At 36.8% G+C, this 72089-nt stretch overlaps 3 protein-coding genes across 3 annotated transcripts; 2 read left to right on the top strand and 1 right to left on the bottom strand.

Moving 5' to 3' along the window:
* Positions 1-38898: 38898 nt before the first annotated feature.
* Positions 38899-39465, top strand: LOC131648902 (uncharacterized). The gene has a single exon (XM_058918636.1). The coding sequence runs from the start codon at positions 38899-38901 to the stop codon at positions 39463-39465; it is 567 nt and encodes a 188-aa protein (XP_058774619.1).
* A 6518-nt stretch (positions 39466-45983) lies between these two features.
* Positions 45984-51049, top strand: LOC131648901 (uncharacterized). Its single transcript, XM_058918635.1, has 5 exons — positions 45984-46514; positions 46621-47390; positions 47441-47526; positions 48051-48883; positions 50813-51049. The coding sequence occupies exons 1-5, from the start codon at positions 45984-45986 to the stop codon at positions 51047-51049; spliced, it is 2457 nt and encodes an 818-aa protein (XP_058774618.1).
* Positions 51050-53734: 2685 nt separating this feature from the next.
* LOC131648900 (uncharacterized) lies at positions 53735-56059 on the bottom strand. Its single transcript, XM_058918633.1, has 2 exons — positions 55174-56059; positions 53735-53757 (listed from the first exon to the last, which is right to left on the bottom strand). Exons 1-2 carry the CDS (start codon positions 56057-56059, stop codon positions 53735-53737), a joined length of 909 nt encoding a protein of 302 aa, XP_058774616.1.
* Between the last annotated feature and the right edge of the window lie 16030 nt (positions 56060-72089).

Below are 72089 nucleotides of genomic sequence, written 5' to 3'. Positions count from 1 at the left end.
GCAAGACGAAAAGATTCATCAGAAGAAGCTTCACCGCTTTCAACCACAGGAATAGCATGTTGAGCTGCAGCTTCCATAGATAGATCATTTGCAGGGATTTCCTCAACAGGAACAGTTTTAGCAACATGATCTTCAGCATCTGCTTCTTGCATAGAAGCATCTCCATATTCTGCAGCAGGAATTTCCGAGTCTCCAGTCTTAAGTGCCTGAAGAATGGCAGCTAGATTCCTTGGAGCAGAAGGACCTTCAACTTCTGGTGGGTCAACAACTTCTGGAATGACCAAGTTTGGATCTTTCTCAGACGGGTTTTCCCTCAGATAGTCAAAGAGAGTCTTGAAGTCTCCTAGCAGAACAGGATAGTCAGGAATAAAAATAACCATATCCCTGCATGGATTTGCTTCCATTTCAGCAGCCAGTCTTAATACTTCCAATTCATCCACAAAGGGCTTCTCCTCAGCAGCAACACAATTTCTGAGAGGATGGTAGTATATACCATTATCTTCCTCCAGAAGGTAACCAGGGTAACCCGGGGCAACCGCCACTAGTCTTTTCTGTACTCCCATTGCTTCTACTTGAAAATCCTTGCGAAATCTTCTCCAGAGATTTCTTGTAGAAACATCATCCAGACCATTTAGGAATGCATCCTTCAGAAGGTCTAGACTGCTAATCACCTCATGTCTGAAAAGTTCCAGGTAGGTATAGGGTTCAGGTTCAGGCGGATTGAAGGTGAATTTGTAGTCAGGGTAGAGAAGACAGTAAGGTTTGGATTTTCTGGTAGGTAAGGGATGGGATATAGAAGGTGGAGGTACGGTGGATGAGGAAGAAGGGATATCTGAGAGAATGATTGATGAGGATGGAATATCAGAAATGATAGATTGAGACGAGGATGGAGTGTTTGTAAAGGGAATTGGTGAGAAAGATTTATCAGAAGGAGTTGGGGGAAGAATACTTAAAGGTGTGGGGTTTAGAATGGGAGAGGAGAGGGATGATGGAGAAGGATTTGGTAAGGTGAAGTTTACTTTTGGTTCAGAAGGAGGTGATTTGGGAGAAGGTTTAGGGACAGAAGGAGGTGGAGTAAAAACCTTTCTGGAGATTTGTACAGAAGAAGAAGAAGATCTGGTTCTGCGAAAGGAATCTCTAATCCTTTTATCTCTTCGTTCTTTAGAGTCCACCTTGTCAGGATCATAGGTGACCTTCAACTTCTTGGCTCTCTCAGCCTCATCTTCTTGTGCTTTTCTTTTTAGCCTTGCCTGTCGTTCCTTCTTATCCTTCTTCAGAATATCATCTTTGGATGGGAGTACTCTGCCACGGATCCAAGCAGGATCAACGTCTGATTGCTTCCTAACACAATCTTCCAAGAAAAGCTTGACAACATGATCCAGTTCTTTATGAAACAAGGAGATGAATCCTTCAACAGCAATTCTTCTTGACAGAATGTCAGGAAAGCTTGTGCATACGAAGGGTACATTCTTAATGAGTTCCAGTCTGAACAAATCAACACCATTGAAGATGGGACCTTGAATTACTCCAAGAGAATGCGATGCATTGCGATTTCTGATAGAGTCCACAACTTTGCTTTCAATCAGAATGTCTGAAATCATTCTTCCGAAAGGAATGGTTGTTCTTGGAATATGAGGGTACTTCACCCTTTCATCTTCTCTTGATTCAAAGATAGATGTTTTCAGATTCTCAAACAGAATATGAGAGATGTTGATCTCTATCTTTTTGCCAATGCAGAAAAGAGTGTACTTGTGAGTCGGACTGATGTAGGAGGAGAAGAGCATCCTTTTTCTATGGTGAAGAGAACCCAGAATAATCTCAGCCCATACTTTGTAGAAAGGCCTTAAGGTGCCTGTGTTATGAGAATCAATTCCAAAAACCGTAGAGATTAGTTTTTCAACTGGAGTCCAGTCAACTGTATTGGGTTGAAGACCAGACCAACCTTCTTCATCATCAAGATTGTACAGCTTCCTGATGAGCTTCTCAGTGATAACCACTTCATGTCCTAGCACAAATGAAATGATGGCAGTTGGTGTAACCGTTGCGTGTACCCAAAAATCCTTCACAAGTTCAGGATAAATTGGACCAGCCAATCTATCAAGATAATTAGACCATCCTTGCTCAAAGATTCTTGCATCACACTGAAAGCCATTAGCTTTAAGGTTGTTGATGTCCACAGCAGTTTCACATAAAACCTCCAAGTCCTTCGTGGGTATCAAGCAAGTTTTCAAAGGAGCATCTTTATAACTTCGTAGACGAATTTATGAAGAAGTCGGTCTTTCTTTTGAGGATGATGATAAAGAGGAAGAGTTCATGATGATAATGCTTTGAGATCAAATCAGAAAACTAGGGTTTGAAGGGAAATGCAACGAAGTGAATGCACAAAATAGAGAGAAAGAGAGAAAAAGAGGGAATGAAGATGAAGCGGGTTATATAAAAGATTAAAAAAAAATCATTATGCATTTAATGAGAAATGACATTAGGAGAGAGAACGTGGTAAATGAAATGATTTAAAACAGTTACCTAGGTCGGCGTCTTTTCAACTGCACGCTTTGTACTAACCGTACAGACACGTGTTCACCATCAGATAATAGATGACAGCTGTAAATTTTAGAATAGACTTTACGCCTTCAGATTCTGATCACTGCTTCTTATCTGATTAACTTTCTCTTCTGGAAACACTCCTTCTGAAGTGTGCTGATATAAATCTGAATGATCTTCTGATCCATTACTTCTGATACACACAGCTTCTGGAGGTTCACTTCTTTGTTCTGCAGCTTCTGATAAGACAAAACTGTATCTGCAGAAATTCTTAAGCGCTTTGTTTCATCAGAAACAAGTTTATCGTCAAAACAGATGTTTATTGATTCGTCCACAATCAATGTTTCAATATTGTCTATTCTGTAGCATTTAGATCAATCAGAATAATCAAGAAAGAAACATCAATGCTTGAGAAACAAACAAGACAAATGATTTCAAGACTGATAAACTATCTTTTCTGATCTCCTTCAGACAAGTTTCTTCAACAGATTTAAGTACCAGAACTTGGAAGACAGTCTTTCTTCCCTTCAAGTGTTGAGATCAACTTTAGTCCAGAAGACATGTCATGTTGACTTTTATCTTCTTTGTCATCAAGAGAATCTGCAAAAGAAATAGTCTTTTTCTTTGGTACCCACATTTTCTTGGGTCCTTTCTTGTTAGTCTTCCTCAAGTTCTGATTGAACTTAGGTTTAACATTGTAAGCAGAAGGAGGAACAGCATGATAATTCTTAATGTGAGTTTCATGATATTTCCTAGGTTGTGTCACATGCTTTTTGGTGTGTGTTATGTGAAAACTTTGAGCATGTGAAGTGTGCCTAATATCATGGGAGTGGCCATACTTGAACTGATCATACAACGGCTTGTATGTGATTTTCATTTCATCAACAGGTTCAAGTTTATATGGGGTTTCACCCTCAAAGCCAATGCCAACTCTTTTGTTTCCAGACACAGCATATATCATAGAAGCTAGCTGACTTCTGCCAATACTTCTAGATAAGAACTTCCTGAAACTTAAATCATATTCTTTCAGAATATGGTTTAGACTAGGAGTGGATTTTTCTGAATCAGAAGGAGATCCAACAATATTGGATAATTTTAAAAGTTTTTCTTTTAATTCAGAATTCTCCAACTCAAGCTTCTTTGTTTCAAATTCAAATTGCTTTTTCAGCTTTTTGTATTTGAGACTAATCTGAGACTTGAGTTCCAGAAGTTCAGTTAGACCGGAAACTAACTCATCTCTAGTAAGTTCAGAAAATACCTCTTCAGAATCTGATTCTGATGTAGATTCTGATTCGTCATCTTCTGTCGCCATCAGCGCACAGTTGGCCTGCTCATCTTCTGAATCATCTTCTGACTCATCCCAGGTTGCCATAAGACCTTTCTTCTTATGAAACTTTTTCTTGGGACTTTCCTTCTGAAGATTTGGACATTCATTCTTGTAGTGTCCAGGCTCATTGCATTCATAGCACATGACCTTCTTCTTGTCAAATCTTCTGTCATCAGAAGATTCTCCACGTTCAAATTTCTTTGAACTTCTGAAGCCTCTGAACTTCCTTTGCTTGGTCTTCCAGAGTTGATTTAGCCTTCTGGAGATCAGGGACAGTTCATCTTCTTCTTCAGATTCTGATTCTTCAGGATCTTCTTCTCTGGCCTGAAAAGCGTTAGTGCATTTCTTGATATTAGATTTTAATGCAATAGACTTACCTTTCTTTTGAGGCTCATTTGCGTCCAGCTCTATTTCATGACTTCTCAAGGCGCTGATAAGCTCTTCCAGAGAAACTTCATTCAGATTCTTTGCAATCTTGAATGCAGTCACCATAGGACCCCATCTTCTGGGTAAGCTTCTGATGATCTTCTTTACGTGATCAGCCTTGGTGTATCCCTTGTCAAGAACTCTCAATCCAGCAGTAAGAGTTTGAAATCTTGAAAACATCTTTTCAATGTCTTCATCATCCTCCATCTTGAAGGCTTCATACTTCTGGATTAAAGCTAGAGCTTTAGTCTCCTTGACTTGAGCATTTCCTTCATGAGTCATTTTCAAGGACTCATATATGTCATAGGCCGTTTCCCTGTTAGATATCTTCTCATACTCAGCATGAGAGATAGCATTCAGCAAAACAGTTCTGCATTTATGATGATTCCTGAAAAGCTTCTTTTGATCATCATTCATTTCTTGCCTTGACAGCTTTGCGCCACTGGCATTTACTGGATGTTTGTAACCATCCATTAGAAGATCCCATAGATCACCATCTAGACCCAGAAAGTAACTTTCCAGTTTATCTTTCCAGTATTCAAAGTTTTCACCATCAAATACCGGCGGTCTAGTATAACCATTGTTACCGTTGTATTGCTCTGCAGAGCCAGATGTAGATGCAGGTGTAGGTGTAGACTTTTCACTTTCATCAACCATCTTTTACCGAAGCGTTTTTCTCTTCCTGAATCTTTTCTAAACACGGTTAAGTGCTTGCACCTTAGAACCGGCGCTCTGATGCCAATTGAAGGATAGAAAAACACTTAGAAAGGGGGGGTTTGAATAAGTGTAGCTTTAAAAACTTGACAGATAAAAATAAATTGCACAGTTATTTTTATCCTGGTTCGTTGTTAACTAAACTACTCCAGTCCACCCCCGCAGAGATGATTTACCTCAACTGAGGATTTAATCCACTAATCGCACGGATTACAATGGTTTTCCACTTAGTCCGCAACTAAGTCTTCCAGAGTCTTCTGATCACACACTGATCACTCCAGGAACACTGCTTAGATACCCTCTAAGACTTTTTCTAGAGTCTACTGATCAACACGATCACTCTAGTTACAATCTGCTTAGTTCACTCCTAAGACTTTCCTAGAGTATTCTGATCAACACGATCACTCTAGTTCCTTACAACTTAATGTAATTCTAAGAGTTTACAAATGCTTCTTAAAAGCGATAATCACAAATGTGATATTTCTCTTAACGTTTAAGCTTAATCTCACTAAAATATTACAACAGCAATGTAGTGAGCTTTGATGAAGATGAAGATTCTGAGCTTTGAGTTTAACAGCGTTTCAGCAAGTTAATTTGAATTGTATTGTTCAAGATCGTTAACCTTGCTTCTCATCAGAACTTCATATTTATAGGCGTTGGAGAAGATGACCGTTGAATGCATTTAATGCTTTGCGTGTTCCGTACAGCATCGCATTTAATGTTATACGCTTTTGTCAACTACCTCGAGCCTTGTTCACGCTGTGTCTACTGACGTAGCCTTTAGTAGCTTTTAATGTTCCTTTTGTCAGTCAGCGTAGCTTGCCACTTGTACTTTCTTCTGATCTGATGTTTGTGAATACAACGTTTGAATATCATCAGAGTCAAACAGCTTGGTGCATAGCATCTTCTGATCTTCTGACCTTGAAGTGCTTCTGAGCGTGATACCATCTTCTGAGCTTCAGTGCTTCTGATCTCATGTTCTTCTGATGCTTCCATAGACCCATGTTCTGATTCTGCTTCGACCATCTTCTGATGTCTTGCCAGACCATGTTCTGATGTTGCATGCTGAACCATTTGAGACAAAGCTTCTGAGCGCTGAATTATGCGTACTCTTTATATATTTCCTGAAAGGGAAATTGCATTGGATTAGAGTACCATATTATCTTAAGCAAAATTCATATTATTGTTATCATCAAAACTAAGATAATTGATCAGAACAAATCTTGTTCTAATAATCACTTCTTCAATGATGATTTCCATGTAACCTAGGTCGAGTTTAGTCCATCCAGATTTGTGAAGGTAAATTTCGACCTCCCTTTTAAGCACTCTATTGACCGAAATCCGTAGGAATTTCTAGAAACCATTGTGAGATCCAAGAAAATACATGAAAGCGATAATTAACTCAATCAATCATTAGTAAGAGTGAGACGATAGAATTCATTTATAGACGACCTAACTTCGACAGTCATGGGTGAAATTCTGGTATAGTAGATCCAAATTTCTTGAAAGATGTCAAGACATCCGATCTGTCAAGAAATACTAGCAAGGTATATACACAGATTTATGTTGTACTGAAAGATAAATGACACTGTGGGAGAACTGACTTTTAAAAATGTTGCGGATAGCAAGAGTCGCCATTGACTTTTATTTTATCCAATTTAGGAAAGGCAAAAAGAACAGGAAAGACCTTTGAAAGAGATTGAGTTCGAGGGGTAGGTTATACAAAGGGAAGGTGTAAGCACCCTTTGTATCCACGGTTATCCATGGGCTCTTAATTGCTTACCTCACTTTTAAATTGTTTAAAAAGAGTGTGGTGTGTGTATAGAAAAAACGTTTTGTAAAGAACTTTAACTTTGTAATGATCTTCGTACGGATGTATACAATGTGTAGTCTTTTGAAAATTATTTTGAAAAGGAGGTGTGAAAAGTAATTTGAATTTTGATTTGAGCAAGCAATTAGGAACTACCTACCCTAAGTTTAAAGTCTTTCTTGTTCTTAAGGTCTTTCATTTAAGGGAAAGAGACTATCCACACCATTAGTTAGCAGGAAGTCCTTTCATTGGATGTAAAGGGACATCGAGGGTCATCGTATTGCCATAGGGCTACCCATACCATAAGGAGGGTAGGAAGTCCTATGAATTGATGAGAATAGTCATAAAGGCAACAAGTAAGGATACCTTAGCAATCAAAAGGACTATCATCATTCAATCGAGGGACGAGATCATTTATATCGTAGGCAACATCGAAGGGACCATGATCTTTGTATGATGATTTTTATTCGTAGGCAGCAGGCTAAGGTATCCCTACATCCGAGGGACTTGACTATTTAATCGAAAGGCAGCATAACAGAGATTACCTTAAAGGTGAGTGTGTGAAACAGAGTGATTGATTAATTTACTCCTAAAAATTAGGGTTATTCTAGGTTGTTTTTAGTCTTGCCATACAATCCTATTAAATTCCAAGTCTCGTTGGTGAATAGCCTTTCCATTTAACCACCTACGCTGCAATTTTTATTTGATATTAATCCAATCAAAAAACATAATATATTAAGATGGTGATTAATGATGGAATTTTCAAAAGATAGTCAAACCGGGCCCACTGGACATTGGACGGACGAATGAGAGCTGGAGAGAGAGTCTTGATTCGTTGACTACCCAATGGTGGTGCTGCACGCATGGTCCAAGGAGTCAAATGTGTTGTTCATCTTCTTCCTCCATTTTTGCTATGACTTTCCCTCCAACCAGCCACGATTTTAGCTACGACTTTTTGTAGCTATTCCATGCGAAAATCAAACTCACATAATACACGTTAAATGTAACACCCCAAATCTACCCCGCAATTATAAGCGAAAATCAAAGTGCATTTAAAAATATTCATCAAAGATGGGATGTCACAACTCACAATTCGACTTAACCAAACAAACATACTTATATTGCATTTAATAAAGATACATAGCATTCAGAACAAAACCTCATTCACCACTTACAGCTTAAACTTAAAAACATCTTTATTATTCAACTTAACATAAGTGTCATCATGGCATACAATAATCGAGTAATAACGACTAATCCCCCCCGAGTGCTACGTATCAGAGCAATGGACACCAACTCGACTAGCCATAAAGAAACATATAGACTTCACATCAATAACTTCGAACATCCACGACTAATCTTGAGTACCTGCCCATTTCCCATGGTAGGGGAAATATCAGCAAAGGGCTGAGATATCTTACAATATAAAGGAATGCATGATAAATAATATAGGAGATATAGATCATACATAATTTCACCACTTCGCATCAAATAACATCTTACAACAAGTTTCATCGCAAAACAACTTATCAATATAATACAACTTTCAAAACGGCAACGATATCATTAATCAGTTAAGACAACATATTCAAATTCACAATTATACAATCATCGTGTCACAACAACAGATTATCGACTCAACAATTCAAATAACATAATCAACTTATGGAATGGAAACAATGTCAACAATCAACCATGATAATATATGCAATTCACAAGTAAGATCCCAACACATCACGATAAACATCTCATCATCAAGTCAACACATCACCACAAACATAATAAAATAAGACTCAAATACAATTCACATGTGACTCGACTTATGCAAATGCATGTGGTACCATTTGGAGTAAAACTCCCACCGTCTCAAAAGTTGCCATTGGGCACACCTTCGCTATTTGCCATCAAGGCCACCGTCGCTTTTGCCATTAAGGACACCGTCTCTTTATGCAATGGATGTGACTCAATAAATGTAACATCCACACAAACACAACACACATAATTAATACGTCACAACATCGTCTAAATCTCCATAGAACATTATCAATATAATGTCGAACTTCAACAACAACAAAATCATCATCATTCATAAGAATGCATCACTTCATAATCACGTCACTATGTTGCATCATCATACAAAAATAATTCACCTCAAAATACATCACAATACAACTCATCAACATTGACCATAGGGTCTACGACAACGACAACAATTTCCACATACTAGCGACAACGACAACAAATTCATCATGTTAACAACGACCACAAATTCATCATATTATAACAAACATCAACGATTCTTCATATTGAACAACAACATCAACACATTAATCATATTCCTTAATTCAAGTAATCATCATAATACGTTATATTCAATTTCATATATATTGTTAAGTCATCGCATGGCATCATTGTCGACTCATACATATCAAATACGCACAATTAATCGCATATAATATACAACATCTTTATTAATCATGCATATCATCACATACATCATTATCTCATTCATCATAAGGAAGGTACTTATCATCATCTCAATAACATTGTGTCATCATAAGAAAACATACATCAAGATATACTACAACATAGTTATGTCAATTCATCGCAAAGAGCATACTTCATATATTAACACAACATAGTTCACCACTTAATCCTAATAAACATAATAGGAAACTATTTCATATGAATCATTTTATTGCGTCATGGTATAGTTCATTGTGTTAGCTTTCCAACGCTTCGAACGGCGCCTAAAACGGAGTTACGGATCAAAAGTTACATCATTTCAAAGTTTAGAAAAAGTTCTGCAAAACAGGGTTCGCGGCGCCAACAAAGTTCGCGGCGCGAACTGAGTGAATCAAATATTCCTAATTTTCTGCCAAGCAGTTCGCGGCTCGAACAATAGTTTGCGGCGCGAACTGGAAATTTCAGAAAATCCCAAATCTTAGAAAACAGCATGCGAATTTCATTCCAAAACCCCTAAACTCAACCCAAATCAAGCTGAAAACACCAACCATCATGAACAACAATAGAATACATGTTTTAAACACAAATACAACACATATTATGGATCTTCTAACATCATAACATCATTAAACATCCATTAAACACATTTCAAATAATCAATTCATGCATTTGTTCATAAACCCTAACTTTTCTATGTTTCCATGAAATTGCAAAGAATAGAAAGCATACACAACATTATCAATTCCACATTCATCAACATTGCAACACAATCATGGATTTCAATTATGAAACCTAATCTCTACCATACCCATCATCATGCCAACCCTTAGAGAGTAAGAACCCCACCCTTACCTTAGCAAAAGCTCCACTTCCTTCAATGGAGCTCTTCCTCTTCATGCCATAGTTTTCTCTTCTTTCTCCCCTTCTTTCTCTTCTTTCTCTTCTTCTTTCTCTTCTTTCTCTTCTTTCTCTTCTTTCTCTAAATGAGAGTTATGTCTCTAAAACCCTAACTCTCTTACTATCCTTCTTTTCTTAATTGGGCTTAACCCACAATCCAACCTCATATTCAATATAGGCCCAATTCATAATATCTCTTTAATTACTCAATTAATCCGAATAACACACATAAATAAATAACCACCTATCATAACAAATATTATTCCCAATAATATTCCCCAACTACAATTGCTCCTTAACTTAATTAATACCAACTCGTAATTGTATTTCTCCGACTAATCCGACCATAACTTAACTGCTCAAATCAACATATTAATCCAATTTACGCTTTTAGAATAATACCGATAAATACCGACTTCGACTAATTCCAATGAATAAATCCTTGATTAATTTAATTAAATAATTAATTAAATTCGGGGCGTTACAACTCTCACCCACTTAGAATATTTTCGTCCTCGAAAATCCATCCGGCATAACCGTCCTCAACTTCGCTTCCAACTCTCCAATTCTCAGTTGCGTTTGACAACACTTCGATTACCAAAATAACTCAATCTGACTTAAATCTAGTGTCGATTAGTCGACATCTCAGCGACATACTCGTTAACAACTTACCAACCATCTCAGGAATCTCTCGACTCACCAATACTTATGGTAACAACAACTTTAACACGCTTATACATGGAGATACAATCTCACTTCATTAACTTAGCAGCGAATGGTGCTGACACGACCAGCTATCAAAGATCTAATTCATCCTCTACGAGCAGTAATGACACGATCGACATTCAAACAACTACTTCTCAAACACTGCACACATAGTCTGATGCATGCTCAATTGGATGGCATCTTCAAGCCCATCTCCGACAAAAGTCCCTACTTCAGTTAGGGCAAATTTCTTGGTATTCTAGTGTTCAATCATCTTCCACCTTCAGATACCGACTGGCATACAAACCACTCTACATCTTCAGGTTTAAGATAATTAAACAGGGGCAGCTGTCATACCCCAAAATTTGCCCATACTATTTCTCTTGTTCAAAATCAAATCAATACACAAAGCTCCAAGACACATTCTCCTAAACTAGGCTCAGAAACTAGGGTTTGGTCTGTTCAAAGGAAAATCACTGGATCAAAAGCTCCAAAGCATCCCATATGGCCTATGATGCTCCACACTACCTCCATGGCAAATTTCAGGTCTTAGTCCAGAGAGTTGATCACTCAATTGCTTAGAAAGTCAACAGTCGACTGATTTGACCTAAAAGTCAACCATGGTCAAAATACAGTCAAAACTCCTGATTTTTTGTCAACATCCTCATTTTGGAGTACCATTCACCATTTGATCATGGATTGATCATGTTTCATCAAGGAAAGATCAAAAATCAACAAAACCAAAAGTTCCCAAATTAGGGTTTTCATAGGAGAAAGTCAACTAAACCTTGACCAGCCATAACTCCCACATGGAACATCAGAAATTTTCCATTCAAAGCTCATGTTGAAAGAAATTTAATTCTGTACAATTTTGTCTCTCTAATGCCAGGTCTAAAAATGCTTCATTTGAGAGATATGGGTCAAAAGATTACAGGTCCTTTTTGAAAGTCGACCGAAAGCAGTTTTTTTGTCAAAGCCCATATCATCGAGATAAATTCTTCAAATGGAAAAAAGCTTCCAAAGTGGCTTGTAGAGGACATCTTGAGGTTTCCAAAAAGTCCTAAAACTCCTCCATACCTCAATAACTGAGGGAGATAGGCCTTGTCAAAGTTGGACAAATTTAAGAAGGAAAATGTGAAATAAAAAGCCTCAAATTGATTTCTTTTGCAAAGAGGCCCAAGTTTTTATGATCCAGCCTTGATCCTCAAGTTATCCAAAGCATCTAATCCAGGTCCCACGAATTTTTTAGTTTTATTTAATTTTATATAGATTTTTATTCATTTAAAATGAATTATAATTCATGTAAATCAAATAAAAATCAAAGATTTTTAGGATGCATATTTTTAATCAAATTCAATCATCCATTAAACAAAGTATTTAATTTAAATTTATGGAGATTGAGATTGATACACAAGGTACAAATTAGTTGGTTTTAGAAAGATTGGAAAAATCAGTTTTTATCAAATTTCCAATATCATGATTCAATGAGGATTTGATCAAATTTGTTAACCTAAATCCACCTACTATAAGTACCTAATCGATTCTGATGCAAAAGAACAAAAATTCTGGTAACAACAACCCTAAAAAACTTCACAAAAACCGTAAAAAAGAAGGGAGTTTGCAGTCAAGATTGTATCGCAATTCAAGTGGTCCAAGGCATCCCAACACATTCCTTGAACTTCTCTGAAGCGATTCCAACCATTCTTAACAAGCAAGGCGTCCTAAATCGTGGAGGCACAACTCTAGTTTCGTGAATTTCTGCTCTTTATTCTTTAACTTTCAGTTTCATGCATACAAGCGATTTCGATTCCGTTTGGCCATACATTCATGCTGATATTGATGTTTCGATGATGACTGGGTGGTTTAATTGAATTTTTAACGCTCGTATAACTATACACCATTGCTAGGGTTATCCGTTTCTAGAATAGGGGTTTTTACCTTGGAACGATTTCTGGCCAAATCAAGGGTTCTATTGAATTCGTAATGTCCTTCTGGTTGGATCTGGACCATTCTTTTGCTTCGATAATGCTGTTTTTGCAGATTGTTGAATTTGAAGGGCTATGGCCACGAGTAAAAACCGTGGCCAAAAGTCTTTGTGTTTCCAAAAGTTGAACGAGGAACATGAAGTCCCCAGGGCGCGCAGCTTATTTAAATTTTCGTTAATTTATTTTTTTATATATATTAGATAATGCGTTCGCCTTGATTACAGCAAACGAGAAGTGGTGTAATGGCAAAAGGGGAGATACTTAAGGCTGCCACGTATACGGGATGGGGTTCGATCCCTACTCCCAACCATTATTTTGTTCTTTTTCTTTCAGGTTGCTCCTGACCCTAGATTCAGCGTACCCTGCAAACCAAAGACCATCGTATGTCCTCAAGATCTAACCGTTGATCATCCCAGATGCTGATCAAACGTCCAGGAAACATGACGCTCATGGTGCACCCTCACAACCTCGCTACACTGGATAAAAGCTGAGTCCTTTCTAATTTTTTTTTTATTTTCTTCTTATGGCAATTACATAAATACTTTTATCTCACTTTCTTATTTTCTTTTTCCTATTATAATAATTATTATTATTTATGTTTCTTATTAAATCAATTTTTTTTATATATGATAAAATTATAACTAGTTATTTTATCGAAAGTTCGATTTTTTTTATTATATTAATAATTGTTTTTCCACCTTTTTCATCCTATTATATATTAATCAAGCAATTATTATTTAGTTAATATATGTTAATCGAACTCTCGACTTTTTCTCTAAAAAACCTTTAATGATGATTTAAACTATTTTGTTAGGGTTTGTGTTTTTGTTAACTAGGGTTATGAACTATAATGCACTAACATTCCTCTTCTTTTATGCCTAATTTTCAGGGTTGATCAAGATCCTCCGATCACGCGCCACGCCTTTTACGAAGCTAAGTCCCGACTCTATTGTCTTTTATTTTTTATTTCTTATTTGCATTATAGAATTGTAATTAGGGTTAAAACCTCGAAAGTCAATGGACTATTTTGCACTCACGCGTCTTATTTATTTTTGCCCATTTTTCAGGGTTAACCTCGAGGCTAACTCCGACCGCCAACCATACCAGATCAAATTCAAAGCTAAGTGTCTAGTTATTTATTTTAATTTCTTTTATCCTTTTATTTTTGAATAGGGTTAGTCATGTTTGCATCTGAACCGATAATGCACTCACCCTACTATTGCTTCTTATTTTTCCCACCTTTCAGGGTTTGCCAAATGCCAAAGCTTCGAATAGTCGGTAACCCTAAACCCTGATCTTAGTTATTACTTGTGTTAGACCTATAGCATTATTATCCCGCTGGTTTCAATTTCCCTTCCCCCGCTGGTTTCAATTTCCCTTTCCCCATTATTATTTTAATTGTTAATATTAATTGTTGTGGTTAGTAATTCTAGGGAGTGCAAGACTGTAATTAACCTAGAGTAACTAATTATAAGATAAATTTCTGAATCAAATCACGTGATTGGTGCACACACGCACACTTTTGGGGTAACCTCTTTGTTGCCTGTTGCCTGGTTGCCTGTTGCCTGTTGCCTGTTGCCTTGTGTTTTTTTTGCAGAATAGTCATGCCCCTCGAATACGAGGATACCTCAGCCATGTTGCCTCAATTAAGATCATGGGTCCCTAATGATGCTGCCTTTGATACACTAAACATGATCTCGACCCTCGGAAGTTGCCTACGAAAGGCTGAGGTATCCTCTTGCTGCCTACGAAAGGCTATTCTGGTTCTTCCCTTAGACTACCTGCCTCTCTATGGCATGGGACAGTCTTATGGCGAACGAACTCTCGATGACCCTTCAACCTCCAAATTAAAGACTTCCTGCCCTCTTATGGCATGGATAGATCCTTTCACCCTAAAAGGCTAAAAGAATCTTTTTATCAAATAACCAGGTAATTGCCCTTAATTGCTTTGCCTTGCTCTAAAACCTTTTTCATATTCTTTCTCATAAACCTTCAAAAATGGCTACGCTCATTTACGAGCTAAAGTCCATACTCTTTTCTTCTACATTTCTGAAAACAAAGAGCAAAGCAATTAAGAGCCCATGGAAAACCATGGATGCAAAGGGTGTCTTACACCTTCCCTTTGCATAATTACCCCCCGAACCCTGTTTTTATTTAAAAGGTTTTTCCTGTTCTTTTAGCCTTTCTAATTAATTTGGATAAAATAAAAGTCGGTGGCGACTCATGCTTTAACGCACATTTCAAATAAAGTCAGTTCACCGTATTACACATAGTTTTCTCTTCTTTCTCCCCTTCTTTCTCTTCTTTCTCTTCTTTCTCTTCTTTCTCTAAATGAGAGTTATGTCTCTAAAACCCTAACTCCCTTACTATCCTTCTTTTCTTAATTGGGCTTAACCCACAATCCAACCTCATATTCAATATAGGCCCAATTCATAATATCTCTTTAATTACTCAATTAATCCGAATAACACACATAAATAAATAACCACCTATCATAACGAATATTATTCCCAATAATATTCCCCAACTACAATTGCTCCTTAACTTAATTAATACCAACTCGTAATTGTATTTCTCCGACTAATCCGACCACAACTTAACTGCTCAAATCAACATATTAATCCAATTTACGCCTTTAGAATAATACCGATAAATACCGACTTCGACTAATTCCAATAAATAAATCCTTGATTAATCTAATTAAATGATTAATTAAATTCGGGGCGTTACGTTAAACGGTCAGCAAAAGAACCCAGACCCCCTAAAACAAGCATCGCGAATCTAATGGTGCAGGTTTTAAGTCCTGGAATTGGCTTTACATGCGAAACCGAAGAGAGTGACCTCTCTTGCCCTAACAATGGCGTTTTGCGCTATGGGCTTCAAAGCTTCAGTTCAATGATTCTAATCTCTTTTAAACACCATTAGGAACACGTTAGTAGCGTTAGTTTGCATGAAAACATACTAAATAATCAAAAACGAAAAACTTAACATGAAGAACATGATGAACATAAGCCTCGTGTTTTGGGCAGCACGGGACTCGAACAATGGATCATTCTTACCCTACACTATCCTGGGAGGATTTTGGGGGTGGATTAAGAGCTTTGAAATTGTTTGAAGAAGGCTCACGAAAATACAACTTTTCTTTGATATTTTGGCTCTTTAAAATCTTGCCCTTCTCTCCTATTTCCGTGTCCTTTCTGGCTGCATTCTTTGAGAATATATATGAGAGGAAATTAGGGTTGGAAGATTTGGAAAGAAGCAATTGATTGGTAAGAAAAAAATATGAAAAGATATGATTGAAAATTGAGTAAAAAGTATCTATTTTTGCATTCAATCCTTCTCAATCAAGGGCAAACGAAAACCCTTGGATTTGTATATGAATATATACTCAAGATTGATTGAAAAAATAAAATTATGCATATCTTTTATATTTTTTATTATTTATTTAATTAAATTTAACTTTTAATGGATAAAAATAAAAAATTAATAAAATAAATAAAAGAATAATGCATGAATGGGCTTAGGGGTCATGGACCATGTCAGAAACAAGTTTCCAACATAAAAAGATTGGACCATTTGGAAGAAATTCAATTTTGCTCAATATTCACTTTATGCACTTTCTCAAAATTGGTCAACTTCAACAAGTCATAACTCTCTCAATTTTATTGTACGAAAGAGTTCTAGGACTTTTTGGAAAGCTCGAGATATCCTCTATAAGCCACTTTGGAACATATTTTGAATTTGGAGATTTTATCTTGATGATATTGGTCCTGATAAAAAATAGCTTTTGTGAACTTCTAGAAAGACATGTAATGTTTTGGCCCATACCTCTCAAATGGTGCATTTCTTGGTCTTGGGCACAACATAAAAGTTGTAGATAATTGAATTTCCTTGAGAATGAGCTTTAGTTGGGGAATTTCTGATGACCCATGTGAGAGTTATGATCAATTAAAGTTCAGTTGACTTTCTTCTACAAAACCCTAATTTAGAAACTACGAATTTTGTTGATTTCAGAATTTTTCTTGATGAATCATGATCAAATGATGGGTATAACCTCAAAATGTTGATGTTGACCAAATATCAGGAGTTTTGACTGTAATTTGACCATAGTTGACTGTTAGGTCAAACTAGTCCATTGTTGATCATTTGAGCCATTGACTGAGCAATCTTGTGAATTAGAGCCTCAAAATTAGTATGAGGATCCTTTGAGACGTATGAGAATTCATGAAGTCCACTTGAGGTTTTGGAAACTGATTTTACCTAGAGAGAAGCAAAACCCTGGTTGGAGGCTGGTTGCTTAGGAGACAGGTAAGTGTGCCTAATTCTTGCATAGTCTTGAGCATTTAAAAGTCAGGTGAGTCAAAATTTCTTGAAATATGATGGGAAAATTTTAGGGTATGTCAGCTTCCCCTGTTCAATCTTCTTACACCTGAGGATGTAGATTGGCATGCGTGCCTTCGAAATCTGAAGGTGGAAGAGAATTGAACACTAGAATATCCAGAAATTTGTGTAACATCCCGATTTTATTAATATTTTTATTAATTACATTAGTAATTATACTATTTGGTATTTTTAATAATTATTTATTTATTTAGTTATTATGTGATATAATAATTATTTGAAATATTTAATTGTATGTGTGTTTGTGTTATTTGAGTTAATTAAGTTGTATGAGAGGTATAGTTAATTGGGCCTTAGTAGTAGAAACATAATAGATGGATTATGGGTTAAGCCCATTAAGAGAAAAGAGATAGTAAGAGTAAAAAATTAGGGTTTTAGAGTTGGAGTCTCATAACTCATTTTTGGGGAGAAAGGAAAAATAGAAGAGAGAAAAGAATCAAGGGAGGAGCACTTGAGAGAAGGATAAAATTATGGAGGAAGCCTTAATTTTCGCAGCATGTTTCAGCATAGAGTCACCTTGGAAAATCGGGCATATCTCTCAATCCAACCGTTGGATCGTTATGATACTTGGACACAATGTTCCCGACTCATAGAGGTAAGTTCTGACCGGAGCGATTTTGATGTTAGAACTGGTTTTTAGGCGTGTCTCCAATTGATGTTAGAAAGGATTTCTTTTGGAGAAAAGCTTAGAGCTATGGTGAAAGAGTCCATATTTACCAAGGTAAGGGTGGGGTTCGAATTATATAACCGGGTATATGATGATTGTATGTGGGATTATGGTGTATGAATTTTTCCATGGCTTATTTGTTGTGATTCCGTCGTGTTGATTCGATGAAATTAGTTGTTGTTGTGGTGATAATTGTTGTTGTTTTATGCGAAGTTGCAGGATGTTTCAATGATGATGTATACCTCTATTTATTGGTATAGCAACGATATAGGCTTATGCCTTTGTGCCGATGATGTTGTTTGTGTTGTGTGTTTGTTGCATTCATATGCATATGCATTTTTGGTGACGGCCTGGATTGGAAAATTAGTGACGAAGGCTTATGCCTTGATGTCTCTGTTAACTGGCAATTGGTGATGGGGCTGAAGCCCTGGGTACCACATGCATGTGAAATTTAACAGAACTTCTGGAACTCAAGGAATATCATGTGACACAACCTAGATTATATCATGTTGCTCAACCTAAGGAATATCATGTTGTACCTCCTGTTAATTATAATGATAGACCCAAGTTCAATCAGAAATTGAGAAGAACTAACAAGAAAGGACCCAAGAAAATGTGGGTACCTAAGGAAAAGATTATTCCCGTTGCAGATATCCTTGGCTGCAAAGAAGAGAAAGGAAAGCATGTCATGGTACCTGGACTCTGGGTGCTCTCGACACACGACGGTAAGAAGGTCTATGTTCCAAGACCTGCTGCTTAAATCTGCTGGAGAAGTTAAGTTTGGAGGAGATCAGAGGGGCAAGATAATTGGCTCAGGAACCATAAGTACTGGTAACTCTCCTTCTATAACTAATGTTCTTCTGGTAGATGGATTAGCTCATGACTTATTATCCATAAGTCAATTAAGTGAAAATGGTTATGACATAATCTTTGATCAAAAGTCTTGTAAGGCTGTAAGTCAGAAGGATGGCTCAATCCTATTTACAGGCAAGAGAAAGAACAACATTTACAAGATTGATCTTCAGGATCTTAAGAATCAGAAGGTAACTTGTCTTATGTCTGTTAGCAAAGAGCAATGGGTCTGGCACAGAAGATTAGGCCATGCTAGTTTGAGAAAGATTTCTCAGATTAACAAACTAAATCTGGTCAGAGGACTCCCTAATCTGAAATACAAATCAGATGCTCTTTGCGAAGCATGTCAGAAAGGGAAGTTTTCCAAACTTGCATTCAAGTCTAAGAATGTTGTTTCTTCCTCTAGGCCGCTATAACTTCTGCACATTGATCTGTTTGGCCAGTCAAAACAGCTTCTGTCAGAGGGAAGAAATATGGATTAGTCATCGTAGATGATTATAGTCGCTGGACATGGGTAAAGTTCTTGAAACACAAGGATGGGTCTCATTCAGTGTTCTTTGAATTCTGCACTCAGATTCAATCTGAGAAAGAGTGTAAAATCATAAAGGTCATAAGTGATCATGGTGGCGAATTTGAGAACAGATTCCTTGAGGTTTACTTCAAAGAAAATGGTATTGCCCATGATTTCTCTTGCCCTAGAACTCCGCAGCAAAATGGAGTTGTAGAGCGAAAGAATAGGACTCTACAACAAATGGCCAGAACCATGATCAACAAAACCAATATGGCTAAGCATTTCTAGGCAGAAGCAATAAACACTGCATGCTATATTCAGAATAGAATCTCTATTAGACCTATTCATAATAAGACTCCTTATGAATTGTGGAAGAACAGAAAGCCCAACATTTCATATTTTCATCCTTTTGGATGTGTTTATTTTATTCTGAATACTAAAGATCATCTGAGTAAGTTTGATTCTAAGGCACAGAAGTGTTTCCTTCTTGGATATTATGAACGCTCTAAAGGCTACAAAGTATACAATACTGAAACATTGATTATTGAAGAATCAATCAATATCAGATTTGATGATAAGCTTGGTATTGAAAAGCCAAAGCAGTTTGAGAATTTTGCAGATATAGATATCTCAATTTCAGAAGCTGAAGAACCAAGAAGCAAAGTATCAGAAGCTGAAGAATCCAGAAGCAAAGGATCAGAAGATCAAGTTGCTGCTTCCTTAGAGAATCTCAGAATTTCTGAAGAGCCAACTGTCAGAAGATCTTCTAGACTCAACTCTGCTCACTCAGAAGATGTCATTCTTGGAAAGAAGGATGATCCTATTAGAACAAGAGCATTCCTTAAGAACAATGCAGAATGTCAGTTAGGTCTTGTTTCTCTGATCGAGCCAACTTCTGTTGATCAAGCTCTAGAAGATGCAGACTGGATAATTGCCATGCAAGAAGAACTAAATCAGTTTACAAGGAATGATGTGTGGGATCTTGTTCCTAGACCAAAAGGATTTAACATCATTGGTACGAAGTGGGTCTTCAGAAACAAGTTAAGAGAAAAAGGAGAAGTTGTAAGAAACAAATCCAGACTGGTGGCTCAGGGCTATAGTCAGCAAAAAGGTATTGACTATACAGAAACCTTTGCACCAGTGGCCAGGTTAGAATCTATTCGCTTATTGATTTCTTTTGCCACTCAACATAACATCACTCTATATCAGATGGATGTTAAGAGTGCCTTTTTAAATAGTTATATAGATGAGGAAGTTTATGTCCACCAACCTCCTGGTTTTGAAGACTCTAAGTCTCCAGATCATGTTTTTAAACTAAAGAAATCATTATACGGATTGAAGCAAGCTTCTAGAGCTTGGTATGAAAGATTAAGTTCTTTCCTTCTGGATAATGGTTTCACTAGAGGACAAGTGGATACTACTCTCTTTTGTAAAACCTTTAAAAAGGATCTTTTAATTTGCCAAATTTATGTTGATGATATTATATTTGGAACATCTAATGCTACACTTTGAAAGAAGTTTGCTAAGTCTATGCAGGCTGAGTTTGAAATGAGCATGATGGGAGAACTCAAGTACTTCCTTGGGATCCAGATCAATCAAACATCAGAAGGAACGTATGTTCATCAAACCAATTATCTGAAAGAACTTCTGAAGAAGTTTAATCTTTCTGAAAGCAAAGAAGCAAAAACTCCTATGCATCCAACGTGTGTCTTAGGTAAGGATGAGGTAAGTAAGAAGGTAGATCAGAAGTTGTACAGAGGTATGATTGGATCTCTTCTATATCTTACTGCTTCTAGACCTGATATTTTATTCAGTGTTTGTCTGTGTGCAAGATTCCAATCAGATCCTAGAGAATCTCACTTAACAGCTGTTAAGAGAATTCTGAGGTATCTGAAAGGTACTACTAATGTTGGTTTAGTCTATAGAAGATCTAAAGAATACAACTTAGTAGGATTCTGTGATGCTGATTACGCTGGAGATAGAATTGAAAGAAAGAGTACTTTTGGAAGTTGTCAATTTCTTGGAAGTCATCTGATCTCCTGGTAAAGTAAGAAGCAAGCTACCATTGCCCTCTCTACTACAGAAGCAGAATATCTTGCTGCTGCTGGATGTAGTACACAGATGCTCTGGATGAAGAGTTAGCTAGAAGATTATCAGATATATGAGAGTAACATCCCTATCTTATGTGATAATACTTCTGCTATTTGTTTATCTAATAATCCAATCTTGCATTCCAAAGCTAAACATATTGAGATCAAACATCATTTCATTAGGGACTATGTTCAGAAGGGTGTTCTTTCTTTGAACTTTGTTGATACAGACCATCAATGGGCTGATATCTTTACAAAACCCCTTGCTGAAGATAGGTTCAAGTTCATTCTGAAGAATATCAGTAAGGATTTATGCCCTGAATGAGAAGATGAGAAGTTCTGACGTATGAATTAGTTCTGAAATGAAGTTGTTTTATCTTCTTATAAGAAGTTCTGATTCTGTTATTACTAACGTTTCATTATCTAAGTTGATTCAGAATCTCTTTTAAAGCAAAACAGCTGTCACCAGCTTTCCAGAAGATGAACACGTGTTCACTCTATTTAGACAAGTACGCGTGCAGTTGAGGAGACGCCGCCCTAGGTAACTGTGCAAATCATTTCAAATATTATGTTATCTCTCATAACATCATTTCTCATTAAATGCATTTGATTCTATGTTTTTCTGTAATCATGTTCATTCAAATGCATATTGCATTTCTTTTCAAATCTGTCTCTATATAAACTCTTCTCCATAACAATTCATCTCTTTACACTCTCTCTCTCTTCATTGATTGTCTCTTTCGTTCATCTCTCTTTCTCATTGTTGCATAAACCCTAGTTTTCTAAACCGAATCTCAGAGTGAATTCATGCTTTCATCTTCAAGTACTCAACAAAAAATGTCTTCTGCACATCTTGTTCAACACAAATATGGATATCATCCTTTGAAGACGTGTTCTATTCCACATGAAGAACTGGAAGTTCTATGTGAAACTATGATGGATTTTGACAATCTGTTGGAACATGATTTCAAAACCAAGGCTGCAATGCTGGTACAAGGGTGGTCAAACTACTTTGAAAGATTGGTTGGACCAGTTTATCCTCTCTTAGTTATGGCTTTTTGGACTCATGCAACAGTTACTCCAACTGCTATCATCTCCTTCGTATTAGGGCATGAAGTTGTTGTGACTGAGAAGATGATAAGGAAGTTGTATGGTCTTGATGACTCAGATGGAATCACAGGTGCTCTTCCTGGTAGAGTTTATTGGGATAAGGTTGATAGAGAATTGTCTTCTTCTAGATCTGCACCTTATTAAACTACTTCTTTGAAGCCTTCCTATAGAGTTTGGGCTGAGATTATTCTGGGATCTCTCTATCATAAAAAGTGATCTCTTACTACAACATATGTAAATCAGGATCAGAAGTATGTACTTTTCTGCATTGGAAAAGGTATCCAAGTTAATCTCTCAAACATTTTGTTTCAACATTTGAAGACAAATATTGAAGAATTAAGAGATGAAGAACGTAAGAAGAATCCAGATTTCAAGAAGAACACTACTCCTCTTGCTAGAATGATTTCAGATATTCTGATAGAAAGTGACTTGTTGGATTTTCTGAGAGTTGTTGGTTCGCCCAAGTTCTTAACTGTCATTCAAGGACACATTCTAAATGCTTTTGATTTACAAAGGATGCTTCTGATTGAGAAGGTAACTTCTATTCCAAGAATATTTCATGATATTCTGACTAGAAGAATCCCTGTTGAAAGCTTTTCTCACTTGTTCAAAGAAGAGCTTGACAAGTCTGTTAAGCGGTATTTGAAGTCTTGTGTCAAAGCTCAATCTTCTATTGATCCTGTGTGGATTCGAGGGAGAACTCTTCCATCTCTGGATGAGTTAAGAAAGGAAGAACAGAAGAAGAAAGAAAAGAAGTTGAAAAGAAAGGCCTCAGAAGCAGGACCTAATGCTAAGCCAGCTAAGAAGCAGAAGCACACCTATGATCCTCTCAAAGTACAATCTGATGAATATCGTGATAAGCGCATCAAGAAAGCTTTTCTTGCAGATGCTGCTGTTTGTTCCTCTCAGAAAAAGCCTCCTCCTTCTGAACCCCAAAATTCATTCACCATTCCAAACAATTTCCAACCACCTCCTTTTACACAAATTCTGAACCCTTAACCACTAAATGCCTTTCCCCCAACACCTTCTAAAATTTCACCTTCATCCACCTTCACCACAAATTCTACATCTTCTCTAACTCATTCTTTACCTTCAAGAAAATCCAAACCATATTGCCTTCTGTACCCTGATTATCGATTCACCTTTAACCCTCCTGAACCCTCTCTTGATGTCTGCTTTGACCTATTCAAGCTCAAATTCAGAACAAGGATGGAAACTTTGAGAGTTGCTCATGACTCCAAGTTGGATCATGCTGCTATTCGAAGCTTATGGAGAATCTTTAAGAAGGATTTTACGTTTGATGCTATGAACATCCAGAAGAGATGTGTTGCTGAGGCATCTGGTTCTTTTGGCTATTTCTTAGATTTTGATGATGGTAAGTACTATCATCCAATCAGAAATTGGAGATCTCTTGAGGAGAAGAAGTTTGTAGATGAGTTGGAAGATGAACCTTGTCTTACAATGGTTATATGGAAGCCTCAATTTCTTATTCTGACTGGAGACTTTCAGTCTTTATTCAACTGGGTAAGGGAGAATCCCTCAGAGAAAGCACCAGATATGGTATATCCTGCTGTTGAATATCCATAAGAAGTTGCTGCTCCTACACCTCCAGAGAATCTGGCTGAGATTCTTCAGGCTCTTGAGAATGAAGATTCGAATATCCCTGCTGCAGAATATGCTGAAGCTGCTTCTATGTCAGAAGCTGATGCTGAGAAGCAAAGTGCTGAGAATCATCCTACTGAGAAACTTCCTGTTCAGGAAAATCAAGATGATGTTCTCATGATAGATGCTGCTGTTGAGCATGCTATTCCTTTGGATGATAGCTGTGAAGCTTCTTCTGTTGAACCCTCTCTTCTGGTGAACACCATGAAGGCTCTTCAAAAGAATCAAGATGCTCTAGCTTCTCGTTTGGATAAGCATGAAGATACTCACAATGAGTTTCGCTCATTCATGAAGACGCATTCTGCAAGCACTTCTGAGATTCAAAACCTTCTGGCCAAAATAGTTTCTAAGCTAGGCTAGTCGTAGTCTTTTGGTCTTAGTTGTTTTCTTGTTTCTTGCATCTGTTTCTTGCATCTGTTTCTTGCATCTGTTTCTTGCATCTGCTTCTATCTTTGTATCTTCTGATATTTTGTTGAATCAATGAAATATTATCTTCTTCTCTCATATTGTTTGTTTTTCATCTGAATATTTTAAATGCTTTTTGATGTTATGACAAAAAGGGGGAGAAAACGTGATAATTGATTTGATTTATTATATCAGTTGCTGGAAGTAAGTCTCAACATTCCTAACAATATTTGCAAGTTCTATGTCTTTGAGATTTTTGCAGGATTGAAGATATTCTGAAAAAGCTCAACATGAGAAGCAAAGACATGAGGAAAAGCAATTCTATAAAGAAACATGTTATTGGAATTGAAGCAAGCTTAGTGTTGTGAAACTTCAAGATCAGAAGCAAGAAGGAAGAATGTTCTGATATTCTCGTGGCAGAATATGCTCTAACACATTTTTATCCCTCATATGTTCTGATACATATTCTTTTTAAGAACTTATCAAATTTTGCCCTGATAGTATTTCTAGCATTGCTCTGATACATGTTTTTTTCTTAAAAGAATGTTCTGATTCATTCATGCTCTGACTTTTGTCGTCTAGTTTGTTCTGAAACATTTCAGGATGTAAAGATGCTCTGATGAGGCTCTGGTACATTCAAAAATGTTCCGATACAATCAAGTATGATATGATTCAAGAAGAAATTCAAAGCTCTGAAGCTGTCCTATGGAAGCAAGAAGCAGAAGCTCTGAATGTTCTGAAGTTCTAGGCAAATATGAACGTCTCGAATGAAATGGAAAATACTCAGGGAAGTCTTTTATTTATAAATTCTTCCAGTATTTATTTCAGGGGGAGATTGTTAATCTCAGGGGAGACATATTCACACACTATGTTTATATGCTTATGCTATAACTATGTAATTGTCTTTAGTCATCTGATATTCTGATTGCAAATTCATATCAATTATATATGTTTTTTTCATCATCAAAAAGGGGGAAATTGTTAGAACAAGAATTGTTCTGAATATTCTTAGTTTTAATGATAACAATGTATATGAATTTTGTATAAGACAATGTGGTACTCTAATCCTATGCATTTTCCATTACAGGAAATATATAAAGAGTATGCACAATTTAGCGCAAGAAGCACTGACTCAGAAGGTTCAAGTATGCAACATCAGAACATGCTCTCGTAAGACATCAGAAGATGGTCAAGCAGAATCAGAACATGGTCTATTGAAGCATCAGAAGAACTTGAGTTCAGAAGCAGAAGCACTGAAGTTCTTATAGTATCACGCTAGAAGCACTTCAAAGTCAGAAGATAAGAAGATGCTCTGCACCAAGCTATTTGACTCTGATATTCAAACATTGTATCTACAAAGATCAGATCAGAAGCAAGTACAAGATGGCAGGCTACGCTGACTGACAAAAGGAACGTTATAAGCTATTAAAGGAAAAGTCAGTTAAAGCAGGAAAAGCAAGGCTCGAGGTAGTTGACAAAAGAGTGAAACATTAAATGAAATGTTGTACGGATCACGCAGCGCATTACATTCTCCAATGGTCATCTTCTCAAAACGCCTATAAATAGAAGTTCTGATGAGAAGCTGTACACACAACTCTTACGCAAAAATACAGAAACATTGTCAAATTCAAAAGCTCTCAAACATCATCTTCAACCTCACATTACTGCTGTAATATCTTAGTGAGATTTAAGCTTAGAAATTAAGAGAAATATCACAGTTGTGATTATAGCTTATTAAGAAGCATTGTAATACTCTTGTAAGATTTTGTTTACATTAATTTGTAAAAGGTTCCTAGAGTGATCAAGGTGTGATCAGAATACTCTAGAAGACTTAGAAGGTATCTAAGTGGAAAACCATTGTAATTAAGGTTGATTAGTGGATTAAATCCTCAAGTGAGGTAAATCACTCTAAGGGGGTGGACTGGATTAGTTTCGTTAACAACGAACCAGGATAAAAAATGATTGTGCAATTGTTTCTATCTTAAGAGTTTTTAAAGTAAAACTTATTCAACCCCCCCCCCTTTCTAAGTGTTTTTCTATCCTTCATAATTGAAGTGAGTGAGCTTGCTTAGTGAGGTTATTTTGGTTTCTTGGTTATGAAGAAATGTGAGAAATATCATTTGTGCAATGATGGTGTTTTCGAGCTAGCTCTCTATCCATTGAATTCTTGTGATCTTGGGGAACATTTTTTATGCATAAAATTTTCTAATTGGCTTAGGGGAAGATTCCTTGATGATTCACCAATATTCCATTTTGTAATGATTACTTAATCACATGGCATTGAATTTTTGAATATTCTTCAATCTTTATGCAATGATGCATTTGATCCTTCCTTATCCCTTGTGATATTTTTTTGATCAATCATAACTTCTAGCTCAAAATGAATTTGGAGGAGATTGAAAATAATTTGGAAAGCCCTTGACATGTACTTCAATCCATATGTTTTGTGTTTTCTCAAAATCCTTAAGGAAGTTAGTGAAAATGACCCATAAAGTTTGAAGAAAACTAGGGTTTTTTCAACATTCTTGGTTATGCAGCAACTTTGAAGCTCCATATCTCTTCAATGGTTGATTTTTTGCAAAAACATTATTTGTGACAAAGTTGTTCATTGGACCAAAATCTATAGCCTTTGATGTTGGAAGTTTTTTTCAGTTTGTACTTGAAATTTTGAGATATTTCCTTCCAAAGTTTTGAAAAAAAGACCTTAAATCACCCAGAGTCCTATGATTTTTTTGAAAATCATTTTCTCACTGATTGATCCTCTGTTTGATTTTCTTTGTCCTTTTGAAAACCCTAGTCTGAGCACTTGGTGAATAAGTGACTGCTCTGGGTACTTGTCTTGAGTTGATAAAATATCTGGAGATGTGACATCTCAGGGGGGTCAAATTTAGGGTATGATAGGAAGTAGCTTAAATGATTTGATTTTGATGTACCCTAACTGGGGATAAGAGCTTGAATAAACCCTGTTGGAGGAGAAGATCTCAAAAAGGATTCTGTTGAGGAAGGTATCTTTGTTGGAGGGGAGCTCACTTGAGATAATCTCTCGAGGAGTATTCTGTGAGATTGTTTTGTGGGGATATTTCCAGGAAACTGACTCTGTTGGAAGATATGGATGCCTTGAACGTTGCCCTAGTGGTCGTAGTGACCACCATTCCTGGACTTATATTGATTGGGACAACAATGAGTATTGGTCGAAGTGTCAAGCAAGCATAGCTTTGCCCCAGCCAGCAGGGACTTTTGAAGAGATTCGCCTCGTGAGGACTTTCTGAAATATGTTCTATTCAAGGTAACTTGCCCCAAGTATCATAAACTTAGGAACAATTCCCCTGGTTAATCGAGAAGTAGCTTTAGACATGCTTGGGTGAATGCCCCTGATTTGCTCGATGCTCCTAAGAGATTCTTCGAGTCTTGACCTAATTTCCCCAGATGGGTTGGACAATAATGTGTCATGCCCCTTATATACATTGGCTTTTGACCAACTGAGTCAAGTGCAGGAAATAGTACTTTTGAAGTAATCTTGTTTGTTGGGAGGACTTTTAGTCATTAGTCATACCCCATGCAGATTCTTCTTGATGCTAAACATTTGACCTTATGTAGACAAATATTTTTAATAATGAAACTAAAAATGCGATGTATATGTCTATCTTGAAGTTTGAAAAATTTTTTTAGTAAAACAAGATTTATAAAAACGTGATATCAACTCGGAGTTTATGGTAAACCTTGAGGAGTCGGGATACCTTTTGGTAACAGTATGCTTTCGAACTAACCATGCTTCAGTTAGGACTTTTAAGGGTTGTAACGTGGCTTACTTCACGGTTTAAAAAAAAGGATAATGGCTCAAAGTTTATTTGTACCCATCCCAATCTTCGTGATGTTCTTCGATCCTATGCTCAGTTAACCACACGTTTAAGCTCCACAAGATTTTGGAACTGTAACACTGACAATGGTGGTGGTTCACAACCTGAAGTTTATTTGAAAAGGCAGTCATCTTTTTTGTAACATTTTCTTTTGTCGAGGATTTGTAGCAACCTCTTTTTTTACTTTGTTATCATCACTAAGGTCCCAGGAAGTTGTCCAGATCATCAAAGCTCGTCTGGAAGTGCTCTAAATCACCTTTAAATCTTCATCTGCAAAGGTGAGTTTTCCAAACTTGAACTCTTTCATTTCTGAATCATTTTCTATAAAACTCGATTCTATCTTGTTTATAATCATGTGAGGATCAAACGCCCTAAATTAGTTGTTATTGTTTGTTTCTATACATCATTTAATTTTGTTTTTAAGTTTTAGGGTTCATATGATTTTTGGAGAAATTCTTGAGTTACACTCAAAATAAATTTGTGTTTGATACATTCTTGGATTCATGTTGAAAAATTACACAAGTTTCGTGTTTATACTTTATGAAATGATCAAATTTTCAGAAGAATCGTTTTTTGGAAATCATGAGTTCAATGTTGAAGATGAAGTTCTTCATGGGCTTATTTTATTTTATATTTGTTGCAAGGCATATAAGTATTGGATGAGAGTGTAACACGGTGGGTTTGAACCTCCCTCAAACTAATTTTTGCGCTTCGTTTTAATTTTAAGCATTTTTCAACTTGTTTAATATTTTATTCATTGAAAGCATGGTTTAGACAACACTTACGCGTGGCCCAGTGATTAGTCTTTTGAACCATGAAGCAAAGGGTCTGCGTTCAAGCCTCGTAGGGGTCAAAACCTAAAATTTTATCACTTGTTTTGTTAATTTGTTTTACAAACTATGATAATTTGTTTAATATAATAAATCAATGTATTTTCACTTGATTTTTTGTACACTCTTTATTTATGTTTATTTATGTGGTATATTTTGTGAATAAATTTTAAAAAATCCAAAAAATATTATTTATTTGATCAATTTTTAATTAAATCAAAAAATGATGTTTTATGCCTTTTAAAAGACTTTTAAATTAAATATTTTTTCAAATGTCTTCTTCACCAAATGTTTTGATTAAAACTTGTGTGATTATGTTAGGATTAAACTTAGCTTCCATTGAAGTTCATACCATGATCCCCTTTGTTTCTCACTTAGGGTTTATTTGACTTTTAAAATGATTAGGTTAGTATATATGCTAAAACCCTAATATTGAGATCTCTTGATCTTTCCCTTTGATTCAATGTAAATACTATGTTGATATTAACTTGATTTCCATGATCTATCTTTGTTATCCACTTGTATGTACATGCTTGTTAATTTACATCTTTGTACCATATGCTTTGGTTGTGTTCTTTGCATATACCATTATTGAACTAACACCACATGCATGAGATATTCATCCCTCATCACATCATACTCATACATACATGATATAATCTTGAGGTATGTCATTCCTTTTATTCATCAAAAATTTTATACTTGAGTTGTTTACATGCATTGATATTCTAAATCACCTTTATTTGTATCCATGGTACACAAAACATGTATCACGCACCACTTGAGATGCTTGTCCTAAATGCTTGGTTGAGATGTTTGATTCCTTATTGTTTCTAAAACTCCAAAGGAATGGGATAGTATTGACTAAAACTGTCATGGCACTCACTCTCTTTCCCTTCTCTTTTACTTGGTGCTTAGTATTGTTAAAGCTTAGCATCCTCCTTATTTTAAAAATGGTTATTTATTGTTAAAGCTCAGCCTCTTTTAAATCAAACCTAGTTTTATATTGTTAAAGCTCAACCACCGCCCTATTAAATCAACCCTTGTTTTGTATTGTTAAAGCTTGTCACCTTTTAAAAACTTGTTGTGTATTATTAAAGCTCAACATTTTAAAAAACCCTATTGTGTATTTTTAAAGCTCAACACCCAAAAAGATTTTTCCACTTTTGCTCTTTTATTTTCCTTTTAAGGGGAATTGCAAATGCTCTGACTTCCCTATTGCTCAAAAGGGGTATGTAGGCACAATATGCGATGTCTTGCCGAGCACACTTTTAATAAAACTCTTTTCCCACCATTCCACTCTTTTTCACATGACAATAGCAATAATATATATTTCAAAAAGGTTCTTGTAGAGTACTACAGATGTGAGGGGTGCTAATACCTTCCCTTTGCATAACCAACCCACGAACCTAAGATCTCTGTTTGTTTTATTAGTTTTGTTTGAAAAACATTTGGGTTTTATTTCCCTCTTTTTCCCATTTTCTTTGGAAATAATAAAGAGTGGTGGAGACTTTCACTAAAAATATGAGTCGGGTCAATCCAATGTCCTTTGGTCTCAATTTTTCACCGCTACAGAGATGTTCTTCTCAAACTAGATTTAACTTGGGGCAAAGACAGGAACCTTGCCTTTGGTAGGAGACAATTTCTATTGACGGTGAATAATGGCATTGATCTACATCACCCCGGTCGAGAATACAAAGTCAATAATGGTTGAAGGAAGAAGTCATCAATTAGTTATGAAAAGTCGTAATATCACAATCAAGTCAAATAAAACGTATCATGCACAAGAATAGAAATAAAGGGACCAAACGTAAAGGTAAATATATAGATAATGTTATCTTTGCGAAGGAATAACGCCCTACTAACATTACAGATAGGATAAAAAGAGAAAAAGAAGTAGCTAAGCCTCCTTGCTTTGAGACGATGCACCACAATTATCTACCAAATCCTCGTCTTGAACAGTCTTAAGTGGATTCAATTTCGTGCGGGGAATGGATATGCTTGGATGAAGCATTTTCTCCTAGTCACTCGCCTGGTTGGAAGCCTTGTACATGTTAGTATGATTTTGGTGGAGGGACTCATATACTCTTTTCCTCAGCTCCACCGCATGGTCATTATGAGCCATCTGATCTTCAACACGGGACTCCCTCTCCTATTGAAGGGCTTTCAAGGACTCGTCACCATGGGAGTTCGCCTCTGTAGCAACAATAAATATTTCTTTATGATGCTTCTTCTTAGCCTCCAAAGAAGACTCAAGCTCGGCAATTCTGGCTAATGAAGTAGAAGGGGAGCCATTAATCTTCGCTTCCTCCTAGAAAACCTCTATACGTCAGACATTTTCCTGAAGAGCAAACGATAAAAACAATATTGATTATGCATCTGGCCTTGAGTTTTGATGATAATTTTACATGGTATCGTAGAGAACAATTGTGTACTCTAATGGTTTCTATCTAGTGTGTAGCTTTTGCTAAACAGGTTCTGACTCTGGTAAGAAGGCGTATGAAATCATCAGGTTCTGAACTTAACACTTCGGAAGAATAATTTTACAAAGTTTAATCAAGATTCTCGAATGCTTCTTATGCAACATTTTTAAGGGGCGTTAGTACACTAGCTTCTGACCGTGACTTTGTAAGGAAGCTTTGGTGGCCTTCTAATGCTTTGCTTCTGTTGTCCCAAGTTCTAAAGATGCTAAAGACAAGGTTTGGTAAACGATTTCTAAAGATCTGAAGACATTAATTCTGAAGAGAAAGTGCAGAAGACTCTGAAGACAAGGTTCTACTAAACAAGTTCTGAAGACTCCAAAGACTTAGGTCAAGAAGACTCAAGTTCTGATTTTTCTACAACATGCTTCAATCAACATATATCAGAAGCCTCTGAAGAAATAGAAGATAAAGATCAAGACTAGATTGCATGAGATGGTGAGTATAAAGTACATTGTTACATCTACTCTAATAGGGTGGCGTAAAGACAGTCCTTTTTGTACTTGTTATCTACCATTCCCACCATGACCTGGGGATAAAACATATGGTTTTATGTTTCCTATTCTACCCTCCAACGGATCTATTTCTCAGCTATAAAAGAAGGACTTGGAAGAATTTGAAATCAACGAACCAGTTCTAAAAAAATACACTAAAGCGATGCACAAACTCTTTTGAGATATTCTTTGTATATTTTTGTATTTTTAGCGAGTTTTTGTTTATATCATGCTATCAACACTTTTGTGTTGTTGTACTTAAAAATTGTGTAAACTTCTTGTTAGAAGCATCTCTGTATACACATATTTGTAATCAACAATTGTTGATAGGTTCCATGAGAGACTAGGTGTAGTCAGGATTCTCAAGAAGACTTTAGTTGCGGTCATCATGGATTCGCAATAAGGATCAACTGACTTGTTGGGGTTGTTAACAAGGTTGATCAGACTTATTATGGTTATTTGTGGCTTGGCAATAAGGATCGACAGGCTTGTTGGGGTTGTCAGCAAGGTTGATCAAACTTATTGTGGTTGTCTGTGGATTCACAATAAGGATCAAATGACTTGTTGGGATTGTCAACAAGGTTGATCATACTTATTGTGGTTGTCTTTAATCAGTTTATTAAGTACTTGTGGATAAGGCTAACCTTGCGGGATAGACTGGAGTAACTTAGTTAACAATAAACTAGGATAAAAATAATTGTGTTCATTTATTTTTATTCACTTGTTAGCTTTGTGTTTGAGTTGCAAAAAGATTATATTTGGTGCAACCCAATTCAAAACCCCCTTTCTTGTGTTTCTCGCACCTTCACAAACATCTCAACCTAAAACTTGAACAATTTATTCTCCATGACCTTACATTTCCTCTTTCAAGTATCTCTCTCATTGGAAAGATTACTCATGGCCAGGACATCAACCCGACCATCAACAAGAGAAAATAAAGAGTCTGCCCAATATGTGTAGAAGGTAACCTCGGAAAAACTTCCATTTTATTTGCCTAAGGAAGATTCTGAAGGTGGATCAAATCCTTCTCAGACATACATCAACTTCTACCTCTAGAGTTTTAGGAATCCATGTAGAAAAGGTTGCCGAAAACTTTAGGAGAGGGGTAGGTGATCTTGAAGCACCACTTCCAGACAAACAAGCCAGTTTAGGAGAATCTTCCTCTAAGAGGGGACTTTGATCTTGATCCTAATCCCCCTTCACCGAGGCATTAGAAGATTGAGGCCGATCCTCCATAATCAGAGCAACACTGAAATTTATAGGCAAATTAGCTCCAATGGTGGCTGGGGAAACCTCATTAGTACCTGACGCGATGGACGTTGTAGGAGGAGGAGTTGTAACAACTCAACTTGGGGGACTAGTTTTTACACCCTAAGCAGCAACAATAGCATAGACCTTTTGCAAAGATTCCATTTTATTTGCAAGTACAAACACCTATGTTAAAAAAAACACATAGGACTCTATCCTCACCAAAGGTCCGAACAAGGGAACAAGTTGATGTAACTCAATAAGTATCTGATCTCGAATATTATTCTAGGAAGTAAGGTAAAAGACTTAAGAATAGCTGATAGGAAGGTTTCAAAGACATATGCTCAGCCCAAAATTGGAACACCTTTAGGAAAGCCTAGGGAAAAATTAAGGATCTGGTTAAGGGAGAGCATCTAGAACTTCAACACTTCCACCTCAAATTCAGATAAAGGCAATTACAAGTTCTCCCTGGTGAACAAACACTCGTAAAAAGGAACATAACACCCTTTAAAGGTGTTGGATATGCTTTTTCCCGAATCCATCGAAAAGGCTGGCTAGTTGGAGGGGTGGCGGACAACAATTTTAGCCACACTCACAACTGCCAGGTCACTTAAAACGGAGGGGGTTTCCAAGATCTTTGAGTCCACCCTGCGGTATTTATTTTCATTGACTAGGTCCACTAACATATCCATTTTTAAAGACAACTTATCGGCCTTAAAGATCTCAAAGGTCTCAAGCCAACTAACCCTATCTGGTTGGGATCCATGTTCCATATGACCTTTGATGTCGGCATCACTAGTATCTTGACAATAGGCCTTTTAACAAGCCTCAACATACTACTTGGCATCCTTCCCCTTTAAAATGGAAACCTCTATTTCCAAAGTAAGCAAAGTAGGCAAAGTCAATGTTCGTGCTACTTGATAGGAAGCATGCACAAAAGTGACTACATTTCTTCTACATCTTCATCAGAGAAGAAAACTTCGAGAGAACAATCGTTGGAAGGAGCCCCATTGTCTTAAAAGGCCCTAGTGAGCTTCTTCGAATCAGAATCGTTAGTTTCATATATGACCTCGCAGGCTAATTAATTAGTGATTAAGCCGAAATGATTTGGACTATAATATACCTCTGCCTAACTAAGGGAGAGGAATCATCACTCTCAAAGTTGTTAAACAAGCTAATGGGACTATCGTTCGTATTAACCATGCAAAAAAGTTCTAAAGATATCGAAAACCTTAAGGTAAAAAGGGTTCCTGGGAGAAGCAGAATCTGACGAGAAAAGCGAAATTCAAATGGGAAAGTGAAGGCTTTTTTTAAAGAATAACAATCACTCTAAGAAATACTCCTAGAGAAGAAGAAGGAAAGATACTCTCAAATTGAAACTGATTATCAAGGATAGCGAAAAGTTTTCTCAAAACTCAAAAAGCCTTATATATAGCAGAAGATGATCAACAGATAAGATCAATGAGAATGAGAAATTATAAGATCAATGGTTGTATTTTTCCTAAGAAATGTAAACGAACTCAAGTGCACTACGCACACGTGAGATCCAAATTACACTTTTATGATCTCCACTTTTCACTAAACTTATTTTGGACTCTGAAATAACTTGGATGTTGGAGTACTAACCTTGTAGGTCCACCCTTCGTCACCGCATCGGAGATCAGTACCTCCGATTCAGGGTTCTCCATCATCGATCAAGACCAATTTTGATTCCATAAAATAACAATTTTTTTTTTATTTTGTAATAATTTGATGTTGAGCAAAATGAATATTTATATTAAAAAAGTACATTCCATTACATAAATCGTGGCGAGAAGGAGATGTCAGAATCCAACCTGAACCCGTTTATCACGAGTTCATATTTTAATCCTCCATCGCGATCAAATATCAAGACGGTGAACAATGAATGTTCGGCTATACCAAATTTGAATATGAGAGAGGTGAAACTTGGCTATGATTCACTCCGTTGCCATACTTATCTGCAATCGAATTTGTATGCACTACCAATTATACGAAGGGTGTTGGTAGCTATGGTCACATTATGGCCTACTTGGAATGCATAGATCAACACCAATAATATAGCACGAGATGTGTTGTACTTGTATGTTCTTTATTATCATCTTGAACAGACAACCTTTCTTATAATCTTGGAAGATTCACGACTTGCTTGCTTTAAATATACGCCCTACATTGTGAAAGTGGTCTTTAATGGACAAGGTTTTCCCAACAGAGCTATGTTTATGTTATGTAAGGTTTTCTTGTGACATGTTTAACAAAACGACAATAGATCATGCTTTCATCATTGAGACTTTAATAATGAGGAGTGGAGTTTAGATGGGTTTTAAGATTTATTGTAGACCCAAATAAAGTCTTGGTTTAGTTGTTGTCATGCTTGTTTTTTTAGATTTGAGAGTGCTGATCATACAAAATTATCGAGAATTTTATTGTACACTCCTCATTTTTCATTATTTTAAAATTATTTTTTGTGAAATGAGAATAATTTTTTCCGAACAAAATTTTTAATATAATATTGAAATTTTTGATATATAGAAGAAATTTTCAGTAGTTCATTAAAAATTTCTGGTAGTTGCAATTAGTTACGAAAATTTTAAAATTTTTGGTAAAATTCTATAAATTTTGAAATTTTTGATAAAATTCAAGATATTTCAAAGTTGCTGGTAAAATCTCCTAGAAATTTTAAAATTTCTGATAAAATCTACCGAAAATTTCAAAATTTCTGATAAAATCTTACAAAAATTTCAAAATTTTTGAGAAAAATCTCATTGTTTTAAACATTTTTTCTATGTGCTTGAAATTTCCGGTCGCTCAACAGATTTTAGATTTTTATAAGAAAACTTTCAACAAAGTTATTTTTTAGATTTTTTTAGTGACAGGTTAATTTCTCAAGATTATCTTAGTCTAGCTTGTTTTAGGCCCATAAAAGAGATGAAGTTAGGAAAACGTCCAATTGGTGTCCCTACAACTAAGAACTTTGTTATTGGGTTTAGGGACAATCTGGAACTGAATTTACGTCGAGCTTAATTAAGCCACACAAAATCAATGGGAGCGAGTTACCCCACTCATCCCATTCTTGTAAAACCGACATATAAAATAATATGTAACAATTTATATCAATTCTTTGGTTCTGTTTGCGAAATAAAAGATGAGGGCAATCAAGGGTTTTGGAAATAAGTTTTTTTAAAAAATGTAGAAAGTCTTTTATTTTTTTAAAAGTATAATATTATATAATATTTATCATTAATATATTTTTTATTTTTGAAATGTTTTAACTAAAAGTGAGAATAGGTCAGACCGATCTACAGGAGACTATGGCCTAGCCTACTCCTTATAAGTCGGCTTATATTTTCATGTATATTAAAAATAGGCTAAACTGAATGGACTATATATACATATATATTAAAAAAACAATGTTAAATAGGTTGACGTGTATATATATATATATATATATATATATATATATATATATATATATATATATATATATATATATATATATATATATATATATATATATATATATATATAATTGCTTATAATTTTTAGCCATTAGATTGAATAGAATTAATGGTCAAGATGTGGAGTAAGTGTTACTAACTTACTCTTGGAGTAAGAATATCCCTCCTCTATATATATGAGGAGGGATATTCTTACTCGAAGAGTAAGTTATCAAGACTTACTCCACATCTTGACCATTAATTATTCTCAATCTAATTGTTAAAATTAATGAGTATTATTTTCTCTCTCCACATTTAATTGCTTATTATTTTTAGTCATTAGATTGAGTAGAACTAATGGTCAAGATGTGGAGTAAGTGTTAATAACTTACTCTTAGAGTAAGAATATCCCTCCTCTCTCTCTCTCTCTCTCTCTCTCTATATATATATATATATATATATATATATATATATATATATATATATATATATATATATATATATATATATTAGAACAAAAACTAAATAGATCGGCCTAAATATTCATATATAGGTCGACTTATAAGACTTAAGTAATATAGATTAATTAAAAACCTTAATTAGAAACAAGCTCTTAAATAGGCTTTCAGGTCAGACCAGACTTTAAAAAAGGTCAGGCTAGGCCAAGAAAAAGAGCCTATGATAGGTGTAACGTCCGGAAAAATAATTACTTGCTTAATTTAGTCATTTGTGATGTTTATTGAAATTTTCGCGTTTTAGGACGATTTAATTGGTATGAGTTTTGGAAAGCGGATCGATATTTAATCGAAAATTTTAATATTTTTAGTATTAGAAATATTAATGAGCTAATATTTAGCGTTATGAGAATTTTCCGAGTAATTAAGATTAGATCGGAAATATGAGACATTAAGTTATTTTCCCATTAAAACATAAGATAGTAAGGGTTTGAAGAGAGTAGAGACATCATTTCATTTGTTTATTTTCAAGAGAAGAGAAAGAGGAGAAAGGAGACTAAGAGAGGAGAATAACAAAAGCTAGAGTTTCAAGAAATCAAAGAGGTAAGAGGGAGAATCCTTATTATTATTGGTTAGTATGATTGGGTCAATGGGTAGATTAATATGATTTAAGGATTTTGTTCTTCTAATTTAGGTTTTTGATATGTTAGGTTTTGTTGAGAATTCAAGAAATTGTTGTTAGAAACATGTTTTGATGATAGTAATTGTTACATTGGTGAAATTTAGAGATAGATTGAGAATCCGATTTGATATTTTTATACTGTACCGTCATTCTGTTTCATGAAATATATACCTTAATATACAAACTGGTATGTATATCAATTGTATCGTCACTTTTAATTAATTGAGTTTCACGTGATTTCTAATTTAGAGATAGATTGAGAATCTGATTTGATATTTTTATACTGTACCGTCATTCTGTTTCATGAAATATATACCTTAATATACAAACTGGTATGTATATCAAATGTATTGTCCCTTTTAATTAATTGAGTTTCACATGATTTCTAGAGAGAAGGCAGACCTTCTCTCTCTAAAAATCTTATCGTGTCTTTTCGCCCTCCTCCTTAATTGGTTGTAGTGGCTTTCTTCCCAGGATCTCTGGCTTTCTCAACCTATCGTTTTTTATTAGGTTCCTTCTCATCTCCTTGGGTGGACCATTTTTTTCTTTTTTTAGCGCGGTGGTGGTGATTTTCTCTGAGATATGGAAAAGTGGAAAGAATTTACCCTCTCTAAAGAAGAAAAGGAAGGAGTGGTAGCAGATGAGGGGGAGCTTTTTGAAGATGAATCACTCTAAAGAACCCTAGCTGGGAAATTGTGGACAGAAAGTAATTTCAATAGCAGAGCTTTTAAGAGTATAATGTTGAACGCATGGAAGCTGAAGCACACGATGGAAGTCCAAGATCTAAGCAAAAACCTATTTCTCTTCAAATTTAATTCGAAAAGAAACATGGATTACGTTCTAAAATCTGACCCATGGATTTTTGATAGAGCCCTTCTTATGTTGAAACGCATCTCAGGTGAGGAACAACCTTTTGATCTTGACCTGCACTTCAGCTCCTTCTGGGTTAGAATTTACGATCTCCCTCTCATCCTTAGATCTGAGACTATGGAGAAGAAATTGGGGAATATTATAGGTATCTTTGAGGAAATGGATGTTAGAGAAACTAGTAGAAATGGGAGGTTTCTGCGTATCAAATTCACTACGGATCTGAAGGAGTCATTGAAACGTGGTACAGTCGTCACTTTCAAAGGTAAAAAGATTAGGGTCCATTTCAAATATGAAAGGCTTCCTACTTTCTGCTTCATATGTGGGAGAATGGGCCACCAGATCAAAGATTGTGAGGCAGTTGAGGAACTCAATGAAGAGGGGTTTGATGATATAGAAGAGCAGGACCTAGCTTTTGGTCAATGGTTGAGGGCTTCACCACTGCCAAAACTCACGGATGAGTTCAAAAAACGGGATTCAAGCTCTAGTCTGTGCAATTGGGAACTCTTCAATGCGTCGTCTAGCTAGAGCCGCTGTGAAGCTTAAGGGAAAGATAAAGGGGAGGATGCAGAAGTTTAACAAATTCAATCATCTACAAATCAACAAGGTGATAACAAAAAGGGCGAAGGGGACGGTTCAAAGAACAACCTTGATATGGAAACAGTAGCTGAAACATTGGGGGTCGTGATGCTGTCTACATAATTACACATTCCGAATAAAGCTTTAAAGGATGTGGGGGATCAAAAAAGGAAATGGACGCGAAGAAACCCAGCGAAGCATGCTAGGGCTAATTTGGGAAGAGCCTCTAAACCAAAGATAGGGAAACGCCAATTGGTGGATGTCATGATTACTGAGGGCCCTGTAGACGACTGTGGACCTCCGTTTTTTAATCCCGGGCCATACCTCTGTTCTGTAGAGATACGTGAACTGACTCTTTTTTATCGCTTAATGCTTTCGCATTTTGAAAATTCACAGAGTCGGGAAAAGTGTGTAGAGAATGTAGAATGTCTCCCAGCAATGTTGGTACCGGGTTACGGATTAGGAAAAGGTTGATGATGTGTACACTTATGAACTGGTCGGGATTTGGGAATAAAACCAACCCATAGATCAAAAGTGCCATAACTTCCTCAAAAGCTGGATAACTTTTGTTTTCTAGCAGTAGTCGAGCCTTTTCTAACAAGAACTTGGTAAGCAAACCCTTAACTCCACTCTTTGTTTCCCAATTGGACTCGATTTTTGATTTTCGCAGATGTAAAGCAGCAGAAATGACTTCAGGTTTTGGAATCCTTTCTAAACCAGTGAAAGGTAATTGATTTCGAACAGGCAATCCCATTAGTTCAGAGAATTCTTCCAAAGTGGGTACCAACTGGTAATCAGGAAAGGTAAAGCAATGATGTTCAGGGTCAAAGAACTGGAACAGGACCCGTATCATGTCTTCTTCAAATTTTGAGGTAACCAAATGGAGTAGGTGACCATGCCTTTCAGTGAATTGAACATTCCTGGGGAATTCTGAGACTAAGTCTTTTAGTTCAGATGGTACCGTTGAGATGTTGATTCGGATGTAATCTTTGGTGGCGGGAGCCATTACCTGCAAAAACAAAGGTAAACTCTTTGATCCTTGAAGTGTTTGGTGCAAAAATGATATGCTTATGATGCAAACATGTGGCACACAAAAACAAATCAAACAATAGCCTTAGGTTTAAAGGCTTGCATGGAGCTGATAGGTGATACCCTCCCCACTGAAGTTGAGTTGGTTAGAACCTGTCCTAGAATAGTATTCGGGTTCTATGATCCTTGGAATTAACATCTCAATACGGCGCTCGAGCGGCCGATCAAAATATTCCTCGAGGATAACTAACTTCGATCAATTTCAAAGCTAGCCACTTAATAGGCCACAAGTCAAGTTCAACTAAAAAGGTTCTAAGACAAATTAGTGTTTAATGACATTTCGGAAGCCTAATATACTCCTTGATCGTTTTCAAGGGACATCAGTATAAACCAAAGTATCGCACTAACGATGACTACCAGATCAACCGTATCGGTACATGCCGTACAGTTTCCTTGGTCTATTGTCATATACTTAAGGTATCTCGAGATTCGGGTTAGAATCTTTCACATAAGCAAAATACCCAAACAAACCTTTGAAAAATAGAGCAATCAAGTCAATCAATTGAAAACATCGAAGTGATCTATTCTCTTAAGGTAACCCCTTTTGAAAACATTTTGTTTTTGAAAGTATGTCCCCAGCAGAGTCGCCAGTTCTGTGGACCTCCGTTTTTTAATCCCGGGCCATACCTCTGTTCTGTAGAGATACGTGAACTGACTCTTTTTTATCGCTTAATGCGTTCGCATTTTGAAAATTCACAGAGTCGCCACCGACCTTTTATTTTATCCAATTAAGGAAAGGTTTATAAAAGAAACAGAAAAAAGACCTTTAAGAAATTCTGGGTAAGGGGGTAAGTTATACAAAGGGAAGGTGTTAGCACCCTTTGTATCCATGGTTATCCATGGGCTCTTAAGTTTGCTTAGCTCACTTGTTTTTCGATCACTTTTCAATTGCTTTAGAATGCTCATATGTGGCTTCAAATACCTTTGTAAATTGAATTTTGTAATGATCCGTATGTGGATGTATACAAAATGCTTGTTTATCTTTCGAAAGATGTTTTGAAAAGAACGTTAACTTTGTAATAATCCGTGTTTGGATGTATACAAAGTATTGTCTTTTTTTGAAAGTTTTGTTTTGAAAAACAACAGTGTATGAGAATTTTGTTTGTTTTGATTTGAGCAAGCAAACTAGGAGGTCTACCCTGAGTTGTAAGGTCTTTATCCTTATTTCCTTTAAAAATCTATCCTTTCACCGGATACAAACAAAAGGTTCGATTTTGTACTCGAAACAGTAGAATTTTGACTTTGATTTTGAAAAGAATGAGAAAGGGATTACCTTAAAAGGTGCAAGTGTGATTGTGATTGGATTCAGATATTTTATCTTTGAAGTTAGTGATCTAACGGTTCAATTTTATCTTTGACATACACGCAGTTTATATTTGCTGGAAATTAAAATGCAGAAATGTAAAGTGCAGAAAGTAAATCTACGCTATTACATCGATTGTGCAGGAAATGTAAACTAGCCTATTTACATGAATTTGACATCCTATACATTTATCTAGGAATTTAAATTGCAAGAAAAATAAAAGGCATGTTTTTGGATTTTTTATGATTGATTTTAATTATAATTAATGCATGATTAATTAAATTAAAATGAAGAAAAAAGATGAAAATAGATTTGAACCTAGAAATTAAGTTTAAAATATGTACAAAATATTTGTCAATTAATTTTAAAACAAAACTAATTTTTTTGGAATTTTTGGAAATTTATTTGAAATTGATTTAAGCTAATTAAAACATAATTATACAAATAATTATACAAATAATTAAAACTTAAAGAGAAAATTATTCAAAATATGTACAAAATTATTTTATAATATATAAACAATATTTAACACAAAGAACAATTTTTTTTATGATTTTTTGATTGGTTAGAATAATTAAAAAGCAAATATATAAATATATACTAATTAATTATGCAAAATATTGAAATTTTGAAGAAAAATAAAATATTTTTATTTCAGAAAATAATATATTATTTTAGAAGTCTAAAAATATTTTTTGTGTATTTTTTGGATTTTTGAAACTATTTTTAATTAATTTAACAAAGAAATTAAAATAAAAATAGAAAAATAAAAGGATACTAATCAGATGTGGTATGCATGTGAGGGAACATGATGTAGCTGCATGATCTGGCGCGTTGGATTAGGAGATGGATGGATCAGATGGTGGAAAGCATGAGGGACCATAGCACGTGGAACACCTGCAAAACACTGAATCCAAGGTCAGTTTAAAAAATCACGGGCGCGCCTCCCAACCAATCAGAGGACGCCACGCATCATCTTCAACCTTCAGATGGGCTTTTACACCGTTCATTTGCAGGTGGTGTAAAAACTCCAATCTTTTACACCTGTTAATAATAGCGAATACAAGCAAACATGAGTATAAATTTGGCGCGATGCCATGGTTAAGTTCGTATTGTTCATGCGATTTTAATGGTGCTATTTAGAACTTCTAATTTTGCCTATTTCAGAAAGCCCTAAATTTTAGGTTATGAACCCTAAAATGGTAACTTCGTGTGTAAGCGTCTAAAACTTAATTAAAGTTCCAGAAATGATCTACACACCACACCAAGTCCAAATATATGTCTACATCGTGCTAGATATGTTTGTGTTATGAGATACAAGTCAGTTTTAGTTTGGACAAATCGTGACCTGTGTAGCTCGATTCAGTGATGTTTAAGACTTGCAATTGATTGGAATAGTTTCAGTGAAGCTCAGAGATGATGTTTGAATGCTTAGTTTGTATTGAAATGGACTGAAATTAAAAACTCGAATTTGAATTTTCTTTGAAATTTTTTCAAGTGGTTACAAGTGTATTATGAGTAAGGTTTTCTTTCTGAACTTGTCTCTTTTGTTACTGAAGTAAGGTAGCCTATATATAAGCATTGAGTGCTTAGAATTGAAGCTAAGAAGCATCTAGTTGCCTTTGTGGAATTCTTGAATTTTTTATATTAAAAAGCTTTGAATTATTGACCAAGTCTTCTTGTCTTCAATGCACTTGCCTTGCTCTTCAATTCTCTGCAGAAAGATGAAGATTCCTTGGGTGAGTCATGCTTGGAAATTAAGCTACCCATTATCCATTCATTTTCCTTTTAATTTAATCTTAAAATAAGATAAAATTATGCCAAAAATGGATAAAAAAGGTGTGGGCCTTGTCTTGGTCGTGGGAGGCCCATAATAACATGGCAAAGATGTTTGAACCATGAAAACTTGGCCCCATTTGGAAAAAATACATTTTTGAGCAATGTTGATTTCATGCATTTTCCCAAAATTTAGCCAACTTCAACAAGGTGTAAATCCCTCAATTTTTGTCATATGAAGGAGATCTTGCACTTTTTGGAAACCTCAAAGAGTCATCTAACCAATGCCTTTGGTCTCATGTCAAAATGATTTTTGATGCTCCTTGTGTGTCCTTTTGAAAAAAGTGTCTTTTTGTTGACTTTGAAAATGACTTGTAATGTCTTTGATCATATTTTTCAAATGGTGAATCCAATGACCATGGGATCAATGGCATTTGAAAGATAATTTAATTTCCTTCAAAATAAGCTTTGGTTTGAATTTTTTGGATGAAGGATGAGAGAGTTATGATCAGTCAAAGTTGAGTTGACTTTTTAGGCAAAAACCCTAATTTTGAATCTTAGGGTTTTGTTGATTTTTGATCTTTCCTTGATGAATTATGATCATCCAATGATCAAATGATGAATCCTTTGACAAAATATGGACTTTGACAAAAAATTTCATTTTTGACTGTCTGTTGACTTTTTTGGTCAAACGGGTCGTCTGTTGACTGTTTGAGCTGCTGACGGTGCGTCTGAGTGAATTGAAGTTTGAAAATTTGTATGATGGTACTTTGAGATATATGGATGTGTATGAAATCCATTTGAGCTCTCAAAAACTTGTTTCTCCTGTAAAAACAAGAAAACCCTAGTCAGGGACTGTTTATGTAGGAGACAGTTAAGCGTACCTGATTTTTGTGCAGTGTTGAGTCTCTGCTAATCGCGTGATATTCAGAAGACTTCTAGAACAAAAATCTTGGAATTTTGAATTGTGAAAGATTGATTTAATTGATGGTACAAAACACTGAGAATTGTACTGCCAGCAGTTTGGCTGTCAACTGACTGTTCAGGTATTGACGTAGCAGTTAGAGTGAAAAAATCAACAGTCAAAGTTAATTTTCTTTTTTTGTTTTTTTTTTTATGTGAAAAATGAAAGTTTATTTACATGACTTGTTAAAAAAAACACAGACATAATAAATAACTAATATTTACTGTACGCGGGCAAAATTACCGATAATAACCCTGAGAATCATTTAATGCACAGAGAAATGAATATTTGACTGGCAGAAAACACATAAAATATTATCTGAGTAATTAAGAAATATTATGACAAATAGTACAACATTTAATACTGACAGTACAAATATTACATACTATATTGAACAGTACGACGAATAAACGGTACATTTAAGAAATAAGAAATACGGCAAATTTTAAGAATGACGATTGATAACCCATGCTATGAACAATAACATGTAGATGATTGGGATTGCAACCATTGCAGGTCCACACTCTTCAGGACTATGCAGGCAGAAGAAAGACATGATCACCGTAGCAATGGTGATGACCATAAGAAAACACGTTTCCCACCGCTTCGCCATTTTGTCGGGGAAGAAGAAAGGATGGATTATGAAGTGGAAATTTGAGAGATGAATTAGAATTTGATGTGAGATTTTATGGAAGAAAATGAGAGGTATTTATAGAATGGAAAGAAGGATAGAGACGTTGGGGAATGATGTGATTCCGTACAAAAGGAAAATTTGAGTGGAAGTAAGATTTGAAAGAAAGTGGAGATAGTGTTGGGAAAAAGAGAGATTTGATTTTTGAAAAAGAGATTTGAAAAGATTTTTGAAAATAATGGAATATAGTACAAAAATTAGTGGGAAACAAAAGATAATAATAATCTACTTGTTACCAGTACAGTCTGAGTTTCCTGATTCTGCGCCTGCAAAAAGATTTAGCTCTGTACCAATTGTGTCAGTACTATTTATCTGTAAATAAATAAATAGCATATGTGAAGTAATAAACAGTATTTGGCGTTTGCGTAAGAATAAATTCAACTGCAAGCCAAATTACTGTATATGAAAAATTCTAAAAACTAAGTATTTCATATGTCAGGATATTTGTTGAAATAAAAATCCATGATTATATGAGACTCTTAATTTTCAGATTGGAGTTTTCTTGAAAAAAGATGCGGGCAAATTTTGGGGTATAACAACGACTATGTCAACGGAGACAAAAAGAGAAAGCAATCAATTGGAGAATGTGAGCACAGAACAACTGAACCAGAGGTGGTGTTGGCTAACCAACATCGCCTAGACCAATGAAAGCTATTAACTGGAATTGCAGGGGTTTGTGGAGCCCTCGTGCAGTTCGAGGCCTTGCGAGGCTTCTTAAGTTAGAAAATCCCCAGCTTGTCTTCTTGATGGAGACACGTCTTAAAAAGGATGAGTTAATTAAATTGAAGCAGAGATTCAAGTTCAAGTGTGATCTTACAGTAGACTGCAGTGGTACTGGTAGAAATAGAGCAGGAGGTTTATGTCTATGGTGGAATGAGGATTTAGACATTGACATTACATCCTATTCTCCCAACCATATTGCTGGAAATTGCAAACAGGACGATGAGGATGAGACATGGTCGTTTGCCAGCATCTATGGGTACCCTGATGAAGCAAGGAAGAAGGAAATGTGGGGTTTGATTCAAGAATTACGAGAGGAGGGGTGTAACAAAATGATTTTCTTTGGTGACTTGAATGACATCGTGGCTGAAGCTGACAAGGTGGGAGGCACAAGCAGATCTGTCTCTCAACTGCAATGGGGCAGGAATACTATGGAGATTTGTGGCCTTCAAGAAGTTGGTTTTGATGGCTATCCATTTACGTGGTCGAATTGGGAGAGAAGGAGATGCGAACTTCCAGTGCAAACTTGACAAAAGTCTTGTATCTTTTGAATTTCTTCAGTCCTTCCCTCTCACGAGAGTTGTTCAATTGGAACTATTTTGCTCAGATCATGCTGCAATTCAGATCATTATTCAAAGAGAAACTCTGTATGAGAAAAAAAGTTATTTGTTCCGGTTTGAGGAAGCTTGGTCCAAGGAGTCCAAATGTGGGGAGGTGATTCATCGGTTGTGGCATAGGCATTCGAGGTCGATTCATCATCGGATTAGAGCAATGCAAGAGCTTCAGCATGAGTTCGAGAGCATGAGAACCAATACCATTCGTAAGGAAATCTTAAGGTTGGAGAAGCTTATAAAGGAAGACAAGAGATGGTCGGGAGATTCGAGGGAAATTCAACAATTTAAAGCAATAGAGAGGCAAAGGGACTGGCTTTTGAAGACGGAGGAGACTCTATGGAGGCAAAGGAGTCGTGTTGTTTGGCTTATGGACGACGATAAGAATACGAAATTCTTTCACTGTAAAGCGGATCAGCGGAGAAAAACAAAACAAATTAGAAGACTAAAAGACGAGGAAGGCATCTGGAAGCAAGGTCGAGAAAATTGCGAGAGGATCTTGATTTCCTTCTTCAAGGATATTTTCCCTTCTATCAGCCCCAGCAATATCACTCATACATGCAGCTTCGCTCGGGGAAGGCTATCAGATAGTAATAAGTTGCTTTGTTCTAGCCAGTTTACCGTCGAGGAGGTTCGCTCCGCAATTTTTGAAATGCATCCCACCAAGTCTCTGGGTCTAGATGGATTGCCGGCGCTGTTCATCAAAAATTCTGGCCCACTGTTGGTAATGAGACGGTTCATTATGTGCTGGATATCCTTAATAATCGTAGGGATCCAACAGCCATTAACAACACTTTCATTACTCTAATCCCCAAAAAGAAGAATCCTTCCACTCCTCGTGACTTCCGGCCGATTAGTATGTGTAATGTTATAATGAAAGTTGTTGCGAAGTCTATAGCTAATCGATTGAAATCTTTTCTTCCAGATATTATTAGTGATGAGCAAAGCGCTTTCATTAGGGGAAGACTCATCACTGATAATGCATTAATAGCTATGGAATGCTTCCATTGGATGAAACATAAAAAGAAAGGCAGGAAAGGAACAATGGCTTTGAAACTCGATATGTCTAAGGCTTAGGATCGGTTGGAATGGAACTTTGTGTTTGAAACGCTGAGAATTATGGAGTTTCCACCATCTTTCATATCTTTAATCCAGAGTTGCATCACTACTGTCTCATATCAACTGTTGATCAATGGCCAGCCAAGCAAAGGGTTCAATCCGGCTAGGGGTCTCTGTCAAGGAGACCCACTCTCACCCTATTTATTTGTTATTTGTGCAGATGTGCTTTCCAGAATGATTAGGAATGAAGATGACAGCGGCGAATTCATGGCATCAAAGTTGTGCGACAGTCACCTACCATTTCTCACCTTTTCTTTGCAGACGACAGTTTGCATTTTACGAGAGCTAGTGAAGTGGAAGCTTCCCATATTCAACAGATTTTGAAGGCGTATGAGCAGGCGTCAGGACAAAGCATTAATGGCGATACATCTGAAGTATCTTTAAGAAGCAATGTGACTGAAGGAGCAAAGGAGAAAATAAAAGATATTCTGAATTTTCAGGGAGTTAACCATCATTCTAGATACTTGGGACTACCTGTGGTTTTTGGGATATCAAAGAAGGAGGTATTTAGATTGGTGGTGGAGCGAGTATGGAAAAAAATGAAAGGCTGGAAGGAGAAATTTCTATCTAGAGCTGGCAAAGAAGTACTGATAAAAGTTGTAGCACAAGCGATCCCCAATTATATTATGAGTTGCTACCGTCTACCAGAGAGTTGTTGTAAAGAAATTGAAGCTATGTTAGCGAATTTTTGGTGGGGTTCGAAGGAAGGGGAGCGGAAAATACATTGGATGAAGTGGGAAAGATTGGCTAAGTCCAAAAGGGATGGTGGTGTCGGTTTTAGAGGTGTTCATGATTTTAATATCAGTCTTTTGGGCAAGCAATTTTGGAGACTCCTTCAAACTGATGATTCCCTCCTAGATGGGTTTTTTAAAAGGCGTTATTTCCCTCGATGCTCTATTGTCGATGCCATGCCGGGGTTTAATCCAAGCTATGCTTGGCGTAGCATTCTGAGTTCGCGGGAGTTAGTGTTGAATGGATCACGTTGGAGAATTGGAAATGGTGAGAAGGTGAGAATAAATAGTGATAGATGGATTCCTACACGGCCTGGCTTAAAGTTTTCTTCCCCTGATGTTACTCTCGATCCAGCAAGCAAGGTAAGCTCTCTAATTGATTCAAATTCTGCCAGTTGGAATCTTGAAACTCTCAGAGCGAACTTTGGTGAGGATGATTTTAATCACATAAGTAGTATTCCTCTCTCTCTTTTCATCTTCCGGAAGACAAACTCATTTGGAACCACGAATTGGATGGAGAGTATTCTGTCAAGTCGGCTTATCAAATACAGGGAGGAATGCTTAGAAAAATAGCCCCAACTCCTCCTCTGGGGATAATCACGGTTTTTGGAAACACATGTGGAAGCTTAAAGTGAACCCAAGGATCAAAAATTTTCTGTGGAGAGTAACTCAGAACATTCTGCCAACAAAAGAAAATTTACTTCGCAAAGGAATCCCGTCTGATGGTCTTTGCCCTTTCTGTCACTTAGATTCTGAAAGTACTCCTCATCTTTTTCTTCATTGTGGCTTTTTTAAACGAATCCTTTTTACGGGCCCCTTGGGAATAAGAACTCCAGAAGTAGGAAATGTTGCTGACTGGCTGAACGTCATTTTTAAGAAGAAGGATTATTAGTTTGGACAAATAGTTGCTATCTTTTTGTGGAAAATCTGGAAAGTTAGAAATTGCGTGATTTTCAAGAATGTGAAACCAGATCCATATGCGGTGGTAGTGGATATCTGGAATACTATTTCTGAGGAGTCTTTGTTTGATTAAGTTGCAGAAACTTGCAGGAATCAAGCCACGACGGATGCAATATGTCCAAAGGGCTGGGTGGTGCTAACCGATGCCGGTTGTTTTGATGAAGGAATCGTTTCATTCGGTTGCGTCATTCGCGATCCTACATCAAACATTTTTCTGGCTGCTACGAATAGGATCTCGAGTGTTACCAGCTGTTTACCCAGAAATATGGTAAACAATCGCTAGTTTCCTTTTTAAAGGTTACTTTTGCGGAATCAACTAGAATATTCCAGGACTAATTGCTTTCTTTGTCTGTTACGTGTATCTAATTTGTATTAAATGCAGCAATAATTTTACAGTAAAAGAACATACTGAAATTTAAGGCTTTAAAGTAAATAAGAACGATAAAACGCAGTAAATGTACATTGAAAATGAAGCATAACGTAAATGATTGCATAAATTAAATTGGTGCGCATACATACATTCCAAAGCAGCACCCATTACTTATTTTGCACAGAGATTTGAGTTTCACTTGTGTTTTGTAGAAAATGCGGACCCTAAACTATTCATCTGAAACTTGCTTAAATAGTACAAATAAAATAACTACTGCTACCGGTCGACTAATTACTAGCCAACACGAGTCCTCAACATGCAGCATCTTCGTCTATGAGACTTCCACGCGTCTTTTAGAAACTGCTGAAAACCGTCTGAAACTGTTGCTTTTGACTTCCGATATCTTCCGACTTCAAGTCTATACTTGGCAAACGCCTAAGTTTTTCTACATATTTTAGTCGACCAGACATGGCAATTTGCCAATTTTAGTCGAACCACCTCGACTGACAAGAACTCTTTAGTCGAACTGTTTCGACTCAAGACATTAATATCTTGCACTTTTCTCAAAGGTCAATTATTAATATTTTGTACTATCAAATCCCATTTTTAGTAAGTCGAAATCTTAGGGTAACAAATTGCCCCCCAAACGGCTTCTTTCGACTGATATTTCAAAAGGAGAAAGATGGCGTTTTGTCTTCTTTTTAGGTTTCGACCTTTGTTATCCCTTTAACGCCATGATTAAGTTACGCATTCCCAGACACTAATTATTACCTAAATCCTAGGTAGTGGGCTATAACTGCTCCCCACTTTCTTGTGCCAGTTTCCAAAGCGTTTTGACATGACTCTTGATTCAACAACTTCCTTTCCTCACGTTTCACTGACGTCATTACAACCCCTATATATATAAGCTTCTCTTCCCTTTTTCTTTCTTCTCATTTTCTGTTCTTCACAAACATTTTCAGAACTTTTCTTCTTCTCTAAACCTTAAACGTCTTTCTCTTTCTCGTTCTTTAACCATGGCTGCCAACATTGCAAACACCACTATTTATGATACAAGTGCCAATCCTCTAGGAGCCATTATCTCTCGTGAAGAAGAAGAGAAAGGGTTGGATTTCGTCCCTCAACCAAAACTCACGGAGGCTAAAGCCATTATCTGGCAGAATCAGATGTTAATTCCTTTTCAAATCACTATAAGCTAATGGCTTTCTCAGGGCCTCTTCCAGATCCTCTTTCTCACCCAGAAAAGGTTAGCAAGTTCTTTCCTGCGTTTCAAACTACAATGCCTGTGTCGTTTGATAAACAACGTCCCCTTGACCTGAAATTCATGGATCCCTCAGTGAGGGTGTTTCGTTCAACTCTTGCACCTGGCAACAAAGATTATTTAGCTTGTCTTAACAAGGTTCAAGCGAAGAAACAACAACGATGGGAAGAATTGGGCATTTTCGACGCTCTCCAATTATCCAGAAATGGTCATAGGGTTTGTCCCCCTATGTTGCTTGCTTCATTTTTTTTCTGGGAAGGTTCGACTAACACCTTCCATTTCCCTTGTGGTATGATGACTCCCACTCTTTTCGACGTGGCTACCATCACAGGGCTTTCGCCTTTGGGTGAAATCTTCGACCCAACTCTCTCAACAGGGATGACTTTCAACTTCGACAATGCTACTATTACCAAATATATGCAAGATCACCATGACAAGTCCACAGTCGAAGTTTCTGACGAAGAACATGTTGCCTTCCTCACCTATTGGCTCTCGTACTTCTTATTTTGTCCAGGGTCTATTCAAATAGCCAAAGCTTACATACCCATGGCTATTCAGATCCATGAAGGTCGAAGATTTTCTTTAGGTAAACTTTTACTTGCCTATCTTTATCATACTTTAGGTATAGCGTCTCTAAGAATAAAACGCCTTCATGAAACTCCAAAACAACTATCTCTATCAAGTCCTTACTGGCTTTTACAACATTGGTTAAATGCCACCTTCGAGTCACATATTGGTTTTACTGTTTCTAGATCCATTCTAGAAGTCATGATTGATCGATAGGTCGAGGGCATTAAACTTTCCCTACAAACTCCTCAAGATGAGTCAAACAGACCTAACCTTCTTAAATATGTGAAAGTATTTTCTGAATGCAAAACATTCATAGCTTCTATGGCTCCTTTTTCTAGTCGGTGCTTTGGGCCAAGTTGGTTTAAAGCCATTTTTCCTGGGAATACTCCAACCCTTCGAGCTCAATTGAATGCCATTTGGGCTGCCTTTTTGACTCCAACACTTCTGTCACATCGCATTGAGTCGACTGGCAAGTGCTACGGGTTCGTGAGCTATCAACCAAATCTGGTCTAACGATAATTTGGCTTGAGCCAAATGTTACCCAAAAGCCTGTAAACCCATGAGACTGACATCTGTTGGTCTAGTCGACCCTTCACTTCTCGTCAACACCTCGACTGTCTAAAATTCCACAATAAACAGCGTCTAGAACACCCCACCTTTACTTTCCAGAACTCTTACTTTACCACTAAAGAATTCAGTGAGTGGTGGTCTGAGTATTACCAACTATACGATGAAGATTCTTTTATCAAAAAATTGAACACTGCGTTCGACGCGCTGGAAGATCAACTCACTATAAGTAAGTATCTCCATATTTAATGTCAATTATTTCAATTGTTTATTGCAATTTGCAATGTTCTAACTTTAATTTTTAGACCTTTCAGGACCTCCTGCTAATCAGGTCGAAGTACCTGTTGCCAAGCCCAGTCGAAAACGTCCCAGCACGTCGAACAACACCACAACCAGAAAAAACAAAACTGTGAGAAAGGTATCACTCGACCTCTATTTCTTATCAGTGTTCATTACATCTAAGCATCCATTAACTGTTTATTCTTCCTTTAGTTAATAGTTCCTGAGGATTCAGGCGAAACTAAGTCTCCACCAAATCAGGAAAGCGAAATTTTCTCACGACCTCCTCTTCCGACTCCAACGAAAAAACGAAAGGTTGTAAAAAACATTCCTAAAGTTGTCGTCCAATCACAGACAATCCCAACAATAATCCCCTCTTCGTCTCAAATTCCCCCTGAGGTAGAACTTAGCATTACCTTCTAGTGTACTTCTTTCAAAAGGTTATATTCTAATAATACGTTTCCTCCAAACAGAGTGCATCAGCTGTCGACCGTACTCAAGAGAAGATCGTCGAGGTTGCTGAAAAGATTGCTGAGGCGGCTCCTGACTCCAGCCTTCTTAGCCCTCAAAAGACTGACGCTTTTGGAAGCACTACTGATTAAGCTAATACTCCAGGTCGAAGTCGAACTGACCCACAAGACAATCCCATCATCGACCAAGCTCAACCTGCAATTGAAAATGTTGAAACTACTGACCACGCCTCTCATCCAAAGCACAATGCCATTTCTAAGTCAAAACAACACTTTACTGTTGATGACACTAACTCCAACAGTTCTCTTAGTCAGGAGGAAATTTTGAACTTGAAGAAAACAAATCCTCGAGAGGCTCTCCTTCGACTTCAAAAACTTAGGGCAAGTTCTCTTGATATCCCTGTTCAGTCAACTAATCTTGATGATGAGATCGATGCCTCCCTTGTCGACGCTATTTGCCAACTTCGAGCTCACCTGAATGAACCTGAATTTCTTACTGTCCTTGAGAGCTCTGAACATCTTGGTGGAGAGATTTGCAAGTTACTGGATTCACTCATTAAAGCTTCTCTCCCAGCAGTTGTTGCTCAATTCTTTTTTGATTTTGAAGCATATTTCAACCAACTCTGGAGGGACCTCATTACTAAGAAAAATGTTGATCGTCAGGCAAAGAATAAAGAGCTCGAGATGAACAGGGAGTGGGATGCCAGTGCAGCCTCAACTAAAAAGGTTGAAGAATTCTAGGAAAGACCTTTGAAATTTTCTGACAAGGAGGGGAAAATCAACAATAAAATTGCTGATTATAAGGCCCAGATAGATGCTCTTAACCAGAAAATTCAAGATCTTGAGCGGGAAAAAATTACTTTGGCTCAGACTAAGAAGATTCCTTCGCCTGAAACTGTCAATCAAGAGATTTTGAAGGGTCTTGGTGATGGTGAAAACGCTCTCAAACTGGAAGGTAGCGTTTGACAACTTAGACAAGGCTTGTCTCGACTTGACTCTAAGATTGACTTTGAGTCGGCTAAGCTAGCCTATTTTAGAAATAACTTTCCTTCTTTGTAATTTTGTCTCCGTCTGACTGTTCACGTGCTTTGCAATGAACATTTTGTAATGATTGGCTATATTTTTAGCCATTTTAATATAGTATTTTGGTTCTATTCTATTATACGAATTTCTTGAAGTATAGGTTTATATTTTTTCAAATATTTACCATTTATCCTCAAGATTCGACCATCTGAATTCAATTCTTCAATTTCATATGCGTTGTTTGAAAATACTTGCAGAATTTTAAACGGTCCTTCCCAACTTGGGGACCATTTACCCAATAATTTATTCCTTTGATCCATGGGTAGAATAACCTTCCACACGAGATCATTTTCCATGAATATTTTCTCTTTTACTTTCTTGTTATAAGCTTTCGCCACCTTCTGCTTTTGTCTAATTAACCTATCCAACGCTATCAATCGTTCTTCGTCTAACTCTACTAATTCATCTAACATCATACTCCAGTACTCCTCTGTCGAAAGATCGCTTTGTCGTTGAATTCTAGCCGACTGTAGATGAATTTCTGCAGGCAATACAGCATCATGCCCAAAAGTTAAACGGAATGGGGTAGTGTTTACTGCTTCTTTGGGTGATGTTTGACAGGCCCAAAGGATTTGGTCGAGTGTTTGATGCCAGTTTCTTGGCTTCTTCCCTACATGCTTTTTTATCAAGTTTATAATAACTTTATTAGCTGCTTCAACTTGACCATTAGCTTGAGCATAATAAGGAGTTGATGTTAACAGCTTAAATCCTGTCTCTGCTGCAAAAGCTTGCATCTTTCGACCAATAAACACTGATCCCTGATCAGTGGTAATAGTTTATGGAATCTCATATCTGTAAATAATATGTTTTTGTATGAAACTAATCACTGCTTCTTGTTCAGCATTAACCAGTGGAATTGCTTCTATCCATTTAGTAAAATAATCTATTCCTACTAAAATGAACTTTTGTTGTTTAGAAGATGCAGGTTTAATTTCTCCTATTAAATCCAGAGCCCATCCTCTAAAAGGCCAAGGCTTAACAATAGTATGTAACTCACTAGCCGGAACATGTTGAATACCTGAAAATTTCTGGCACTCTTGACACCCTTTTGCGTACTCAATGCAATCTTTCAACATTGTTGGCCAATATAAACCTTGTCTAAACAATAAACACTTCATTTTATAGCCTGACTGATGGGCTCCACAAGCACCACTATGGACCTCTGACACAGCCAGATATGCTTCGGCTTCACTTAAGCATTTTAACAATACACCTTCAGCCGTTTTCTTGTATAACTCGTTTCCCAATATCACATAATTTAAAGCTCTGTATTTAATTTTTCGATCAGTTCCTCCAACTGGATTATTTAAGTATTGGACTAATGAGTTTCTCCAATCAGAATCTGCCATGTTGTCGATGGCAAAAATTTCCACAATATCCGAATCTTCATTTTTACTAATTTTGTCATCTACCCCCCCAAGTTTTGGTGTCGACAATTGTCCTATCTTATCCAACACTTCCTGAGTTTCCTTCTCTTTGATTTCGACCATATCTTTTAGCTTACGTTTGGAAACTCTATATCCTGAAGCAATTTGTGCCAATTCATTGGCAACATAGTTGTCGGATCTTGGTACATGCAAGATCTCAACATATTCAAATTTCTCCAACAAGCGTACTACTATTGCATAACAAACTATTAAATTTTCTTTGATGCATTTATATTCTTTCTTAATTTGTCGAATCGCAAGCTCAGAATCACCTCGGATTTCAACTCGCGTTGCCCCCAAGTCTATTAGAGGTTTTAAACCAGTTATCAAAGCTTCGTATTCGACTTTGTTATTAGAACATACACCATTCATTCTATAGTGGAACTTAGTTGGAAGTCCTTGAGGAGAAATAATCAAGACTCCAATTCCTGATCCATTTTTATGATTGGAACCATCAAAAAACAACTTCCAGTTAGGTTGATCGACCAGATTTTCTGATAGTTCAACTAGTCCATGTTCGACTATAAAATCGGCCACGATTTGTCCTTTCATAACTTTTAAAGGAACATATGTTAAGGAAAATTCAGTTAGCGCCAAGGCCCATTTACCAATTCGACTATGCAAAATTGGTTTAGACAACATATGTTTAATAATATCATAATGAGATGACACATACACATCAACAGGCTTTATATATTGCTTAAGTTTATTACATGAGAAGTACAAACATAAACATAATTTTTCAATATCATTGTACCTAGTTTCAGCATCTACTAAGGTTCGACTTAGATAATATATAGCTCTTTCGACGCCATCATCATCCTCTTGGGCTAACATACTCCCAATTGTCGAACCAGATGCAGCTATATACAACTTCATACTCTTCGTCCTATTGGGGGGTAACAAAATAGGAGGCTTAGTTAAATATGCTTTTATTTGGTCGAATGCCTGTTGATGTTCTTGCTCCCATTTGAATTGATCTTGATTCTTGAGCTTCACAAATGGTGAAAATATCTTCATTTTACCACTTAGATTTGAGATAAATCTCCTCAAGAAATTAATCTTCCCCAACAATGACTGGAGTTGTTTCTTTGTTTCTGGCGCCTTCAGCTCCAAGATTGCTTTCGTCTTGTTCTGGTTTATCTCAATACCTTTCTTGTGAACTACGAAACCTAGGAAATCCCCTGCATGTACACCAAAAGCACATTTTAAAGGATTCATTTTTAATCCATATTTCCGCATTCTTTCAAAGGACTATCGAAGATGGTCTAAATGACCATTCTTAGAATTAGATTTTATTACAATATCATCAATATAAACCTGCATAAATTTGTCAATAAAATCATGAAACATGGAATTCATAGCTCGTTGGTACGTAGCTCCAACATTTTTTAAACCAAAAGGCATCACTACCCATTCATAAGTACCTAAAGCACCTGGGCATCGAAACGCCGTCTTAGGCACATCTTCGTCAGCTATAAAAATTTGGTTATAGCCTGAATATCCATCTAATAAACTGAGATATTCAAACCCTGCTACAGAATCGACCAACATCTCAGCCACAGGCATAGGATATTCATCCTTAGGGGTAGCACTATTTAAATCTCTGAAATCTATGCATATACGAAGGCTACCATTTTTCTTTATTACAGGCACTATATTAGCTAACCATTCGACGTACCTCGCAGTTCGAATAAACTTGCTTTTCAGCAACCTTTCAATTTCTACCTTGATTTTTTCCATAACCTCTGGTGCAAATCTTCTAGGAAGCTGCTTGATAGGTTTCTTTCCTGGGTTTAAAGGTAGTCGATGTTCTACCACACTTCGACTTAAACCAGGCATTTCATTGTAATCCTAAGCAAAACAATCTTTATATTCTTTCAAAAGTCGAATCAACTTGATTTTTAAATCACTTGCAAGCTTCGTACTAACATACGTAGGTCTTTTAGTAATTCCATCACCCAAGTCAATTTCTTCAAGAGGATCTTGAGCTAGCATTCTTTTTACTGATCCCAAAGGATCCATCTCGAAGCCTAAGGGTTCGTCATCGTATATCCCATAAAGTCTTCCGATTTGGTGATCGACTTCTTGATTGTTTTCACTTTTTACAATCATGGCCTCAATAGCCATATTTTCTTCCATTTCGGCTTCCAAAGCCGCTTTTATCTTATTCTCGGCCAAGTAAGCCATTATTCGAGCCAGGTATTCTGACTCAGTGGTCATCATCTTTGACTGCTGTCCCCTGCTCTAGAGGACTTTCATGATTTAATGGTTCATTGGGATCTTCTTTGTTCCAAATAAAACCATAATTTGGGTCTAAGTTCAAATACTTAGACACACGTTCATCAGAAGAATACACTTCTTCTGCTTTGTAGCATGGGGCTACATTTGCAAGATGCTGGTCGAAATGTTTGCGCCCACTCTCAGTTTTATAGTAACTTTGATCAGCCTCAACATTTTCAACTATACCATCTGGCCTCCAAATAGCCACACGTTGATGCAAAGTAGAGGGAACTGCCCCTATGCCATGTATCCATTCTCGACCCAGTCGTAATTTGAAATTGGCTTGAGATGCAATCACCATAAAAATGGTTGGCCTGATAGTCGAACCTACAGCCAATTTCACCTGAATTACTCCGAGTATTCCACTGGTCTTACCTTCATAATTAGACAACACCATATTATGGGGCCTTAAATCCTTGTCAGATTTTCCCACTTTCTGAAGTGAAGAATACGACATTAAATTCACAGCAGCCCCGCCATCGACAAACACTTTATTTATTGGAACACCATCTACCTTTGCCCTTATGAATAAGGGCTTCAAATGATACATCATTCCTCGACCTGGCTTTTCAAACACAGCCCTTTGATCTTCCACTACTCCTTTTCCCATTACATTATAGCAAACAGGTGTTTCTTCCACATTTTCGTCTGGAAGAAAGTCATCTTCATTTTCAGAGACCTCAGATATTCTGTCGAACTTTGTTGGGAGCACAGAGACAATTCCATAATCAATTAACAACTCATCTGATTCTATGTCAAAGTTATCATCAACCTCTTCATCTGACAATGGTAAGTATTCAGCTTCTTTTCCTGTATTGAGAGTCGGAGTATCATCGTCGACTAACTCTTTGATGAGTTTCTTTCCCAGGATCATTCATGCAGCCAGTCTCTCATTTTCCACCTTGGCCTATTCCTCAGTCAACTTCCTCTGAAAAGGTTTTGGCTGGTAATGAGAAAAACCTGCCTGCATCATCTTCGAGCTTTCCTGCCCATTCTTATGGCTTCTCTGATAACGCCTCCACTGAGTTCGAGTCATAGGGTTCTTTCCTTTGTAGTTTGGAGATATATAATCTTTCCTCTTGGATCCACTATCAGTCCAAGAACCTTCAGCTTTTGCTCCAGCACCTTGGGTCTGCCATTCTGGACGTTTGCCTCCTCGGAAGTTAATAGGTTTCACCAACTTATCTTCAGGGACATCCATCTTAGGGCGAAAAGTCTTTGGCTTTTCGAATAGCTTCCTGTAACCTCCAGCCATTCGACCGCTGCTTTCCTCCGTATACATGAACTGACGATTCTTACCTCGACGAGGGTCGAACCTCACTTTGTTTGCAGTGTCAACATTGAAAACAGCATCACACCTTGGACATAACCCAACTTTAGAGTTGTTATTGTGACATCTCTCAAGGAATTTCAGAAGACTCTCTTTTGGTTCAGGATACACCATGCTCAAGACTTTGCCATCAGTAGCACCGTCTTTCTTTTCGCCGAAACCATCAGTAGTATCGACCATCATCACATCAGCAAGCTCAGTATAGTGGGCTTCTTCGACCTGTAAGGGATCAGTATCAACTTGCATTGATGACATTGGTTTTTCTCCAAACTGTAGCCTTCCTTCTTTCAAAGCCTTTTACACCAAATCCCTGAAAAGGACACATTGAGAAGTCTTATGACCCAAGAAATTATGAAATTTGCAAAATCCTCTCTTTTTCTTTTGTTCAAGAGGAGGATTTTTAAGTCCTGGGGGTACTATGATTTGCCCATCAGTCACTAACAAATCGAATATTTCATCACATTTGGTTATATCAAACGTATATGTTTTATTAGCAAACTTTTCATTTTTGCTTTCGATCGGATTTTTATCTTTTGAAGGCTTAAGTAATTCACATATATGGTGGTCCTGGCTTCAATTCAGCCACATTCACCTCTCCTTCCTCATATTCACTATCACTATCAAAGTTGAACTCATTAGTAGTAACATAGGCTATATTTTCTTTCTTATGATATTTACTAACTCTGGCTTTTTCAGCTTTTAACCTTTCGACTTGATGCACCATATCTACCAGTTGTGCCATATCCCTTAAGTGCTGCGTATCTAATTTTTTCCTTATGGAATAATCTAACCCACCCGCAGCCATTTCGACTAACTCATGTTCAGGGATTTGTGTGAAACATCTAGCTTTTAGTAACCTAAAACGGTTTAGATAATCATCAACCGCTTCTGTACCCTTTCGCCTTACCCCGGCTAATTCTTTCAAACTAATTTTCGACTGTCCCATATAAAACTGTTCATGGAACAATCGTTCTAACTGGTTCCATGAAAACAAAGATTGTGGAGGTAAGGTCGTAAACCATGTAAAGGCATTCTTTGTTAAAGAACTTGGGAAATATTTCATCTTTAAATTCTCGTTGTTTGCTAAGTCTCCAGCCTCTATCTCAAATCTAGCAATATGTTCGACTGTCGACTCGCCAGTCTCACCAGCAAATTTGGTAAATTTTGGGATTTTCCAACCCCTAGGCAATTCTGTTTGCCTTACATATTCTGACAACGGGGAAACAAAATTAGGTCTATTTAACCCCACATTTATCCCATTCTGAACTAAAATCTGTTTGACCATATTTGAGATATTATTGTGTCCGACATTGGCATCTTGTTGAATAATCCTAAGAACTTGATCAGCATCTTGATGCCTTTGTACAACCCTAGGAATATTTTGTTCAATTTGGTCCCCATGTTCCGTAGTTTCGACTACTCTTATATTCGACTATTGGGAAGTCGGAAGGTTTGGCTGTGGGGGCGCCCCAAAGAAATCTGCTATTCTGGCCATTTGTCTAGCCAATATCTCATAACTTTGGTTCGTATTGTTTATCATGGGAGCAAAAACAGTTCCCATTTGTTGAGTAAGGGCATTCACCATTTCATGGTTGCTTTCGTCTATCTGTTGTCGGATTGACAACATTGACGTAGTACTTAGAGATGGCAATGTCTGGTTGATGTAACCTATGCCCATAGGTCGACCCCCTGGGTTTGATGTGCTTGTCGTCATCATATTATCGGAATATAATGAAGGGTTCATGTGCAAACCCTGCATCATTGACGTGGGCATTCCAAATTGAGGGTTAAAACCTGGTGGAGGTATTACTCCTTGAAACGGCGGTCGCAAGTGGTTAAACGGTGACCGTACATTCATTGGTGATGATACCAATGTTGCTGTCGTCGATCCACCAGTACCTGTTGTTCTAACTGGGGACGAACTTGCAGCATTTTGTGACGTTGTTCCGGTTAGAACAACTCCTTGATTTCTAGAAAGGTCAGAATCATTGACATTAACTTCAGACATGTTAATTAATTTTCGACCACTTCTTAGTATCATACATAACTTTTACACTAACAAATACAAAACAAATAGCAATTGACGTGTCCCACTGGGCGTGCCAATTTGTTTACCCAGAAATATGGTAAATAATCACTAGTTTCCTTTTTATAGGTTACTTTTGCGGAATCAACTAGAATATTCCATGACTAATTGCTTTCTTTGTCTGTTACGTGTATCTAATTTGTATTAAATGCAGCAATATTTTTACAGTAAAAGAACATACTGAAATTTAAGGCTTTAAAGTAAATAAGAACAATAAAACGCAGTAAATGTACACTGAAAATGAAGCATAACGTAAATGATTGCATAAATTAAATTGGTGCGCATACATACATTCCAAAGCAGCACTCATTACTCATTTTGCACAGAGATTTGAGTTTCACTTGTGTTTTGTAGAAAATGCGGACCCTAAACTATTCATCTGAAACTTGCTTAAATAGTACAAATAAAATAACTACTGCTAACGGTCGACTAATTACTAGCCAACACGTGTCCTCGACATGCAGCATCTTCGTCTGTGAGACTTCCACGCGTCTTTTAGAAACTGCTGAAAACCGTCTGAAACTGTTGCTTTTGACTTCTGATATCTTCCGACTTCAAGTCTATACTTGGCAAACGCCTAAGTTTTTCTACATATTTTAGTCGACCAGACATGGCAATTTGCCAATTTTAGTCGAACCACCTCGACTGACAAGAACTCTTTAGTCGAACTGTTTCGACTCAAGACATTAATATCTTGCACTTTTCTCAAAGGTCAATTATTAATATTTTGAACTATCAAATCCCATTTTTAGTAAGTCGAAATCTTTGGGTAACACCAGCCCAGCAAATGCTGAAGCTATGGCTATTCGATGGGCGCTGCAAGTGGCAAAAGATTTGGGACTCAAGGAGTTCGTTATTCAATCGGATGCCTTAGCAGTAGTGGACTGTATCAATGGCTGTTTATCCTATGCAGAGCTGAGTCCTATTGTTTTTTATTGTAAAACTTTAATGTCTAGTTTTATCAGTGTTGGGATTATGTTTATTAATAAGTCTGAAAATGTTGATGCACACCATCTAGTTGGTATTGGCAGATATTTAGGATCTAGAACATGGACTGGGCATATCCCAAACTATAGTCCTGTTGTTTGTATTTCTTCTTCTGTTCCAGTTTAATGAAATTGGTCTTGATATGAAAAAAAACTGTATCATCACTTTTCATTTACATATGTATTCTATCATCCAAATTGAATTTGGAGGCTTTTGAAAACGTAACGGTATGGAGAAATTTTATATTTTGATGTCGTTTACTTATTACCCCACGCTAAAAACAACCCAATATCTGCAACATTGTTTATTTAAGCTGGTATGTGAGAAGAAATAATATTGGGCTTATTATGATGATCCTCTGTTTGAGTGAAATAAAGTGGTAATCTTTAAGTTAAAAGTATGAGCTTTATATGTGATGAGTAATAGTGTCAGCCTTACTAATTTAGAATGTGAGATTGTCACTTGTTGCTAGTGTGACAATATACCATTATTCTAACTGCTATAACTATCATTATTTTATATTTATGATATTATGTGACTGTAATTGGTGTTTTAACAAGATTGTTCTATTAGCTTTGTTTGGAAACTAATACAACAATGAAATTTAGATATTGTATCGTATAGGTTATAAATATATAGTATTTCATTTGTGTAAATAATAATAGTAATAATAATTTAATATTATTAATATAATATTTTTAGAAGTTTTGAGTTAGAGATAATTATTTGGGTTATTTAATTAACTTAAGTTATTTTCAATCCTGTTAGAGTTGTCAATAAGGTTGTTAGAGTTGTCAATAGAGTGCTCAGAGTTATTTTGCATTATTAATAATTATATTTTGTTTGTTTTGAGTAACTCTGACATGTTTGGAGTTGTGAGAGTTGTTTTTGAGTTGTTTATAGTTAAATCCGATGAGTCATAAAATTAATATTAAAGGTATTTGACTCTTTAGAGTTGTTTTATTATTACTATAGTCAGATTGTTAGCCAATTAATTTCCTAAAAATTATCCTTGTATGTTAAGAGTTATCAGTTTATGATGTCTGTGTTTGCATTCTCGTTGAAACTTTATAAATTCGTAACTTTTAAACCGTGAATCTGTTTTGAGTACCGTTCAAAGCGTTAGAAAGCTAGCGTGACATTCTTTTCAATAAAAATAGTTTTGTTGACAGTAGGTGATATTAATGGATGATTAATAGTGAAGGATAGAAAAACACTTAGAAAGGGGGGGTTTGAATAAGTGTAGCTTTAAAATTTGACAGATAAAAAATAAATTGCACAGTTATTTTTATCCTGGTTCGTTGTTAACTAAACTACTCCAGTCCACCCCCGCAGAGATGATTTACCTCAACTGAGGATTTAATCCACTAATCGCACGGATTACAATGGTTCTCCACTTAGTCAGCAACTAAGTCTTCCAGAGTCTTCTGATCACACACTGATCACTCCAGGAACAACTGCTTAGATACCCTCTAAGACTTTTCTAGAGTATACTGATCCACACGATCACTCTAGTTACAACCTACTTAGATAACCTCTAAGACTTCCTAGAGTATTCTGATCCACACGATCACTCTAGTTCCTTACAACTTAATGTAATCAATTCTAAGAGTATTACAATTGCTTCTTAAAAGCTATAATCACAAATTGTGATATTTCTCTTAACGTTTAAGCTTAATCTCACTAATATATTACAACAGCAATGTAGTGAGCTTTGATGAAGATGAAGATTCTGAGCTTTGATTTGAACAGCGTTTCAGCAAGTTAATATTCACAGAATAGGTGTAGAATTGGTTAACCTTGCTTCTCATCAGAACTTCATATTTATAGGCGTTGGAGAAGATGACCGTTGAGTGCATTTAATGCTTTGCGTGTTCCGTACAGCATCGCATTTAATGTTATGCGCTTTTGTCAACTACCTCGAGCCTTGTTCACGCTGTGTCTACTGACGTAGCCTTTAGTAGCTTTTAACGTTCCTTTTGTCAGTCAGCGTAGCTTGCCACTTGTACTTCCTTCTGATCTGATGTTTGTGAATACAACGTTTGAATATCATCAGAGTCAAACAGCTTGGTGCAAAGCATCTTCTGATCTTCTGACCTTGAAGTGCTTCTGAGCGTGATACCATCAGAACTTCAGTGCTTCTGTTCTCTTGTTCTTCTGATGCTTCCATAGACCCATGTTCTGATTCTGCTTCGACCATCTTCTGATGTCTTGCCAGACCATGTTCTGATGTTGCATGCTGAACCATTTGAGACAAAGCTTCTGAGCGCTGAATTATGCGTACTCTTTATATATTTCCTGAAAAGGAAATTGCATTGGATTAGAGTACCATATTATCTTAAGCAAAATTCATATTATTGTTATCATCAAAACTAAGATAATTGATCAGAACAAATCTTGTTCTAACAATCTCCCCCTTTTTGATGATGACAAAAACATATATAAATGATATGAATTTGCGATCAGAAAGAACAGACGGCAAAAGACAAATTACACAGCTATAGCATAAGCATATGAATATGTCTCCCCTTGAGATTAACAATCTCCCCCTGAGATAAATAATCTCCCCCTGAAATAAATACTCGAAGAACTTTAATAAAAGACTTCCCTGATTATTTCGGTAGAGACGATCACATAAGCTTCTGTCTTTAGAGAATTCATAGCTTCTGACTTCTGCTTCCATTGGACAGCTTCAGAACTAGAATTTCTTTAGATCCCTAGAACACTCACAGCTTCTGATTCCTGCTTCCATCTAGGACAGCTTCAGAACTTGAATTTCTTTGATCTTCTGAACATTCACAGCTTCTGATTTCTGCTTCCATTTAGGACAGCTTCAGAACTTGAGTTTTCTGGATCTTTAGAACCTTCACAGCTTCTGATTTCTGCTTCCCTCGGATAGCTTCAGAGCTTTGAATTTCTACCAACATCACTTCATGCTAGATTTGTATCAGAACATTGTTGAATGTACCAGAGCATCATCTGAGCATCTCTACATCCTGAAATGTTACAGAACAAAAACTAAACGACAAAAGTCAGCATGAACGAGTCAGAACATAAAATGTATATTAGAACACATTATATGTATCAGAGCCATATAGGCTAAAATAATGTATCAGAGCAAGTAGAATTTTGTCAAAGCAGATAGACAAATATGGATCAAATTCTATTATCAGTGCTTCTGATTCATTCTTCTTTCTTGCTTCTGATTTCTGAAGCTTGACAGCACTCGGCTTGCTTCAGTTTCCATGAGCTTATTCTTTTTACAGAATAACACTCCTTATGGTTTTGCTTCTTGTGTTTGCTTTGAAGATTCTCTTCACTTCTTTATACCTGCAAAACACTTAAACCATATAGAACTTGCAGTTCTTGTTAGTAAATGTGTGGGAGCTTTACCCAGCAACTGATAGATTAATCAAATCATTTATCATTTATCTTCTCCCCCTTTTTGTCATATCATCAAAAAGCAAAAAAGATTCAGAGATAAACAAAACGAAACACACGGAGGAAGGAGATGATTTCATTTAAGTTCAAACAGCAGGTACAGAAGTACATGAAGATAAGAAAGATCAGATGCACAAAACAAAACACATGCAACGAAAAGAAAGAAACAGCACAGACTCAATCTAAGATGGCCCTAGTCATGACAAGATCTTGGTCAGCATCTCTTGAACCTTATTGTTGTGTCCTTCTTGCCTCACCATGAAAGCGTTATACTTATCATTGAGTGAGCTTTGCTCATCCTGTCTCTTCTGAATTTCTTCTAGAGTTCTTGCAAGACGAGAAGATTCATCAGAAGAAGCTTCACAGCTTCTATCCACAGGGATGACATGTTGATCTGCAGCTTCCATAGATAGATCATTTGCAGGGATTTCCTCAACAGGAACAGTTTTAGCAACATGATCTTCAGCATCTGCTTCTTGCATAGAAGCATCTCCATATTCTGCAGCAGGAATTTCCGATTCTCCATTCTCAAGTGCCTGAAGAATGGCAGCTAGATTCCTGGGAGCAGAAGGACCTTCAACTTCTGGTGGGTCAACAACTTCTAGAATGACCAAGCTTGGGTCTTCCTTAGAAGGGTTTTCCCTCAGAAAGTCAAAGAGAGTCTTGAAATCCCCAAGTAGAACAGGATATTGAGGTATCCAGACCACAATCTCCCTGCAAGGATTGGCTTCCAATGCAGCAGCGAGTCTTGCTACTTCCAATTCATCCACAAAGGGTTTCTCCTCAGCAGCAACACAATTTCTGAGAGGATGGTAGTATATACCATTATCTTCCTCCAGAAGGTAACCAGGGTAACCAGGGGCAGCAGCCACTAGTCTTTTCTGTACTCCCATTGCTTCTACTTGAAAATCCTTGCGAAATCTTCTCCAGAGATTTCTTGTAGAAACATCATCCAGACCATTTAGAAATGCATCCTTCAGAAGGTCTAGACTGCTAATCACCTCATGTCTGAAAAGTTCCAGGTAGGTGTAGGGTTCAGGTTCAGGCGGATTGAAGGTGAATTTGTAGTCAGGGTAGAGAAGACAGTAAGGTTTGGATTTTCTGGTAGGTAAGGGATGGGATATAGAAGGTGGAGGTGCGGTGGATAAGGAAGAAGGGATATCTGAGAGAATGATTGATGAGGATGGAATATCAGAAATGATAGATTGAGACGAGGATGGAGTGTTTGTAAAGGGAATTGGTGAGAAGGATTTATCAGAAGGAGTTGGGGGAAGAATACTTAAAGGTGTGGGATTTAGAATGGGAGAGGAGAAGGATGATGGAGAAGGATTTGGTAAGGTGAAGTTTACTTTAGGTTCAGAAGGAGGTGATTGGGGAGAAGGTTTAAGGACATAAGGAGGTGGAGTAAAAACCTGCCTGGAGGAGTGTTCAGAAGAAGCATGTGAAGATCTGGTTTTGTGAAAGGAGTCTCTGATCCTTTTATTACTTCGTTCAGAAGAGCCTACCTTGTCAGGATCATAGGTGACCCTCAACTTCTTGGCTCTCTCAGCCTCATCTTCTTGTGCCTTTCTTTTTAGCCTTGCCTGTCGTTCCTTCTTATCCTTCTTCAGAATATCATCTTTGGACGGGAGTACTCTGCCACGGATCCAAGCAGGATCAACGTCTGATTGCTTCCTAACACAATCTTCCAAGTAAAGCTTGACAACATGATCAAGTTCTTTATGAAACAAGGAGATGAATCCTTCAACAGCAATTCTTCTTGACAGAATGTCAGGAAAGCTTGTGCACACAAAAGGTACATTCTTAATGAGTTCCAGTCTGAACAAATCAACACCATTGAAGATGGGACCTTGAATTACTCCAAGAAAATGCGATGCATTGTGATTTCTGATAGAGTCCACCACTTTGCTTTCAATCAGAATGTCTGAAATCATCCTTCCGAATGGAATGGTTGTTCTTGGAATATGAGGGTACTTCGCCCTTTCATCTTCTCTTGACTCAAGGATAGAAGTTTTCAGATTCTCAAACAGAATATGAGAGATGTTGATCTCTATCTTTTTGCCAATGCAGAAAAGAGTGTACTTGTGAGTCGGACTGATGTAGGAGGAGGAGAGCATCCTTTTTCTATGGTGAAGAGAACCCAGAATAATCTCAGCCCATACTTTATAGAAAGGCCTTAAGGTGCCCGTGTTATGAGAATCAATTCCAAAAACCGTAGAGATTTGTTTTTCAACTGGAGTCCAGTCAACTGTATTGGGTTGAAGACCAGACCAACCTTCTTCATCATCAAGATTGTACAGCTTCCTGATGAGCTTCTCAGTGATAACCACTTCATGCCCTAGCACAAATGAAATGACGGCAGTTGGAGTAACCGTTGCATGTACCCAAAAATCCTTCACAAGTTCAGGATAAATTGGACCAACCAATCTATCAAGATAATTAGACCATCCTTGCTCAAAGATTCTTGCATCACACTGAAAGCCATTAGCTTTAAGGTTGTTGATGTCCACAGCAGATTCACATAGAACTTCCAGTTCTTTCGTGGGTATTAAGCATGTTTTCAATGGAGCATGCTCATTCTTGCTTAAAAAGATCTGTGAAGAAGTGATCCTTTCTTTTGAATTTGATGAACAAGAAGAAAAGTTCATGATGATAATGCTTTGAGATCAAATCAAAAAACTAGGGTTTGAAGAGAAATTCAACGAAGTGAATGCACAAAAGAGAGAGAAAGAGAGAAAAAGAGGGAATGAAGATGAAGCGGGTTATTTAAATGATTTAAAAAGAAATCATTATACATTTAATGAGAAATGACATTAGGAGAGAGAACACAGTAAATGAAATGATTTAATACAGTTACCTAGGTCGGCGTCTTTTCAACTGCACGCTTCGTACTAACCGTACAGACACGTGTTCACCATCAGATAATAGATGACAGCTGTAAATTTCAGAATAGACTTTACGCCTTCAGATTCTGATCACTGCTTCTGATCTGATCAAGTTTCTCTTCAGGAAACACTCCTTCTGAAGTGTGCTGATATAAATCTGAATGATCTTCTGATCCATTACTTCTGATATACACAGCTTCTGGAGGTTCACTTCTTTGTTCTGCAGCTTCTGATAAGACAAAATTGTATCTGCAGAAATTCTTAAGCGCTTTGTTTCATTAGAAACAAGTTTATCATCAAACCAGATATTTATTGATTCGTCCACAATCAATGTTTCAATATTGTATATTCTGTAACATTTAGAGCATTTAGAATACTCAAGAACGAAACACCATTGCTTGAGAAACAAACAAGACAAATGATTTCAAGACTGATAAACTATCTTTTCTGATCTCCTTCAGACAAAGTTTCTTCAACAGATTTAAGTACCAGAACTTGGAAGACAGTCCTTCTTCCCTTCAAGTGTTGAGACCAACTTGAGTCCAGATGACATGACATGTTGACTTTTATCTTCTTTGTCGCCAAGAGAATCTGCAAAATAAATAGTCTTTTTCTTTGGTACCCACATCTTCTTGGGTCCTTTCTTGTTAGATTTTCTCAAGTTCTGATTGAACTTGGGTTTAACATTGTAAGCAATAGGAGGAACAGCATGATAATTTTTAATGTGAGTTTCATGATATTTCCTAGGTTGTGTCACATGCTTTTTGGTGTGTGTTATGTGAAAACTTTGAGCATGTGAAGTGTGCCTAATATCATGGGAGTGGCCATACTTGAACTGATCATACAATGGCTTGTATGTGAATTTCATTTCATCAACAGGTTCAAGTTTGTATGGGTTTTCACCCTCAAAACCAATGCCGACTCTTTTGTTTCCAGACACAGCATATATCATAGAAGCTAGCTGACTTCTGCCAATACTTCTAGATAAGAACTTCCTGAAACTTAAATCATATTCTTTCAGAATATGGTTTAGACTAGGAGTGGATTTTTCTGAATCAGAAGGAGATCCAACATTATTGGATAATTTTAAAAGTTTTTCTCTTAATTCAGAATTCTCCAACTCAAGCTTCTTTGTTTCAAATTCAAATAGCTTTTTCAGCTTTTTGTATTTGAGACTGATCTGAGACTTGAGTTCCAGAAGTTCAGTTAGACCGGAAACTAACTCATCTCTAGTAAGTTCAGAAAATACCTCTTCAGAATCTGATTCTGATGTAGATTCTGATTCGTCATCTTCTGTCGCCATCAGCGCACAGTTAGCCTGCTCATCTTCAGAGTCTGAATCATCTTCTGACTCATCCCAGGTTGCCATAAGACCTTTCTTCTTATGAAACTTCTTCTTGGGATTTTCCTTCTGAAGATTTGGACATTCATTCTTGAAGTGTCCAGGCTCATTGCATTCATAGCACATGACTTTCTTCTTGTCAAATCTTCTGTCATCAGAAGATTCTCCACGTTCAAATTTCTTTGAACTTCTGAAGCCTCTGAACTTCCTTTGCTTGGTCTTCCAGAGTTGATTTAGCCTTCTGGAGATCAAAGACAGTTCATCTTCTTCTTCAGATTCTGATTCTTCAGGATCTCCTTCTCTAGCCTGAAAAGCGTTAGTGCATTTCTTGATATTGGATTTTAATGCAATAGACTTACCTTTCTTTTGAGGCTCATTTGCGTCCAGCTCTATTTCATGACTTCTCAAGGCACTGATAAGCTCTTCCAGAGAAACTTCATTCAGATTCTTTGCAATCTTGAATGCAGTCACCATAGGACCCCATCTTCTGGGTAAGCTTCTGATGATCTTCTTTACGTGATCAGCCTTGGTGTATCCCTTGTCAAGAACTCTCAATCCAGCAGTAAGAGTTTGAAATCTTGAAAACATCTTTTCAATGTCTTCATCATCCTCCATCTTGAAGGCTTCATACTTCTGGATTAAAGCTAGAGCTTTAGTCTCCTTGACTTGAGCATTTCCTTCATGAGTCATTTTCAAGGACTCATATATGTCATAGGCCGTTTCCCTGTTAGATATCTTCTCATACTCAGCATGAGAGATAGCATTCAGCAAAACAGTTCTGCATTTATGATGATTCCTGAAGAGCTTCTTCTGATCATCATTCATTTCTTGCCTTGTCAGCTTTACGCCTCTGGCATTTACTGGATGTTTGTAACCATCCATCAGAAGATCCCATAGATCACCATCTAGACCAAGAAAGTAACTTTCCAGTTTATCTTTCCAGTATTCAAAGTTTTCACCATCAAATACCGGCGGTCTAGTATAACCATTGTTACCGTTGTATTGCTCAGCAGAGCCAGATGTAGATGCAGGTGTAGACTTTTCACTTTCATCAACCATCTTTTACTGAAGCGTTTTTCTCTTCCTGAATCTTTTCTAAACACGGTTAAGTGCTTGCACCTTAGAACCGGCGCTCTGATGCCAATTGAAGGATAGAAAAACACTTAGAAATGGGGGGTTTGAATAAGTGTAGCTTTAAAAACTTGACAGATAAAAAATAAATTGCACAGTTATTTTTATCCTGGTTCGTTGTTAACTAAACTACTCCAGTCCACCCCCGCAGAGATGATTTACCTCAACTGAGGATTTAATCCACTAATCGCACTGATTACAATGGTTCTCCACTTAGTCAGCAACTAAGTCTTCCAGAGTCTTCTGATCACACACTGATCACTCCAGGAACAACTGCTTAGATACCCTCTAATACTTTTCTAGAGTATACTGATCCACACGATCACTCTAGTTACAACCTGCTTAGATAACCTCTAAGACTTCCTAGAGTATTCTGATCCACACGATCACTCTAGTTCCTTACAACTTAATGTAATCAATTCTAAGAGTATTACAATTGCTTCTTAAAAGCTATAATCACAAACTGTGATATTTCTCTTAACGTTTAAGCTTAATCTCACTAATATATTACAACAGCAATGTAGTGAGCTTTGATGAAGATGAAGATTCTGAGCTTTGATTTGAACAGCGTTTCAGCAAGTTAATATTCACAGAATAGGTGTAGAATTGGTTAACCTTGCTTCTCATCAGAACTTCATATTTATAGGCGTTGGAGAAGATGACCGTTGAGTGCATTTAATGCTTTGCGTGTTCCGTACAGCATCGCATTTAATGTTATGCGCTTTTGTCAACTACCTCGAGCCTTGTTCACGCTGTGTCTACTGACGTAGCCTTTAGTAGCTTTTAACGTTCCTTTTGTCAGTCAGCGTAGCTTGCCACTTGTACTTCCTTCTGATCTGATGTTTGTGAATACAACGTTTGAATATCATCAGAGTCAAACAGCTTGGTGCAAAGCATCTTCTGATCTTCTGACCTTGAAGTGCTTCTGAGCGTGATACCATCAGAACTTCAGTGCTTCTGTTCTCTTGTTCTTCTGATGCTTCCATAGACCCATGTTCTGATTCTGCTTCGACCATCTTCTGATGTCTTGCCAGACCATGTTCTGATGTTGCATGCTGAACCATTTGAGACAAAGCTTCTGAGCGCTGAATTATGCG

This window comes from Vicia villosa, linkage group LG2, assembly GCF_029867415.1.
Source record: "Vicia villosa cultivar HV-30 ecotype Madison, WI linkage group LG2, Vvil1.0, whole genome shotgun sequence".
Lineage (NCBI taxonomy): Eukaryota > Viridiplantae > Streptophyta > Magnoliopsida > Fabales > Fabaceae > Vicia > Vicia villosa.
Note: the sequence above shows the minus strand (reverse complement) of the source record. Positions and strands in the feature narration are given on the sequence as shown.

Coding starts and splice junctions, on each gene's coding strand:
- LOC131648901 (XM_058918635.1), top strand. CDS start 45,984: ATGAAAGCTATTAACTGGAATTGCAGGGGTTTGTGGAGCCCTCGTGCA. Junction 46,515..46,620: donor AGATTTGTGGCCTTCAAGAA/GTTGGTTTTGAT, acceptor GAATTTCTTCAG/TCCTTCCCTCTCACGAGAGT. Junction 48,884..50,812: donor CTCTCGATCCAGCAAGCAAG/GTAAGCTCTCTA, acceptor AAACATTTTCAG/AACTTTTCTTCTTCTCTAAA.
- LOC131648900 (XM_058918633.1), bottom strand. CDS start 56,059: ATGAAAGGACAAATCGTGGCCGATTTTATAGTCGAACATGGACTAGTT. Junction 53,758..55,173: donor GTGTTTATTGTTTAGACAAG/GTTTATATTGGC, acceptor CCTCCTTGTCAG/AAAATTTCAAAGGTCTTTCC.
- LOC131648902 (XM_058918636.1), top strand. CDS start 38,899: ATGGATTACGTTCTAAAATCTGACCCATGGATTTTTGATAGAGCCCTT.